Here is a 72,089-nt window from a genome sequence, read left to right as displayed (position 1 = left end):
TGACTCTTTGCTGTCAGTTTCTGCCCATTTTGATTTACTCTCTTCAGCTAAGAGCACCTCATGCTTCTTCCTGAAAGGCTTCTTATCATCCTTGGGTCTCCTCTTGTGCTCATATGACTTCTTCTTTTTTTCAGTCAAGCCTTGACTGTCCTTCTTAGGTTTGGGACAGTCAGCAATTAAGTGACCGGGTTTGCCACAGTTGTAGCAAGCGTTTGATTCCTCTTTAGAATTGTTTCTCTGATAATGCTTCTGGAAGTTCCCTTGATTTTTCCTCATAAATCTTCCATATTTGTTAATGAACAATGACATAGCGTCATTGGTTCTGTTCTTACAGCAGCTAAGGCAGTTGTGGCTGCTGGAGTAGAGGGTTCTCCATCTCGAGTTTGCAGCTCAAACTCATATGCCTTCAAATCAGCAAATAGGTCATGAAGCTCAACCTTGTTTAATTCCTTGGACTCCCTCATTGCCATGGTCTTAACGTCCCACTCCTTGGGAAGACCTCTGATCACTTTTAATGCAACTTCTTTGTTGGTATACACTTTTCCAAGTGCATTTAGTTCATTGATGATACAGCTGACTCGATTCTCCAGTTCTCATCTTGATATTATCAAACTTCAGAACAGCAACAGAAAGTTTATTCTCTTTGGTTTGTTCATTTCCTTCACAAAGATGGATCAGCTTTTCCCAAATTTCTTTAGTTGTCTTACACATTTTGATCTTGCTAAAAGTTATTTTATCCAGCGTTTTGTACAGTATACTCTTTGCCACATTATCCAAATTTGCTTTCTTTTGTCCTCAGCAGTCCATTCATCTCTGGACTTTTCAATTCTATGAGGTGCCCCATCGAGGATTGCAACTGTTGTGTTGGCTTTCAGAATCTTCATTGGTCCGTCAGTGACGACGTACCACATATCATCGTCTTATGCATCTAAGTGAGCCTGCATCCTGATTTTTCAATCATCGAAGTCTTTTCTGGAAAACATTGGGATCTTGTTGAAGGAAGACATGATGAACAGTTTGAGTAGAAATATTCTGAGACAAGATACAACCGCTATGATACCAATTGAAAGGATCGGTTAGTGGGTGATAAGTGTTTAGAAGGGGGGTTGAATAAATACTCACAGATTAAATATTCTTTTCACAGATTGGGTTCAGTTTAGTGACAAACTGACAATCGGTATCTCGTCAGTGGATAACAATAATTTTAACTGAAAAACAGTTGCGGAAGTAAACTGACTGAAAGATAGAATAATTGATAGTAACTGAAATAAAATGCACACGATTTGTTTCTGTATGTTCGGATAATAGAATAACTCCTACGTCACCCCTTCTATCACGAAGATAGGATTATCACTAAAAGACTTTGATCGAATATAAACGTTGTACTGACCCACTTCAGTTTGGACTTAACACTGCCAAACTGAAACTCTTAGTTCACAAAAACTATTACAGTGCGTGACTGAGTATAACACAACTGAATCAACCTAATCAAAGATTTCGATGTGCTAACAAGCTCGTAAATGTAACCTCCATTTCTTCTGATAAATTTGATAAGAGTGAGCTCTTGATATCTGAATAGGAGTTGTGATTTTAGCAGAGTAACAACAAGCTTGAATAGAATAGTAGTTCGCGTATATTTTTCTCGGCTGCCTTCTTCACCTATTTATAGGCTTCCCTCTCAATGGTAATATTAAATAACATTTGAATCTTTATATCCGTTGATTGCCACGTCAATATTCTCTGACATTCGTACACTGCAATCTCTGAAATACGGCGTTCCACTACTAGTTGCAGTCTGTTGTACTATTTGTCGGTTGTCGTTCTCAACTGATGACGTGTACAACTGAGAGATCAGCTGACGGATACTTTGCTGGAAAATTCCTAACTGATTGTTTCAACTGATCAGTTCTCAACTGATCAGTCAGTTAGATTCTGCTTCAACTGATCAGTTCAACATGGATAAGATATAGCTGGTACGCATTAATCTTCAGCTAACGACAACTATCAGTTGTAAGATTTTAGTCAGTTAAGCTCGTTTGCCTTTGATCAGTTATTCCAATAAGTTCGATGTTTAGTTTGTCAAATCACTGAAATTTAGTTTCCATCACCATATTTTTGACATCCTATTCTTTGGGAAGACCAAGCATCTCTTCTAGAGAAATTTCTTTGTTTGAACGCACCTTTCCTAGTGCATCCAGTTCATTTACGATGCAGCTGAATCTTTCATCGAATTCATTCAATGATTTACCAACTTATCACCTTGGAAACATTGTCCAAGTTTGCCTTTCTTTTTATCTTCTGTGGTCCACTCATCGCATTGTTTTTCGATATGATGAGGTGATCCATCAGTTAGAACAACAGTTGTGTTTGCTTTCATAACGTACCATATGTCATCGTCTTATGCAGCTAAATGAGCGTGCATTCTAATTTTCCAATCATCAAACTCCTCTCTAGATAACATAGGGATCTTGTTGAATTAAGACATGGTTAGCAGTTTGAGCGTATGGAATATTCAATACAATTTTAACCGCTCTGAGACCACTTGTTAGGATCGTTTAAGGATGATGATGTGTTAAAAAAGGGGGTTGATCTAACACTTCGGCCTATGTAATTTTTTTCGGATATAAATCAGTTCTTTAATGAACTGATTCACGAACTTTGTGTGTCGATATCAATTAGTTAAATAATGATTCTAGTACAGAAATAAATTGAAAGATAGATTGAATAATTTTGGATAATGTATTGAAAACAAAATGAATAGAATGATGAACACAAATTTTTTTTATGAATGTTTAGAGCCATCAACTGCTCATACGTCACCCCTTCTATATCAATGATATGATTTCACTAAAAGACTTCAATTGATTACAATGATTTGTGATAAACCACTTCAGTTAGACCTATTCAATGCCAAACTCATACTTATCAGTTTGATAAGTGAATAGCTCTAGTAAGTAGCCTAAATGCTACGAATACAACAATGAAGTAAGAGCTAAATTGTGCAAATTTTAAACTGAATAAACTTGAGAGTAAATCGCAGATAATTGATAGTTGTTCTATTGGTATTTTGTTTCGTCTCGTAACATTTCTTCCACTGAACTTATCAGCTATAATAAATCTTTGATTCCAACGGTCACATTGAATGCATTTAATGGTTAATATCCACTGAATCGTCTTCTATTCCACGTAGGAAAATTTATTCTGACAGAGGTACGATGTATCTGACTGTTTTGTTTCATATGTTTTGCTTTGGTATAGACTGTCAATTTATCTGCTGAGTTATTTCAAAATGCAGCTGATGTCGTGGCTAACTGATCAGGAGCCAAACTGGTCAACTGATTTGTTCAGCTAGACTACATCAGTTCTAACTAATGTCTTCTCAGTTTGAACAATTCAGTTGAGATGTGTCATTTCAGTTTAGTTTTGCGAATTCTTTAGTTATGATCTTAAATCTATTTACTAAGCTTTGAGACTTGTATATTCTTATAAAAACTTTAGTCTATTAACTTCAGTTCTTAATCCATTTAAGTCCAATAAGTCTTCTTTAGTTACGACCTCTCAGTTATGTCAATTCAGTTTGATTCTTCAGTTCTTTTATAGACTTGCTTGTCAAACTCTGAAACTTATAAATTACAACATAGGGTAATGATGTTGATGCTGAAGGAGTTGATAAGGAGAAAGTATAATCTAAGAAGAGGAGTGAGAATGCAAGATAGAAATGTAAGCCTCTAGACTCTTAGGTTAATACTGATATTGATATCAATTCTCTATCTTTCTATAAAGAGCAAAGCAACTGCAACTGGATAATCAATTTTCAAAATTTATTGAGATATTTAATAAGTCACACATTAATATTTCGTTTACAAAAGCTTGAGCTTAAATCCTGTAAGGACCTCGCATCGCATTGTCGTAAATCATATTTTCATTCTCGATAATTCATGAAATTTGTTATATTATTAAGCGTATGAAGTATATAATTGACAATGAAAGAAAGAATATATGTTGTGATAATGGGCTATTGTATTAGTAATTGATTTATATTTGAAAAGTATGCTGAACCGCAATAGAGAAGTGACATATGTTACGGTTTTTAGCATAATTATCTGAATATTATTTCAAATTAAATGAAACCAATTTCATTGGAAAGCTAATACATAGCACTAAAACTTTTATTTTTGAGTTTTGTCCAAATTTATTTGGAATAGGGGCAAAAGCATCTTGAACTGTTTAATATGCATTGAAGTTCTTGCACTGACACATTTTAAGAGAATGAGCATAATGTTTGTTTCAAATGTTCAAAATGAGTGAGGTTAACGGAATATAAAAGGCATAGATCTACAACTTTCATGTTGATGACATTTTCTAATTCAAAATGAAAAGTAGAGTTTCAGACAGAATAATGCTCGCACCCGAGCAGCAAGTTGCGTAACTCCGTGCAAAGTTATGTCAAACTCCTTTCAGACAGAAACAGGCGCGTGGCCGCGCTAGATATCATGCACCGCCTTAGCTGCACAAAATTTAAGGTTGATAAGAACGGATTTTCTCATACGGTTTTCCATTTCCTCTGAAATTTCGAAAGAAGAACAACAAAATCAATTTCTATCGTCCGAATCTACCTCGAAACGTTATCGAAATGCAAAACAAATTATATATTTGGAATTCTCGGGTTGAGAGTGCTCTTTTGAGGTAATTTTATTTTAGTTTCAGTACTTTTATTTATGAATTGCTGAAATAAGATGTATTTGAATTTGAAATCAATATATGCGATAGGATATCCGAAGAGAAACTAACTTTCAAAGTCAAAATTAAATTATGTTATGATTTCAACTTTATATTAATTTTCAAAGTTTCACAACAATTTTTAAACTTTAAATTTTGATTGTAAATGATTATATGTATAATAATAGCTGTATAACAATGAGTTATTAAGATATATAATGCGATATAATTATCATAATAATGTAAAGGTTAAACTAAATAGCGTAGAACAAATTGATACATTCAAATACACTATTAGAGTTGTATTTGAATGAATTCATTGATTGAAATGAATATTTTGATTATTTCGATTGATTTTCTGTATTGAAATCTAAATATCGGATACAACTACAATAAACCTGGGGACGAAGAATTGATGTATGTTGCAATCGAGTAACATATGACAGGTATATGTGTTATATGATACATGATTGATTGATTTGACTGAAAATACATGTCTATATGTCTTATTTGTTGAGTTGATGTGGAATACATGACATTCATGATCGGTAGATCTATATATAAAATAAATATTTTGTTAACATACATCATTTTATACATACATCGATAAATGACATTTACATTGAGCTTTGAATGTCATTGGGTTTTGGTTCTGAGGTTTTGAGAATGATACTAGATTTGGCATTATGTGACCCATAAAAAAATATTCATTTGTGGGCCTCTATGATTGATTGGTTGAGATTTGAGATTTCATGGCGCTTTGACGATGCTATCATACGGATATTCCTTTATACTTGACTAAGGCCGGAGTGCCAGCTCAAAAATTGATTTAATAGTGATTCCGATACATGCTCAGTGGATGATCATTTGACTTGATATCTCCACGACATGCATGCATTGCATATCATATATCACTGTGAAGATACATGTTGTATTTATAATGGTTGTTCTATACAGAGCGTTTTCTCACCTCAAAAGGTGGTGTTTTCTTTGTGTGTAGACAATGCAGGTATTCAAGCTTATCAGGAGACCGAAGACTGTACTTCTAGAGGGAATCATATCTGAGTTGAGGTTGAGTGGTCTATCCCTGTGTATATTATACCCGAGCATGTCCTAGGGATATGAGTTGTTTGTATGTAGTTGATTTCAGTCATGTGTGATCTTATTTTATGCTGTTATGTGTTGAAACGAAATTTTATTATATACTATTTTGATTATTGTAATTATATTTGACACATTTTGAGTTCATTGTAAAGAAAAGTTTTACTCGTTTTTCGCTGTAATTAATTAACTCTAATTAAATTACATTTTAATAATGATTATGAGTTAAAGTGTCCCTCAAATGCCCTCTTATGCAAAAATTTTCTGGAGAGATTTTATCAAACAAAAAGAAATTGGTAGAATTGGAGACAATTAAGTATTCAGTGAATGTTCTGCATTTTTACAAAATAAATTACCTCTGAAGATTAAGGATCCAAGTAGCTTCTCCATTTATTGTATCATTGAAAGTTCATTATTTAGCAAAAACTTGTGTGATCTTGGTGCAAGCATAAACCTAATACCTTATTCATGCTTTGAGAATCTAGGAATTGGTGAAGTTAAGCCCACTACAATTTCCCTACAATTAGCTGATAGATCTATTAAATACCCTAGGGGAGTGGTTGTAAGGTCTAGGAGATTCGAACTACATAGCCTGACTGCATGCAATCTAGGTTTTTTTTTTTTCCCCTAAAATCAAGGTTTAATTATTTTAAATTTTTAAGGCCGTGATTATTGCACGATTATGAATGTCATTTCATGATTTAACTAATGTTTCATGCATTAGGGTTTTAAGTTACATTTCGCGCTCGAACGAGGAACGGAGACCAGGTATATTTACGAATTTTTTTATTAAATAGTTAACTTTAGTTATTTAATATAAGGTGTATTTAAGTGTGATTTTCGAAAATGAGACTTGTTTGGGTAATTTTACTCGTCGGGTCGTATTTTAAATCGGTGTGTAAATTTAGCGAGTCAGGGGACTCTTTTAGGGTCCGGGCAATATTTTCTAAAACGTACGAAAACGAAATATTTTTCGGGAGTGTTATTGGGCTCGATGAGTTTATTTTATTGCTTGATGGGCCCAAAACCCTTTTAATCTCTTTAAATTATTATTAAGGGCCCATTAATGTGTTATTATTATCTTAACCTAAACCTAATTTATCAACCCTAAACCTAATCTATTCAAGGTGGCAACCCCCTCCTCATTCAACAGCTCCTTTTTTTTTTTTGAAAAACCAGCAGCCCTCTCAAAAATCCTCTCAAGGCTTTCACGAAAATCATCCCCCTGCCCCTCCGGTGCACGTTATTCGCAAGGGTGTTCGAGTGTATAAACATTAAGGCACACCATGTATCTCTTTTTATCATCATTCAGGCTATGTATATGCTATTGTGTGTGTGTGTGTTTGCATGAGAAATTATTTGATTTATCATGTAGTATTCTTTCCATAAAGTTTTGACATGAAATATGCATGGTTTGTTTCATAACTCACGTTTTCGTTACCTTGGTGCAAGAGGCTGCCGAGTGAGGGACCTAGGGGGCTGGTCAGGTCAAGGAAATATGCGTAAATGGGTTGGAGTCCATAGTGGTTCACGATTTGAGTGAGGGCCGACCATTGTTCTTGAGCGGCTAGGGTTTTTGGTTGGTATAGTGGAATGGAATGGGAGGCACGGCCAAGGGGGACTGAACCAGGACATGGTGCGGTCCAGGAGGGTCCAAATCGAGATCTAGGAGAGGTCCTTGCATGGCTGGTCTCGGCCTAAGAGGTTATCGAGGGACTCTAGAGTTGGTTTTTGTATTTGCGGGGAAAAGGGCGTACAACCGATTTCATGGGGCTGTAGGCACAGGTTGAATGGTCCAGGAGGGGGGTGTCCTTGGCTCGGTTTTAGTTCTAGGGTGCCGGGTTGAGGTCTGGAAACGTCAGCTTTTATGCTAGGATCGATAAAAAGCAGGTTGGTGCAACTAGGTTTATGACTTGTACGTGCAGCAAATTTCAAGCAAATTTCAGGCATGGTTCGTAGGTCCTAAGGGGTCTGGAACAAGTGATTTAGGGGCTGGTTGTGTAGGTGCAAGTGACGGTTTAAGTTGGGAAGAATTTGGTTAAGTTTCGGGTTGATTCGGGTTAAAATCGGGACTCCGGTCCAAGTTTTTAAAACGAATCGTGTAAGTTACGGAACGGGCTCGAGGTTACCTCTAGTAAATGTTTATAATTATGATTAGGGGTTCTAAGGAGTTTTGTTGGCTTCAGGTCAAAATTTTGAGGTCCAAGGGTAAAATTGTCAAATAGGGTTTCGAGGGGCAAAATTGTCATTTTGCACGCGGGTCGAGTTAGCAGTCCTGAAAGCGCCCTGATCACAAAATTGCACGTTTCTAAATGTATATGATATCATGATCATGACTTTTTATGTAATTATGAAAAATACGTTGCATGCTTGATTTTAATAAAATTTACGTATATGCATGATTTTATAAGTGATGAATATGATGACATCTTTTGAAAAATGAGAGTTGGTTGTGATTAATACTAATACAATGACATGTAAGGCCAAGGCTCAATGGATGGGTAATATTGTCGCTGATGCCTCCTCCGCCGGGAACCACGGTTATACGTAGATGGATCCATCGAATAGAGCTGATATGATAGAGCTATTACGAAAGTCACAACTAATGAACAGAATTCAATTAAAGAAAATGGACACGTGTATGGTGATATGTTGAGACATGTTTTGACATGTTATGCTTTATTATGATATGTTTAAGCTCAAGCTTTTTTAAGATCACGAAATGTATTTTTATAACGATTTTGGTGTGTTGAGTTTTTAGATTCACTTTGCGTTCATGATGCAGGTGAGCATATCGATGAGGAGACTGGAGGCACCGAAGTTTGAGTAGGTGGGGCTTGATTTGCACACGCTAACCCGAGGACCTTACTTTCCGCGCAACATGTTTACGAGTTAGGAGAAATTTTGGATATTTTCATACTTTTTCATTTATATGTTGATGGTTGGCAGGAGTTTTGCATGTTTGACGTTTTGATGTATTTTTACTGCATCGTTTTTATTGATGGCGGAGTACTCTTATTTTAAAATGTTTAAATTTTCAGTTGTTATCGCATACATGCATAAAATGTTTATATTAGAGATTTAGTTTTAAACAACTCAAATTGTAGGCATTTCAGTTGGTATCAGAGCAAGGGTCATGTGTAAGGTTGTGCCACCGTCAGCTTCTGCAGGTCAGTCTTCAAGCCTCAAGTCTGTAAGTTTGCATGTTTTTAATGTTTTTGTCCTATCACCTGAATGATTACATGATACATGTTTTACAACGATTTACAGTGCATGTTTAGCTGCTTTCATGATTTAAGAATTAAATGTTTTGAAAACTAGACTAGATTGCATGATGGGTTACGTTTAGAATTTGGACTGTATTCAAATATCATTCCTCCCAGACGCACCCCTAGCATTGACCGACAGGATGATACTATTGGAGGCGATAGATGCTGTGAGGGCCCGTTATCCTAATAACGATTTATTAACATGCAATCATGATTAATCAGTAAACAGCGGAAAAGTGAGTTAAAAATTTGCGTTTGGGCCTATAAAAATTTCGGCATGACCTTCCTGTAAATAGGACATACCAGAAAATCAAATACTCAAAATAAACAACATGTGCCCTCAATAAACACAACAGCATACACACGTGTCAGCCAGACACGATCATGACATATGCAAATCAAAATATCATAGAGCCGACAAAGCTCGATAATACCATAATACAATCCTCCAAATATATACATATCCTATCTGGGAGACAGCAACACCACGCAATACCTAAATACAACTGAGTCTACTCTCAAGGAGCTTTGGTACTTCCTGAGGCTTCCTCTCGAGCGCCTGAGGTCGAACCACCTGTACCACCTGTCATATCCACACACAAAAGACACGACAGCCCCCTCTCGGGGGTCAGTAACCCCAGTACGAGACATCAAGAAACCACGATATATGACATAGAAATGCAATGATGCCATGCATGAATGCAATGCATGAATAGGTGCAAGATATCAGGATATCAGGAGTCAAATGATCGATATCAACAATCATACATATATACTCGAGCTGGTCCACGACTCAGCGGACCCGTCCACGACTCAGCGGACAGTGTCTGGGGATATGGCTTCACACTGGATGCCAGCAACTACCTAAGCCGGACCGAATCAAGGTAGCCAAACATCTCCAGGACACCATATCATATCATATATATAACGGATCTCAACCGAAATATAACTGGATCTCAATAACAGATAGGCTCAATATGATATGTTCAGTGGTATTGATGTGTCTAACTAAAATAAAATGTGTGTAAACAAAAGAAATATTTTATTTTATTTTGCACATCAATTACCAACTCATAATATGCGAGTCAGCATATAATATCACATAAATAAGCAAATAGCAAATAAATCATACACAGGATCATCAGATGCCTCTGTCAGACATCGTGAAAATAACTGATCTCTACGTACCTCAACTAATTTACCAGTAACTTAAATCCTCAAGAAAGTCCTGGAAATGCCAACTCAGACAAATCACCTGAATATTAATTTAAATGGTCTTATTATCATATAAAAATTCCAAAACCATTTAAATTCACTAAAAATCCAATTTCAACAATTTTGGCGTTTTAAATTTCTAAAATTCCAATATTTGACTAAAATGCCTAAAATCAATCATTTCTATTTTATCGTCGCAAAATATTCTTTTTAGCTTTAAATGACGCCAAACTAATATTTAAGCGACTGCGATAAATTCTAGGTTCACCAGCTTATACCTCCAACTCGCACAATACCGGAACCTACAACAAGAACCCAATAATTAATTAATAATGATACAATATTGGAGTCTAAATTGAATTAAATTCACATAGGCAAAGATTCGCACCGATACAACTTGTACCTCCAATAACAGTGGCTAAAATCGAGCCTAAACCGAAGCTCACCGGCAACAGGCGGCAACTCGCCGGAGAAGATGACCGGAATCACACAGAAAAATGAAGCCGATGGGTCGTTCTCGAAAATTTACAAAAGTGGTATCAAAAGAAAGCTTACACCACAAGGAACAAAACCCCTCAATCAATTTTTAGTTTTGAGCGACGGAAGACGTCGATTTCAACGGCGAAACCGGCGGTGTTGTTAGACGGGTTTTCGAAAATCTCGATTTTTCCTATCGAAAGTGGTATCAACGGAAAGCTTACGTCGAGAGCTTTCCAACCGTATATTTAGTTTAATTTTTCGGCGACCGGTGATGGAGCTATGATCGATCGAAGCGGACGAAATTGGTGAAATTGTGAAGAACAGAAGCTACGGGAAAATGGTGAAGGCGCGCACGGTTTCCAAGGAAGATGAGTATTATTGTTATTCTTATTATTATTTCATATTACATACATACATATATATATATATATATATATATATATATATATATATATATATATATTATATGTGTTTATCTTTTATCTTTTCGATTCGAACTTGACCCGGTCCTATTTTATTTCAACTTTCGTGTGCTATAACATTTAAATATGCATAAACACACAATTTAATTATTTGGCTTAATTATTTTAAATTACTCAATTTAAAATAATTAATCTTAATTATCGCCAAATAACATATAATTAAATCGGGTCATTACATTTCTCCCCCTCTAACAAAAGATTTCGTCCTCGAAATCGAAACACACAACACACACATTATGTACAACATAGTCACACATCTACCACTGATAGTACATAGGAAAGTCAGAGTACATGGAATAATTTGTGACAGTTTCAAACAAGTGAGGCCATTCTTGACGCATTTTAGCCTCCAATTCCCATGTAGCCTCCTCAGTCCCATGTCTACTCCACTGTACCATAACCAGTGGAATCGTCTTATTTCGAAGTTGCTTATCCTTTCGATTAAGAATCTGTATAGGATACTCAACATAGCTAAGAGAACTGTCCAACTCCACATCCTCGGGTCTCAGAACATGAGATGGATCCGGCTCATACTTCCGCAGCATAGATACATGAAACACATCATGAATAGCAGACAAACTCTGCGGCAAGTCCAATCTATAAGCCAATAAACCGATCCTCTCAATAATAGTATACGGTCCAATATAACGTGGAGCTAACTTCCTTTTTCGCCCAAATCTCATCGTTCCACGAAACGGTGAAACTTTCAAGAAAACTTGATCGCCAACTTGAAATTCTAAAGGTCTACGTCTTTTATTTGCGTAGCTAGCTTGACAATCCTGTGATGCTTTCATTCTTTTTCTAATCAAATTAATCTTTTCATTCATTTCTTCAACAAACTCAGGTTGTGCCAATGGTTTTTCTCCAACTTCATTCCAACATACGGGAGATCGACACCTTCTACCATACAAAGCTTCGAATGGTGTCATCCCAATAGTTGTTTGAAAACTATTATTGTAGGAGAATTCAACCAAGGGTAAAGATTCTTGCCAGTTTCCACCAAAATCCATAACCACTGATCGTAACATATCTTCCAAAGTTTGTATAGTCCTCTCTGTCTGACCATCTGTTTGGGGATGATAAGCTGTGCTCATTACGAACTTAGTACCCAAAGCATTCTGAAGACTACTCCAAAACTTGGAAGCAAATCTAGGATCTCGGTCGGATACAATAGATACTGGAACTCCATGCAATCGAATAACATTATCCACATATAATCGTGCCATTTTATTATAAGCATAAGTACGATCGTATGGAATAAAGTGTGTTGATTTGGACAATCTGTCGACTATCACCCAGATAGCATCACAACCTCTGTTTGATTTGGGCAAGTGAGTCACGAAATCCATTGCAATATGTTCCCAGTTCCATTGTGGTATTTCTAAACTCTGTAACATACCTCCAGGTTTCATTCTCTCGGCTTTAACCTGCTGGCATGTCAAACATTTCGCTACAAATTCTGAAATGTCTCTTTTCATCGCATCCCACCAGAAATATGGCTTCAGTATGTGGTACATTCTATGAGTACCAGGATGGACACTATGACGGCTACAATGTGCCTCTTGAAGCAATGCTTCTCTCAATCCCGTGACATTTGGTACCACCAACCTGTTATTCATTCGTAAACAACCATCTGATGAGATATTGTGTTTATCTGGGTTACCAGACAAAACCAGATCTTTCGATTTCTGAACCTGTGAATCATTCTTTTGAGCTTTCTTGATCTTCGAAATAATCTTCGGCTCAAATTGTAAAGCAGATACAATAAAATGATTGCCTTTCGGCTGAAAATTCCAATCAGAAGTACATAAATCATCATAATTCTGCCAGACATGGATAGATGCTATCATAACATCCTGATACTTCCGGCTTAATGCATCTACAACTTGATAATTTTTCCTGGCCGATACTGTATTTCACAGTCAAAATCTTTCAACAAATCTAACCATCGTCTCTGCCTCATATTCAGTTCTGATTGAGTAAACAGATATTTCAAACTCTTATGATCTGAGTAGATAATAAACTGCTCACCGTATAGATAATGTCGCCAAACTTTTAAAGCAAAAACAATGGCTGCTAGTTCAAGATCATGAACTGGATATCGGGATTCATGTGTTTTCAATTGCCTTGTAGCATAGGCAATAACTTTTCCATGTTGCATTAAAACACATCCCAAACCTCTTGATGATGCATCAGTACAAACCACAAATCCACCTGATCCAGATGGTAATGCCAACACTGGTGCTGTTGTCAGCTTCTCTTTCAATGTAAGAAAACTATTCTCACATTCATCTGACCAAATAAATCTTGCATCTTTCTTAGTTAGTTGGGTAATAGGTCGGGCAATCTGCGAAAATCCTTCAATGAATCGTCTGTAACAACCAGCCAATCCCATAAAACTTCGAATCTCTAGTATATTGGTTGGTCTAGCCCAATTCAGGACTGCTTCAACTTTACTCGGATCTACAGATATACATTGGGCTGATATCACGTGGCCCAAAAATATCACGCTATCCATCCAAAATTCACACTTTGACAACTTAGCATACAATTGAGAATCTCAAATTGTTTGAAAAACCAATCGTAAATGCTCTTTCAATTCTTTTAGTTCTGCAGGAGCCATTCTGTATGGCGCTCTAGAGATCGGCGCAGTACCCGGCATCAAGTCAATGCTAAAATCAATTTCTCTCTGCGGTGGAAAGCCTGGTATTTCTTCAGGAAAGACATCAGCAAATTCTTTTGCTATTGGGATATCAGATAATTTCGGTTCTTTCTTGGTAGCATCCACAACATAAACCATATATCCCTCATTTCCTAAAGATAATAATCTAAAATTTCCATCGCTGAGACTAACGGTATCTTTGCCTGTGATCCTCGACCATAAAAATTCCATTTCATCAACTCTATGCACATATTGTTCTACCTCTGCATCAGCTCTAGCGGCTACCTCTACAGCAGGACGCACGCGCCTACCTTGAGGAACTCTATCATTTCCTCCGATATTCTGTGCCCCAGACTCCTGAGCCACTTCTTTTCCTTTACCTTTATTTCCTCTAGTTGCCATTCTACAGGATTTAAGGTTAAATTCCCAAAATATTCAATAACCTCAATGTAAGCCAACACACTGAAATAAAACTCAAATGTATAATCTACATGTTATATCCCTAAGATACTAACATGTAATTCATGCCAGACAAGAGCAAGTAATTTCAAATAATCAAACAAATGCGCACAAATTTCTTGTGCCTAAACTCGAGTGTACTAACTCTAGTGCGAGCGTATCCCAGTCTACGCTCTGATACCAACTGTGAGGGCCCGTTATCCTAATAACGATTTATTAACATGCAATCATGATTAATCAGTAAACAGCGGAAAAGTGAGTTAAAAATTTGCGTTTGGGCCTATAAAAATTTCGACATGACCTTCCTGTAAATAGGACATACCAGAAAATCAAATACTCAAAATAAACAACATGTGCCCTCAATAAACACAACAGCATACACACGTGTCAGCCAGACACGATCATGACATATGCAAATCAAAATATCATAGAGCCGACAAGGCTCGATAATACCATAATACAATCCTGCAAATATATACATATCTTATCTGGAAGACAGCAACACCACGCAATACCTAAATACAACTGAGTCTACTCTCAAGGAGCTCTGGTACTTCCTGAGGCTTCCTCTCGAGCGCCTGAGGTCGAACCACCTGTACCACCTGTCATGTCCACACACAAAAGACACGACAGCCCCCTCTCGGGGGTCAGTAACCCCAGTACGAGACATCAAGAAACCACGATATATGACATAGAAATGCAATGATGCCATGCATGAATGCAATGCATGAATAGGTGCAAGATAACAGGATATCAGGAGTCAAATGATCGATATCAACAATCATACATATATGCTCGAGCTGGTCCACGACTCAGCGGACAGTGTCTGGGGATATGGCTTCACACTTGATGCCAGCAACTACCTAAGCCGGACCGAATCAAGGTAGCCAAACATCTCCAGGACACCATATCATATCATATATATAACGGATCTCAACCGAAATATAACTGGATCTCAATAACAGATAGGCTCAATATGATATGTTCAGTGGTATTGATGTGTCTAACTAAAATAAAATGTGTGTAAAAAAAAGAAATATTTTATTTTATTTTGCACATCAATTACCAACTGATAATATGCGAGTCATCATATAATATCACATAAATCAGCAAATAGCAAATAAATCATACACAGGATCATCAGATGCCTCTGTCAGACATCGTGAAAATAACTGATCTCTACGTACCTCAACTAATTTACCAGTAACTTAAATCCTCAAGAAAGTCCTGGAAATGCCAACTCAGACAAATCACTGAATATTAATTTAAATGGTCTTATTATCATATAAAAATTCCAAAACCATTTAAATTCACTAAAAATCCAATTTCAACAATTTTGGCGTTTTAAATTTCTAAAATTCCAATATTTGACTAAAATGCCTAAAATCAATCATTTCTATTTTATCGTCGCAAAATATTCTTTTTAGCTTTAAATGACGCCAAACTAATATTTAAGCGACTGCGATAAATTCTAGGTTCACCAGCTTATACCTCCAACTCGCACAATACCGGAACCTACAACAAGAACCCAATAATTAATTAATAATGATACAATATTGGAGTCTAAATTGAATTAAATTCACATAGGCAACGATTCGCACCGATACAATTTGTACCTCCAATAACAGTCGCTAAAATCGAGCCTAAACCGAAGCTCACCGGCAACAGGCGGCAACTCGCCGGAGAAGATAACCGGAATCACACAGAAAAACGAAGCAGATGGGTCGTTCTCGAAAATTTACAAAAGTGGTATCAAAATAAAGTTTACACCACAAGGAACAAAACCCCTCAATCAATTTTTAGTTTTGAGCGACGGAAGACGTCGATTTCAACGGCGAAATCGGCGGTGTTTGTTAGACGGGTCTTCGAAAATCTCATTTTTCCTATCGAAAGTGGTCTCAACGGAAAGCTTACGTCGAGAGCTTTCCAACCGTATATTTAGTTTAATTTTTCGGCGACCGGTGATGGAGCTATGATCGATCGAAGCGGACGAAATTGGTGAAATTGTGAAGCACAGAAGCTACGGGAAAATGGTGAAGGCGCACAAGGTTTCCAAGGAAGATGATATTATTGTTATTCTTATTATTATTTTCATATTACATACATATATATATATATATATATATATGTGTATGTTATATATTATTATATATATATATATATATTATATGTGTTTATCTTTTATCTTTTCGATTCGAACTTGACCCAGTCTATTTTATTTCAACTTTCGTATGCTATAATATTTAAATATGCATAAACACACAATTTAATTATTTGGCTTAATTATTTTAAATTACTCAATTTAAAATAATTAATCTTAATTATCGCCAAATAACATATAATTAAATCGGGTCATTACAGATGCCTCCCACCGCCGCCGCCACCGCCATGGGACGTAGCTACTCAAGTCCTCGATGGCATTGCTAGACTAATAGAGCAGGCACAACAGGCTCCCCGACCCCAGACAAACGTATATGAGCAGTTCAGACAGCTGAATCCGAAGGAGTTCGGGGGTACAACTGACCATTTCGTGGATGAGGGTCGGATTAGTTCTTTGGAGCTACATTTTCCGTATCTGCAGATGAGAGATTGTGACCAGGTCAGGTGCACCACTTACATGTTGAGAGATGACACATCACTTTGGTGGGAGGGAGCCGCTCATGAGGTGGGTTTGACTACTCTCACTTGGAGTCAGTTCAAAGAGATTTTGTACACCAAATATTTCCCATGCGGATGCCAGAGGTCGCCTGACGAGGGAGTTCATGCGTTTCTGACAGAGGGACTCGAATGTGGTCGAATGTATCAGGAAGTTTGACAGGACTGTCAATTTGTGCCCCTTATTGCTAGGGATGCCGCTCAGAAGCTGAGGACATTTCATGGATGGCCTGAGACCCATCTTGCGCCCGGATGTTATGCTGATGAGACCGACGAGCAATTACGAAGCCACCACTTGTGCTTTTCAAGCGGAGTAGGCTCTGAGGGTCATTGATATAAAGATGCAGCGGAAGAGGCATCAGGCCCAGTCTAGCTCACAACCACAGAAAAAGCAGTTCAAAGCGCCACCGAAGCATCAGGGGCAGTAGAATCTCCAGGGTCAGTTCAAGTAGCTCAGACAGCAGAGGCCACCACAGGCTCCATGGGCGCCTAAGCTTATAGAGAGGCAGCCATGCAAGCAGTGCAATCGGTTCCACTTTGGCAAGTGTGTGGGTAACCTTCAAATCATTTATATGGAAGGAAGAGTGCCAGAAGGCATCTAATTGCCCTAAGAACAAGGGCCTCACTACTGGCAGGGCCTATGTGATGAACGCAGAGGAGGCGGAAGCGGAGCCAGAATCTATATTGATCACCGTTAAGCTTAATGCTTAAAGATTTTTATTTACCGCCTTGATTGCATGTATTATATGATTTTTTTGGTAATTAGTTTGGGATTGAGAACCTAGCATAAATTAGGTTGCATGTTCTAATAGGTGGACTTAAGGATTGAATTGAATTGAGTAATGGGTTTTAAGGACCATATAGCAATAACCGAAAGATTTAGAGACCTAATTGCAAGAATTGAAAATTTAAAGTTTTATTTTGGATTTTTTCGAATTTTTGGGTTTTAATTGGGCTAAATTCAAAGTTTTTGGGAAAAAAAAATGCAATTTTCGAAAATTTTAGGGCCAAATCGTATAGAAATCGAAACTTTAAGGGCCAAATTGCTATTTTCGAAATTTTGAGGTAAAATTCGAGATTTTTGATTGGGTCCTAGAAGTAAATCAGTATTTTTCCTAGGATTTTGGAATAATTGCTACAGAAAATTTCTTAATTTTCAACGCGATCAGATTTGATGGTTAGTTTTGTCGCATGAAAGATATATATTTCAAGTGTAGCCACGTACGCGTTGCTAGACTCCAAAGCTACACATTCATTTATTTCTGAATCTTTTGTCAAACGACTAGAAATCATACCAGAGGCTATGGATTTGGGATTCAAAGTTTCAATTCCGTCAGGAGATCAGATGTTTACTTCTCAGAGAGTGAACAGATTAGAGCTTCGGTTGCAGAAAAATACGGTGCAGGAAGATTTGGTTGTCTACCTTTACCAGGAGTTCGATATTATTTTTGGGTATGGACTGGCTTTCTTCGAACGGAGCCTTTATAGATTTTCGTCGGAGGTCAGTGTCTGTCCGACCACCCAGCGATCAGCCATTTACTTTTTAGGCAGCCAGAAACCAGCAGATACCGCACATCATTTCTTGCATATGTGTGAGGAAGCTCATGAGAAGAGGTTGTCAGGAATTTTTGGCCAGTATTGTGATAGTGACCGAGCCAGTCAGTCAGAGGCTAGAGGACATCGACGTGGTCAGGGATTTCCCCAGCGTTTTCCCAAACGATGTTTCAGGCGTTCCACCAGACAGGGAGGTTGATTTCTCTATCGAGCTAATGCCAGGTACAGTGTCGATCTCTAAGGCACCCTACCGTCTAGCACCTACAGAGATGAAGGAACTGAAAGATCAGATACATGACTTTCTAGATAAGGGTTTCATTCGCCCTAGTTTTTCTCCATGGGGCGCACCGGTACTGTTTGTTAAGAAGAAAGATGACAGCATGCGGCTCTGCATTGATTACAAAGAACTGAACAGGTTCACGATCAAGAACAAGTATCCACTGCCCATGATCGATAATCTATTTGATCAGCTTCAGGGAGCATCAGTATTCTCGAAGATTAGATCTCCGATCAGGATACCACGAGTTGAAGGTAAGATAATTTGACGTGCAAAAGACAACCTTCAGGACATGTTATGAGCATTATGAGTTTATGGTGATGTCGTTCAATCCGATCAACGCGCCACCGATCTTCATGGACCTCGTGAATCACGAGTTTCAGCTGTATTTGGATCAGTTCATCATAGTTTTCATAGATTAAATATTGATATATTCGAAGAGCAGATAAGAGCACAGTCAGCATCTGAGGACCGTACTGAATACTTTACAGGACAGACAGCTGTATGCCAAGTTCAGTAATTGCGAGTTCTGGCTAGATAGAGTGGCATTCTTGGGCCACATCATATCCCGAGATGGAGTGGAGGTTGATCTCGGAAAAGTTGAGGCAGTCAGAGACTAGCCAGTTCCGAAGAGCATGACAGAGATCAGCAATTTCTTGGGTCTGGCAGGGTATTACAGGAAGTTCATATAGGGTTTTTCTTCCATCGCAGTGCCATTAACCACCTTGACAAAGAAGAACGTGAAGTCTGTTTGGGACCCGAATGCCAGTATAGTTTCGACAGACTAAAGCAGGGATTGACTTCAGCGTCGGTCCTAGCTATGCCATTAGGGCAAGGAGAGTTTGTGCTTTAGATAGATGCTTTGAAACTTGGTTTGGGCGCAGTTTTGATGCAGCATGATAGGGTTATTGCTTATGCGTCCAAACAGTTGAAGGTCCATGAAAAGAATTATCCGACTCATGACCTTGAGCTAGCAGCAGTAGTATTCGTCCTGAAGATATGGAGGCACTATTTTTATAGGGAGAAGTGCAAGATTTTCACGGATCACAAGAGCTTGAAGTACTTCTTCACAAAGAAACAATTGTACATGAGACAATGGAGGTGGCTAGAGCTAGTGAAGGATTACGACTATGACATTAGTTACCATCCGAGTAAGGATAATGATCGAGCAAAACTTGCACTGTGGAATCCTCAATAAAAATATGTTTTATATGCTCAAAATAATCGCAAGTGCACGATGTCAAGTTATAATATAGTGTACGTGAGTACGAGTATCGTTCCACTGAAGACTGTATTTAACAATTATTATTTTCAGTTATTGAACATTTAGCGACGCAAATGGATTTGATTGTTTTAACACTACTATGCTCAAATAAACGTGCAAATAAAACAATTCAATGCTAACGAATGAGAATTAATATCTAAAATGTTGAGTAAAATTCAATGAGAAATGAATTTGTTGGGAATATCGGTTCACCTACCCCTCGTTAATTAATTAATTCGTTCGATAGTGATTATAGGATTCCGACAGGATTTCCTATTCTACTGAACACACTCTCTCGAGCTATGCCAAACTAATTCGACTCAATGAAATAATTAAATGTCTTTAATTATTTATCAAGAGTGAATCGCATTTCGATTTGTGAAATCCCCTAGTTTTCGAACCTAAGTACTATGACTATCGGCGTGTATCCAATTTCATATATCTATGTAAATTGTAGATCCACGGATTATACTACTCGTTCCTATCACAAGTTATTATCTCGAACTCACTCGCAATATAAAAACGTTGTTAAAGTTAGCTACGCTCTAACAACACAATAAAACAATAGTATAACCAAGAACAAATCACAAATTGAAATATAAATTAACTAAATCAAAGTTTGGGGTAGGATCCCCTTAAATCCCAACAAATATAAACGTTTAGCTACTAGAATTGATAATTGAAAATAAACAAAACAAAGTTCAAATGCTAAAGCTAAATAAGAAATACTAAAAGTGACGAAAAACGCGAAGAACGATGCCCGGAAAACTTCAAATCTTCAATCCAAGCGCAAAGTGCTCTCCAAGACTTCTGTCGGCTCAAGAATCCAGTCTGAATATGTCTGAATGATGTCCAAAACGTCGACCCCTCTTTTCCATATCAGCCACCCTCCAAAAATAAGGTAAGGAATCGCGCATAATATTTTTCCAAAAATAGGTGGCGCTCGGGCGGTAGAAAAGTACCGCTCGAGCGCCACACCTTCTGTAAACTTGCTTGGGATGTACGGCATTCGCGCTCGGGCTGTAGAAAACTACCGCTCGAGCGCCGACTCTTCTGTAACTTGGCTTTCCGAAGACATCTCTCGCGCCCGGGCGGTAGAAAATTACCGCTCGAGCGCCGCTTATTCTGTCCACTGCCTTCTATCTTTTACACTTTGCTCCATTTTTGGTTTTCCGACCATTTTTCCTGCAAATTCATCACCCAACAGTGAGATATGATAATATGCAATTGATTACTCTAAAACGAACAAAATGTAAATGAAATGCATGCATGCACAATGCAAACACAACTAAAATTAACGCAATAAAGCGCGTAAAAACCACACCTATCAACCCCTCATACTAACCCTTTGCTTGCCCTCAAGCAAAATAGGTTACAAACCACAACCAAAATACGAAACAAACACAAAATGAAAGAATTAAAATAACGAAATTGATGGTGAAGTAGCAAACCGACATCTCCAGCCTCAGCGGATTTGTGAACCACATCCAATTAGCCAAATCCCAACATTCATCAATACCCCTTTTAAAGCACCTTATAACATTTTGATTTGACCAGAAAGTGTGGTCGTGTGTGTGCTGTGGGTATCACTAGCTCGTGCTTCAGACAGTTTTATTCGTAAATCATGCGAATCACCAAATCAAAAGTTCAATGCAAGTTTCCCTATCCTGAGTTCTGTTTCTAGTCGTGACCAACAAGTAAACACAAAGCGGCAAAATTTCAAGGTTGTACAACAGGAATTAGGGAGTCAATATCATGAGGTTTCAAACGGCTCAAAAAAATGGGACGTACACTGATCATTTTCATTATGCACTTGTCAGAATTTTTATCTGACATTCCTCAACGCCTTACATCTCCATCTATTTAGCCTTGGGATAGGATTTCATCCCTTTTTGGCTTCCCCCACACCTTACATCCCCTTTTTCATTCACAACACTATTGTTGTAATTAATTTTTTTTTTTAGTGCATAATTTTCTCAAGTGTACTCCTTAAATTTTGAGTATATGGAACGTTTGTTTATGTGGCTTAGGGATAACTCTTGCGGTATTATGCACAATTGGGACGAAAGTTATTCCGGTGGATGCAAATGATATACTCTATTTCATGTCACTGGTCGGTCACGGCTGTCAACAAAAACCAACTGTAACGTCTACTAGTTTTAAAAGTGCGGAATTTTTTTTTTTATATACATCTCGTATTTTTGAAATAATATTTAAAAATGATCTTAAATATTTGACAGTAAAAATAGCGTAGTTTAAAATAACCAAACTCGTCCAAAATCATATGTAAACGTAAACATGTAAAAATGATAAAATCATCATCGTAAGAAAATATTCATCTCCTCTCAATCTCATAAATCGTAATGTGGAAAACATATGGTCCTCGGGTCGTGTCACCCCACCAGGTCTGCCTACTCAGAGTTCGGCACCTCCAGTCTCCTCATCATTAAGCTCACCTGCATCACACACGCCTAGTGAGTCTAAAGACTCAACACACCTGTACCAGGAATAACAAGTACATATACATAGCACATAGCAGTGAAAAATATCATACTCAACATATCTTTCATGAACTTAAAAGCTTAATGCCAACATACCTTTCATGAACTTTAAAACATGAACATAAACGTGTCGTATAAAATCATGTCGTGTCAAATCATGTCATCATATACGTATAAGTGTCGTGTAAAATCATATCGTCTCAAAGCATGTCATCTCATGTCATCATATATGTATACGTGTCGTGTAAAATCATACCGTCTCAAAGCATGTCATCTCATGTCATCATATACGTATACATTTTCTTTTTAATTGAATTCAGTTCATTAGTTGTGACTTTCGTATCAGCTCTATCGTATCAGCTCTATCGATGGATCCATCTATAAAAAACCGTGGTACCCGGCGGCAGGGGACATCAGCTCCTCTCGTTTTCAGCATTATTTATCCAGCAAGGTTTCGGTTTTCTCTTATCTTTGCAAAGGAAAAAGTCTACTGGGTTCTCTCGTCTTGTTCTTGCACTTCAATCATCATAGGCATGCCACGTACTTTTATTTCTGCATCATTTACGCTATATATATATGCTGTTAAATTTTGCTCTGTGTGTGAAAATCTCGATCCAACTCCATGCTTGAAGATTTAACGGGTTGGCTGCATTTTTCCATTTTCTGAACTATAACTCACGCTTTGTTTTCTGTGGTGCAAGGGGCTGCTGTTTTTAGTTGTTTAAGGGTTGTACTTGGTGTCAAGGTGGTGTTTTGGGGTTTAGAATTGTTGCTGGTGGTTGCAAGATGATTATCCGAGATGAGTGCTTCAAGGTGATAGCCCGTTTCTTGGGATATTTAGCGTGCAGAGGTAACTAGCAACACCAGGACCTAGCCGAGCCTTAGAACAGATCCTGGTGGGTCTGAGACAAGGCTTGAAAGGGTTCAACACGTGATGGAACCATCTTTAGGCGCGGTGTGCGAGAAGGTAGGAAATAGGCTACGGGTTAAAATCTTTGGGAAGACTAGCGGTTGTGGTTAGTTGATGCTTACATGGGAGGTTAGCTGTGTGGTCATGGGGTCCAGTAGGGTCCTAGAGTGGCCTTAGTGTGGTCGAGTCATGGCTGGTCGTATTCACTCAAATTCGACTTGCATCTAATGTTTTTCCAGTTTCTCCCACAGATTCTTAAACTCGACTATCGTTAACACTACTCATAACACCCACAATGTGTACATATAGAAATTTTCAATTCACTGGGGTATTTATAACGAGTGATAAGACTAAGTAGTATGAAGTTCATTCATCCCTTACTAGTTTCACCATCACTGACACTCATGCAGGACAATTACGAACGTAAACAAATAAAAAAAACGTGCGACGACACCCTCATACTAGACGTGTGCAATGTCCCCATTGCACAAAAGACTCAAAACACAGAAATGCAAACACAAATGCAGACTAAAAAAAATGAAAGCCAAAAACATGCTAGACTGAAACAACTATAAGAAAGGAAACAGAAAGCGGTAAAGAAATAAAAGTGCAAAGAAGGGGAAACAGTAAACTCCCCTGGTCAAGACTCGTCGTCGTCGTGCTCAGGTTGTGGCACTCCCGCAGCGTCCCCCTGCTGCTGGTAGTCGTACTGAAAATGGAACGGGGGAAGGGGTGGCATAGTCGGTGGGAAGGTGCCTGGGTCAATGCCCCCGTGTAGGAGCAAAGCGCGCATCATGGAGTCCATTTGAGCCGCATGGTCAATGAGGTATGAGTTGACTTGATTTTGATGCGTCATGAAGGCGAGGGTTTCATCGATTTTTTCAGTTTGGGGTCGCCTCCGGGGTTGTTGTGGCAGATGTCGTGGGACGGCAGTGCTTGATCCGCCGGTTTCCTCCTCCTGAGAGGGGAATTCACTTATTCGTTTAGCACGTTTCTGCTAGAGGTCGTCCACACAAATAGGCTTCAGAGGCTGCAACCACTCCTCATCATGGCGAAATACAACTCCCGCTCTAGCACACAACTCAGAGATGATGGTGGGAAAGAACAAGCCGACATGACTGTTGTGGGCGCTCAGTGTGATTTGCGAATTTATAAGTTTTCCCACATTGATGTCGTATCCCTCGGTCAAAGCATAAAGCAGCACCGCCCTCTCTTTCTGTACCTCGCTCTTATGCGAGACCGGCATCATCCTCCGAGCAACAAATAAATACCAAAGGGCAACTCCAGCTTTCAAATACTTCTCGTCACTGGGCGAGCCGCCCAATGGTTTCCACATCGCGCCCGGATGGCACAATGTGGCGAGAATAGTATCATAATTTGGGTTGGCGACTAACGTCTGGAAGCGAGAGTCGTCAACTTCCGCTGTCTCTAACAATGCATTGATCGTAACTGAGTCATACGTGACATGTCTACCCCTAACAAAAACCACACCATCTCTCCCCTCCGCCGCATTGGCATAGAATTCGTGAACTACTGAGACTATCGCCGCCTTAGGTTGATCACCGAATTGTTCCCATTCACGCCTTTCCAAGTCGAAAAGAATACCCAAGTGTCTATCCTCAAACTGTCTCCGGACTCCCCTCTCGGCTATAGGGTTTTGGGGAATTTTGGCATGCTCGTATCTAGCCCTAGCCTCCATACTAACAAAACGATGTCTATCCAAGGCGGAAGATGAAGTAGAGGAGCCGGGGTTACCTTTTGCTTCTTGGGAGCCATTGTGTTTGAAGAATTGAAGATGGATATGGTGGGTGACCGGAGAGAGGAATGTTTTTGTTTGCCTAAGCCGATTGTTCCACTTTGCCGAGACTCCGAGTCCCGATTGAAGTTCCTGCACCACAAAATCGAAAAAGGGGATGAGAGGAGTTAGGGATTTGGGGAGGGAATTTGGGAAATTTTCGTGCAGAATGAAGAAAGGGGAAAGGGCTTTCGTGTTTTAAAAACATTTGCGCTCGAGCGGTAGGAAATTACCGCTCGAGCGCCAGCCTCTCTTGAATATTCCTCTCGAGGTAAGCGTTCGCGCTCGGGCGGTATAAAATTACCGCTCGAGCGCGAACCTCTCTGCCCAAAATCGCTTAAATTCCTTCTTTTTTTTCAAAAATTTTTATAGGAAAATAAAACAACGGCAACAGAAAATAAATAAATTGACACGAAAGAAAAATTAAGTCAAATGCAAGAGAAGGGAAAGAAAAGTAGTTCTCAATTATGTCTTGGAACTGGGTGATTCCAAGTTGTGGCTCAATTGTGCCACCCATGTAGTGCTTCAGGCGCTGGGCATTGACCGTCAATGTCCCATCCTTCCCATCTTTCAATTATACAGCTCCCGATGGGTATACTTTTGAAATCACGAATGGACCGGACCATCGTGACTTCAGTTTTCCTGGAAACAGTCTCAACCGGGAGTTATAGAGCAGGACATTTTCTCCTTCTTGGAATTCCATTTCGATGATTCGCCTGTCATGAGCCCTCTTTGTCTTTTCCTTGTAGGACAGTGCGAGATCATATGCCAGATTCCGGAATTCCTCCAACTGATCTAGTTGAAGCATCCGTCGTTCACCTGCATCAGTAAAATTAAAGTTCAATGCTTTTGTAGCCCAGTATGCTCAATGCTCTAACTCTACAGGTAAATGACATGCTTTACCAAACAACAACCTATACGGTTTAGTGCCTATAGGTGTTTTAAAAGCAGTCCTATATGCCCAAAGAGCATCATCTAATCTCACCGACCAATCTTTCCTGCTGACACCTACCATTTTCTCCAGAATTTGCTTTATCTCTCGGTTCGACACTTCCACTTGACCACTCGTCTGGGGTTGATAGGGGGTAGAGATCTTATGTGTGACACCATATTTGCTCAAAAGATTTTCAAATAGTTTGTTGCAAAAATACGTGCCACCATCACTAATGATTGCTCGTGGTGTTCCAAATCGATTAAAAATGTTTTTCTTTAAAAATTTTAGGACCACTTGAGCATCATTAGTGGCGTACGCTTCCGCCTCTACCCACTTAGACACATAATCCACCGCAACCAAGATGTATTTTTTTGTGAAAGAACTGAGAAACGGTCCCATGAAGTCTATCCCCCACACATCAAAAACCTCACACTCAATGATATTATTTAAAGGCATTTCATGACGGTTAGAGATGTTACCTGATCGCTGGCATTTATCACAATGTAGCACATAAGAACGAGCATCTTTAAAGTGGGTTGGCCAATAAAAGCCACATTCAAGTACCTTGGATGCCGTCCTTGTTGGTCCGAAATGACCACCTACCTCATGGTCATGGCAATGGTTGAGAATTTGATCGAACTCTTCCTCCGCAACACACCTTCTTATCATGGCATCTGCACAAATTTTTAACAAAAATGGTTCCTCCCAAAAATAGTATTTCACGTCAGAAAAGAATTTCTTTTGTTGGTGAAACGTTAGGTTTGGTGAAGGTGTGCCTGTGACAAGAAAGTTAGCGAAATTTGCATACCAAGGACAATTTCTCACCTCAAATAGTTGCTCATCAGGGAACCAATCATTGATAGTATGATCGACAGAATCATCACAAATAAATTCTAATCTAGACAAGTGATCTGCTACCACATTCTCAACACCTTTCTTGTCTTTGATTTCTAAGTCAAACTCTTGCAATAATAAAATCCACCGAAGTAAGCGTGGCTTTGCATCTTTTTTAGCAAGTAAGTATTTAAGGGCAGAATGATCAGTTAATACAATTACTTTGGATATGAGTGAAATTTGTCAAGTGCAAACACTACTGCAAGTAATTCCTTTTCAGTTGTTGCATAATTCAATCGAGCCTCATCTAAGGTCTTACTTGCATAGTAAATTGTATGAAATACCTTGTTTTGCCGCTGGCCAAGTACGGCCCCTACTGCAGTGTCACTGGCGTCGCACATGATCTCGAAATGTAGATCCCAATCCGGTGCTACCAAGACAGGCGCCGTCACCAAGTGCTCCTTCAAATTCTCATATGCCTGTAAACATTCAGAATTGAAATCAAATGGCACATCTTTCATAAGTAAGGAAGATAGAGGTTTGGCAATTTTTGAAAAATCTTTTATAAAACGTCGATAAAAACCGGCGTGGCCTAGAAAACTTCTAACTCCTTTTATGGACGCCGGAGGTGGTAAGTTCTTGATAACTTCAACTTTCGCCTTATCCACCTCTATTCCGTGCTCCGAAATCTTGTGCCCTAGGACAATTCCCTCTTGTACCATGAAATGGCACTTTTTCCCAATTTAGCACAAAATTCGTCTCCTCACATCTCAACAATACCACCTTCAAGTTCTGCAAACAGTCATCAAAAGAAGGGCCGAAAATAGAGAATTCGTCCATAAAAATTTCAAGAAAAGTTTCTATCATATCATGGAATATAGCGGTCATGCAACGTTGAAATGTGGCAGGGGCATTACAAAAACCAAACGGCATGCGGAGAAAAGCGAAAGTTCCATAAGGACAAGTGAAAGTGGTTTTCTCTTGGTCCTCGGGTGCAATGGTGATTTGGTTATACCCCGAATACCCATCTAGAAAACAATAAAACTCATGACCCGCTAACCTCTCAAGCATTTGATCAATAAAGGGAAGGGGAAAGTGGTCTTTTCGGGTGGCATCATTCAATTTCCTATAATCAATGCACACACGCCATCCCGTAACAGTCCTGGTGGGTATTAGTTCATTATTATCATTTGTAATCACAGTAATCCCACCTTTTTTTGGCACACACTGAACTGGACTTACCCATGCACTATCAGATATAGGATAGATAATACCTGCATCGAGAAGCTTAATCGTTTCTGCCTTTACTACCTCTTGCATCTTTGGATTCAATCTTCTCTGAGGTTGCAAAAGAGGTGAGTACTTGTCTTCCATCAATATCTTGTGCATGCAGACTGATGGATTGATCCCTTTGATATCCGCCACCTTCCACGCAAATGCACCCTTGTGCGCTTTCAGAACCTCCAACAGTTTGTCTTCCATCAATATCTTGTGCATGCAGACTGATGGATTGATCCCTTTGATATACGCCACCTTCCACGCAAATGCACCCTTGTGCGCTTTCAGAACCTCCAACAGTTTGTCTTCCATCACATCTGTCAAAGCAGCAAAAATAATGAAATGTAATGTGTTATTCTCACCTAAGTAAACGTACTTGAGGTGTGGAGGCAACGGCTTTAGCTCAAGTGTTGGTGGCTCCTCGATGCTTGACCTTTGAGGGGTCAAATCTCTTCGTTCTCCAAGATCCTCCACTCGCATCCTCATTGGCTTTCTCCATGGATGGTTGGCATTAAAGTGTGCCACTATTTTAGCTTTTTCTTCATCGAATTCCTCTTCTCCCAATTCAGTAGTGATAGTGGCCTCCAAAGGGTCCCTAAGAGCATCCTGCATATAGTGAGACACAAGAGAGTCAAAAGCATCAATTCTAAAACAACTATCAGAGTGCAGTGTATGCTTAAGTGCATTAAAAACTTGCACATCAATTAGTTCCTTGCAGTTGCAAGGAACGGTTTCCACAAAATTAGAGGCATCTCTGTATCCTCCTCCATGTCGAGAACCACGAAATCCGCAGGAAAAATGAATTTGTCCACTTTCACTAGCACATCCTCAATCACTCCGCGGGGTTACTTGACAGATCTGTCAGCCAGTTGCAAGGACATCCTCGTCGGCTTAGGCTCTCCCAACCTGAGTGTCCTAAACACAGACAATGGCATAAGATTAATACTTGCACCAAGATCACATAACGCTTTATGAAAAACAACATCACCAATCATGCAAGGAATAGAGAAACTCCCTGGGTCTTTTAGTTTCGGTGGGATTTTGTTTTGCACCAAAGCGGAGCAACTTTCAGTTAAGTTCACTATCATGTGATCCTCCAACTTCCTCTTATTAGCTAAAATGTCCTTCAAAAATTTAGCATAACTAGGCATTTGCATTAAAGCATCGGCGAAGGGAATATTGATATGCAATTTTTTAAATAGCTCAAGAAACTTACCGAACTGTGCATCTAGTTTTGCTTTTTTCAATGCTGCAGGAAAAGGAGGAGGTATAACAATTTTAGGTTGTGTAGTGGTTGCTGGTGTAGAGTTAGAAGACTTACCTTTGGATGTCTCAGTCAATTCATCCGGTATTTGAATTTTTTCATTTCCCTTTGACTCCAAAATTTTCCCACTCTTCAACTCAATGGCCTTCACTTGCTCTTTTGGATTAGTCTCGGTATTACTTGGCAAGGTGTCCGGCTCTCTACTTGCTATCATCTTCGCTAACTCACCAATCTGATTTTCAAGCCCCTTTATCGACGCATCCTGATTTTGAAGTCTAGTTTCAGTGGATGAAATAAACTTAGACATCATTTGCTCCAAGTTGGACTTTTCTTCTCTAGGAAGATCGGATCTGTACATCGGTTGTTTCCCATATTGTTGTCCTCTTTGCGGTCTATTCCGACTGTTTTGACCGCCCCATGAGAAGTTGGGATGTTGCCTCCACCCAGGATTGTATGTGTTCGAATAAGGTTCATTCCTTGGGCGGTTTCGGACTCCCACTTGATTCACTGGTGCCTCATTTTGCACATAGAAGGGATTTCCATCTTGACAGTCTTTCACATAGTGTTCTCCTCCACATTTCTCACAGAATATCTCCTGAAGACGCATAGCTGTGCCACCCATGTTCAAGCCATCCAGCTTCCTGTTCAATGCATCAAGTTGTGCAGTAATAGCAGAAAAATCAGTTACCTGGTGAACTCCTGTACTTCTCCGCTGGTTGTTCCTGTCAGATTGAGGATGATAAATGCTAGCAGCCATCTCCTCCAACAACTCATATTCTTCTTCCGCAGTCTTCTTCAACAGGTTTCCACAAGCAGCTGCATCTATCATAGTACGGTTAGGAGTAAGCAAACCATAATAAAATGTTTGAATGACCAACCCAAGTGGTAACTCGTGATGTGGGCATCTTCGTAGTAGATCCTTGAAGCGTTCCCATGCATCATATAGAGATTCCTGATCGAATTGAGCAAATGTTGTAATGTCTGCCCACAGCTTCATGGTCTTGGAGGGAGGGAAGTATTTGATGAGAAATGCTTTCGCCATGTCCACCCATGTAGCGATCGAATCTATAGGCAAACAATTTAACCACGCTTTAGCTTTATCACGTAAAGAGAAAGGAAATAAACGCAACCTAACAGCATCATCAGAAACTCCATTGAATTTAAAAGTATCGCAAATTTCAAGAAAATCCGCGATGTGCGTGTTTGGGTCATCTATTGCAGTTCCTCCAAATTGGACTGTGTTCTGAATCATATGGATTATGGCTGGCTTGATTTCAAAGTGATTTGCCCGCACGATAGGCCTCACAATGCTAGGGCGTGCACCCTCCAAAGAAGGTTGGGCATACTCCAGCATTGTTATGCGGCGCGGTATCTCCACATGTCTATCTTCACGACGTTCCTCCTCTTGATCATTCAACTGCCTCTCCATCAGTTCTTTTAGCCTCTGCTGCTGTCTTCTCCTGCGGAAAGTTCTTTCGATTTCAGGATCAAACTCAAGCTCCACGTCAAGTGACTTTGGCATGCACTAGACAAGATATCTGGAATAAAATATGGAGTGTTAGCTCAAGATAAATAAAATAACGCTAAAGAAAACGACTAAAAATAAAATTGTAGATTAACAGTCCCCGGCAACGGCGCCAAAAACTTGATCGAGCAAAACTTGCACTGTGGAATCCTCAATAAAAATATGTTTATATGCTCAAAATAATCGCAAGTGCACGATGTCAAGTTATAATATAGTGTACGTGAGTACGAGTATCGTTCCACTGAAGACTGTATTTAACAATTATTATTTTCAGTTATTGAACATTTAGCGACGCAAATGGATTTGATTGTTTTAACACTACTATGCTCAAATAAACGTGCAAATAAAACAATTCAATGCTAACGAATGAGAATTAATATCTAAAATGTTGAGTAAAATTCAATGAGAAATGAATTTGTTGAGAATATCGGTTCACCTACCCCTCGTTAATTAATTAATTTGTTCGATAGTGATTATAGGCTTCCGACAGGATTTCCTATTCTACTGAACACACTCTCTCGAGCTATGCCAAACTAATTCGACTCAATGAAGTAATTAAATGCCTTTAATTATTTATCAAGAGTGAATCGCATTTCGATTTGTGAAATCTCCTAGTTTTCGACCCTAAGGACTATGACTATCGGCGTGTATCCAATTTCATATATCTATGTAAATTGTAGATCCACGGATTATACTACTCGTTCCTATCACAAGTTATTCTCTCGAACTCACTCACAATATAAAAACGTTGTTAAAGTTAGCTACGCTCTAACAACACAATAAAACAATAGTATAACCAAGAACAAATCACAAATTGAAATATAAATTAACTAAATTAAAGTTTGGGGTAGGATCTCCTTAAATCCAAACAAATATAAATGTTTAGCTACTAGAATTCATGATTGAAAATAAACAAAACAAAGTTCAAATGCTAAAGCTATAAATAAGAAATACTAGAAGTGACGAAAAACACGAAGAACGATGTCCGGAAAACTTCAAATCTTCAATCCAAGCGCAAAGTGCTCTCCAAGACTTCTGTCGGCTCAAGAATCCAGTCTGAATATGTCTGAATGATGTCCAAAATGTCCACCCCTCCTTTCCATATCAGCCACCCTCCAAAAATAAGGTAAGGAATCGCACATAATATTTTTCCAAAAATAGGTGGCGCTCGGGCGCCACACCTTCTGTAAACTTGCTTGGGATGTGCGGCATTCGCGCTCAGGCGGTAGAAAACTACCGCTCGAGTGCCGACTCTTCTGTAACTTGGCCTTCTGAATACATCTCTCGCGCCCGGGCGATAGAAAATTACCGCTCGGGCGCCGCTCATTCTGTCCACTGCCTTCTATCTTTTACACTTTGCTCCATTTTTGGTTTTCTGACCATTTTTCCTGCAAATTCATCACCCAGTGAGACATGATAATATGCAAATGATTACTCTAAAACGAACAAAATGTAAATGAAATGCATGCATGCACAATGCAAACACAACTAAAATTAACGCAATAAAGCGCGTAAAAACCACACCTATCAGCTAATGTGTTGCAGATGCCCTGAGCAGGAAGAATGCAGTGATCACTCAGTTGTCGGTACGTAGGCCGATGCAGGCAGAGATTCAGAAGTTTGAGCTTGAAGTTTATGCAGGGGCAATGCCCCTAGTCTTTCTACCCTGACAGTACAGTCGACACTGAGAGACAGGATTCGAGTGGGGAAGGCTTCAGACTAGCTGCTACAGAAGTCGAGACAGAGGGATGAGTCGAAGGGCCTGGGATTGTACACAGTTGAGGACGACATAGTCAGATATCGTGACCGACTATGGGTTCCTAACAGTGATTCATTGAGATCAGATATAATGAATGATGCCCACAACTCCCGTACTCCATACATCCAGGGAGTACGGAGATGTATAAGGATCTACAGACTCTGTATTGGTGGCCGGGCATGAAGAGAGATATTCTGCATTTCGTCTCCGAGTGTTTGACATGTCAGCAGGTCAAGGCAGAGCATCAGAGATTTGCTGGGAAGCTGAGACCATTCCTTATTCCCGAGTGAAAATTGGAGAACATTACCATGGATTTCGTGGCAGGACTTCCGAGGACGAAAGGTGGATATAATGTCATCTGAGTGATAGTTGATCGGCTCACTAAATCAGCACATTTTCTGTAGATCAAGAAGACTTTCACCATGATTCAGTATCCAGAGTAGTATATCGGAGAGATTGTCAGACTGCATGGGATTCCAGTGTCCATCGTGTCAGACAGGGATCCAAGGTTTGCGTCTGCATTCTGGAAGAGTCTGCATCAGGAATTGGACACTAAGCTGTTCTTCAGTACTACCTTCCATCCTCAGACCAACAGATAGTCAGAGAGGGTGATTCATATTTTGGAGGACCTACTCAGAGCTTGCATGATCGACTTCCAGGGCATCTGGGAGCCAAAGTTACATCTCGTGGAGTTCACGTACAACAACAGTTATCAGACATCCATCGGCATGGCTCCCTATGAAGCATTGTATGGGAGGAAGTTTAGGTCACCAACTTATTGGGACAAGGTAGGAGAGAGGGCAGAATTGGGGCCAGATATTGTCAGACAGACTGCAGAGTTAGTGGTTAAGATTCGGGATAGGATGATGACCGCTCGGAGCCAACAAAAGAGTTATGCAGATCAATAGCGTAGGATCTTGAATTCCCAGTGGAGGATCATGTATATGTGAAAGTCGCATAGATGAAGGGTGTGATGAGATTTGAAAAGAAGGCAAGCTCTGGCCTAGATTCATAGGACCGTTCGAGATCCTAGAGAGAGTTGGGACTCTCGCATACAGAGTTGCATTGCCGCCGAATTTGGCAGGAGTTCATAATGTGTTCCACGTCTCGATGATGCGGAAGTACATGTCGAACTCTTTGCATGTACTGAATTACGAGCCACTGTAGTTGACGCCGCACATGTCCTTCGAGGAGAGACCCACTAAGATATTGGATAGGTAAGAGAGGAGGCTCCGGAACAAGAGGATCCACATGGTCAAAGTCAAGTGGCTGAATCATTCCGAGGAGGATGCTACTTGGGAGACGGAGACAGAGATAAGGAGTCGCTATCCGGAGTTATTCGGTACGTTTTAAATTTGGAGGATGAAATTATGTTTAAGTGGGAGAATTTTAAGGTCTAAGAAATTCGAACTACGTAACCTAACTGCAAACAATCTAGGGTTTTTTTCTAAACTCAGTGTTTAACTATTTTAAATTTTTAAGGGTGTGATTATTGCATGATTATGTATGTCATTTCATGATTTAACTAAAGTTTCATGCTTAGGGTTTTAAGTTACATTTCGCGCTCGAACGAGGAACGGAGACCGAGGATATTTAGGAAAAATATTTTTATTTAACAATTAATTTTAATTATTTAATATAAGGTGTATTTAAGTGTGATTTTTGAAAATAGATCTTGGTTTGGTATTTTTACTCACCAGGTCATATTTTAAATTGGTGCAAAAAATTTAGCGAGTTGAGGGACTTTTTGAGGGTTCGGGCAATATTTCTAAGACTTGTCAAAACAAAATATTTTTCAAAAATGCTATTGGGCTCGATGGGTTTATTTTATTGCTTGATGGGCCCAAAAGCCTTTCAATCTCTTTAAATTATTATTAAGGGCCCATTAGTGTGTTATTATCTTAACCTAAACATACTTTATCAACCCTAAACCTAATCTATTTAAGGTGGCCACCCCCTCTCTCATTCAGCAGCTCCTCTTTTTCCGAAAAACCATTAGCCCTCTCGAAAATCCTCTCAAGGCTTTCAAGAAAATCATTCCCCCCCCCCTCCGGTGCATGTTCTTCACAAGGGTCTTCAAGTTTTGGAGCATATAAAAATTAAGGCACACCATGTATCTCTTTTTCTCATCATTCACACTATGTATATGTTGGTTTGGGTGTGTGTTTGCATGAGAAATTATTTAATTTATCATGTAATATACTTTCCACAAAGTTTTGAGATGAAATATGCATGGTTTGTTTCATAACTCAAGCTTTTGTTACCTTGGTGCAAGGGGTTGTTGAGTGAGGGCCCTAAGGGGCTATTCATATCAAGGGGATAGGCGTCAATGGGTTTTGAGTGAGGGCTGACCGTTGTTCTTGAGCGGCTATGGTTTTTGGTTGGTATAGTGGAAGGGAAGCGGAGGCACGGCCAAGGGGGACTGAACCTGGCCATGGTGCGGTTCAGGAGGGTCCAAACCGAGGTCTAGGAGAGGTCCTTACATGGTTGGTCTCAGGCTAAGAGGAGATCGAGGGCAACTAGAGTCGGTTTTGGAATTTTCGGGGAAAAGGGCGTACAATCGATTTCATGGGGCTGTAGGCGCGTGGTTGAATGGTCCATGTGGGGCGGGAGGGGTCATTGGCTCGATCTTAGTCATAGGGTGTTGGATTGAGGGCTGGACATACATGCTTTTATGATAGTATCGATAAAACGCGGGTTGGTGCAACTAAGGTTACGACTTGTGCGCGCTGGAAATTTATAGCAACTTACAAGCATGGTTCTTAGGTCCTAATGGGTCTGGAACAAGTGATTTAGGGGCCTGTTCTGTAGGTTCGAGTCATGGTTTAAGTTGGTAAGAATTTGGTTAAGTTTCAGGTTGATTCGATTTAAAACCGGGACCTCGGTCCAAGTTTTAAAACGAATCGTGTAAGTTACGGATCAGGCTCGAGGTTACCTTTAAGAAATTTTTATAATTATGTTTTTAGGTGTTTTAAGGAGTTTGGTTGGCTTCAGGTCGAAATTTTGAGGTCGAGGGTTAAAATGATCAATTAGGGTTTCCAGGGGCAAAATGATCATTTTGCATCCCGGTCGAGTTAGCAGTCCTGACAGTGCCCTGACCACAAAAATTGCACGTTTTTGAATGTATATGATAACATGAACATGATATTTTATGTAATTATGAAAAATACGTTTCATGCTTGATTTTAAGGAAATTTACATATATGCATGATTTTAAAAGTGATGAATATGACGACATGTTTTGACGGATGAGAATTGGTTGAGACTAATATGAATACGATGACATGTAAGACCAAGCTCGGTGGATGGGTAATACTCCCGCCGTCAGGTAACACGGTTATACGATGGATCCATCGAATAGAGCTGATACGATAGAGCTGATATGAAAGCCACAACTAATGAACAGAATTTAATTAAAGAAAATGGACACGTATATGATGATATGTTGAGACATATTGTGACACATTATGCTTTATTACGATATGTTTAAGCTCAAGCTTTTTTAAAATCATTAAATTTATTTTTATGACGGTACTTTTCAATGTTGCATGTTATATATATGTACTTATTATAATGATTTTTGTGTGTTGAGTCTTTAGAATCACTAGGCGTGAATGATGCAGTTGAGCATATCGATGAGGACACTGGAGACGCTGAAGTCTGAGTAGGCGGGATTGGATGTGCGCATGCTAACCCGAGGACCTTACTTTTCCGCACAACATGTTTACGAGTTGGGAGAGATTTTGGATATTTTCATACTCTGACATTTTTATATGTTGATGGTTGGCAGGTGTTTTGCATGTTTGACGTTTTCTCGTATTTTTACTGCAATGTTTTTTTTGATGGAGGAGTACTCTTATTTTAAAATTTGTAAATTTTCAGTTGTTATCGCATACATGCATAAAATTTTTATATTCGAGATTTATTTTTAAAAAAATTGTGGATGTTTCAATGGTAGAGGATGTCTTAGTGATGGTTGATAAGTTTATTTTTCCAGTGGAATTTGTTGTGTTGGATATGGAAGAGGATCGTGAGATTCCTCTTATTTTTTATATACCCTTTTAGTCACTGGAAAAGCTCTGATAGATGAATGATGAGTTTGTCTTAAGATTGAATGATGAGAGTGTGGTGTTTAATGTTTTCCATTCTATCAAATATCACAATTGTTCTAGAATTGATGTTATGAATGAGTTTTTTGAGTGTGATATGCATGAACTAATTTGTAGTCACCGCTATTAATAATATTAGTTATTATTAGATTATAAATTTACTAAATAAATAAGTCTAGACTCAGAATAAACCCGATCGACAATTAGACAATGTCGATGTATAAAGGGTATAATTCTTTTTCATATGAAGAAATTGAAAAGTTCGAAGATAAAAATTTCCACTAATCCATTTTTTGCAGCTGTCTGTTTTGTGACCTCTTTACCAAAACAAGCACTTTCCTCACTTAATTAGCAGTTAAACTAATTTTCAATATATGGAATTAACTTATAAACTCTTTTATAAATAATATGTATGATATGCATCGAATTACAGTCATCAAATTCAACTTTTTGAACTCGGCCATCTTAATGGGAACACAAAATGCAATACTTGTGTTACCCTCAATGGTTTAGGGATATAACTAGCCATGAGTTCACAACTTCATATGTTTCAGAATAACATTTATTCTTATTCGGGCTTACCCTAATTTTAGCCTCATTCTTTGCATCAACCCTTTGATCATGAATGTTAGAACTCAAGTATGATTGCACCCATCGGATCATGGTAAGAGCATCTAGTAGCATTGCCCCAAGATCCACTAGGTATCAATGATAGTGTCGGCAAGAACATTAAGTTATTGTTAGAATACAATACAGTCTCTTCAAAGCATATATCATGATCAAATCTGCAACTATTGGTATATCAAGAGTTGAAAATAAATTCGATAACGATGTGATGTATCTTCGAGTGATATCAATGACATGGTATGTGCAATTAGGAATATACTTTTCCCTATAGCACATGTCTTGTCCTGGCCAGAGACTCCTTGCAGTATTAAAGATATTTTCACATGTAGGCAAGCAGTGAATCTCAGATGAAAATGCATTGGCTCTTACGTTTTTCAAAATTGCACCAAATCTCGTTGCTTTATGAAACTCAATGAAGTGATGACACTCAATGAAGTCGGTCAACAAGTCAAAGTGCAGTTGCAGAGCATTCATATTGTCCTGGGTCAAAGAACTAATTGTATACAACCATAATCATAGACTGTTCCACTCAATAAGTGATAACCACTTGGAAAGTTTGATGGAGGGTGTTCAATGCATCATTAAATGATCACTAATCTGTATGAACGAACATCTACATGCGCTAACGAATGAAACATGATGTTTACATAACGGATGCTAGTCTCAAAGCTCAAGCGACATTTATCATTATTTTAGGTAGCTGATTTGACTAGGGACCTGTTTAGAATATAAATTACACTTCCTGCTGAGTTAAATGATATTACGTTTCGAGGCAGATCTCATGATACTTGTTTGAGTCCATAGATGGATCTCTAAAGTTTGCATACTTTATGTTCAATTCCTACTGATGTGAATCCTTCAGGTTGACACATGTAAATTTTTTTTTAATGTCGCGATTAAGGAACACTGTATTCTCATTCATCTGTCATATTTAGTAGTCATACCATGCTGATATGACAAGCAATATTCTAATGGACTTGGACATTATGACTGGAAAAATATTTTTATATGGTCAATACATTGCCTCTGAGTATATCCTTTTGCTGCCAATCCTTGAAGGTACCTTCTCATCCACGACAAGTTTATTTTTGTAAATCCATTTGCTTTCTACGATAACAATTCCCTCAGGTGGAGCTACTAAGGTCCATACATGATTCTAATACACGGAGACTATCTCGGACTGCAGGGCTTCAAGCCAACTAGATGAATTGGCATCACACAATGCTTCTTGGATCACATCCGAGAATGAGCTCATCTTGGCTTCTTCAAGTAGCAGGCTTATCATCTTAAGTGGCTTCGAGACTCTTTTAGATCTTCTATGATCTTGTGTCTCTTCAACTGGTTGTTTGGATATGGGTTCTACTATTTCATAAGATGGTGGTTCCCGAACTTCTTCGAGTTCTATCATTACGCCCTTTATATCCAATATAAATTCTTTCTCCAAGAAGGTATCATTTTTTAAAATAAAGACCTTTATTTCATTGAGGTCGTAGAAATAAATATCCAATGAAATTCTTTGGATATTCTACAAAGTAATACAAATTGGCTCCACTATTGAATTTGTCTCACTTCCTGCTTCACGTAAGCAGGAAATCCCCATATTATTAAGAAAAATATTTTGGTGTCTTTTCCATCCATATCTCTATATATCATATGGAGTTTTATCAACTGCCTTTGTATGGAATTTGTTCAACAATATTGTTGCAGCTTCAAGCCCAAATTCCCAAAAGGATGGTGGCAGCAGTTTAATGAATCCTATCATAGATCGAACCATGTCCACTACCGTTCGAATACTTCGTTCTAACACACCATTCAAATAGAAGGTGGCAGGTGGGTCCACTGTGAGATAATCTCATTCTTTTAAGGTGCTTTTAAAATCCAATACTTAGTATTCTCTACTTTGATTAGATAGAAGTGTTTTGATATTCTTTCCTAATTTTTTTTTTTATCTATTTCAACTATGAATTCTTTGAACATTCCAAAGACTTTAGACTTGTATTTCTTTAAATACACATACATATACCTCGGCAAGTTATTAGTAAAGGTAGGATTGACCATATTTTGTACTAATACTTAGCGGGTCATAGACATCTATATGGATTAAATCCAATAGATTATGTGCACATTCTTTTTTCCTAAAAAAGGGGATTTTTTCATTTTTCTTTCATACTAGACTCGCATGTTTCAAGAGAATTTATCATTGACATGTCAACATGATGTCTTCCACTAGCTTATACATATTTCTTTGGGAAGTATATCCTAGCCTAGTGTGTCATAAGTGTGTATTATTTAGACTATCTTGTACTCTTTTGTTTGCTGTTGAAATCTTTCATACATACACTTATATTTGCGAAAATATTTATGGCCCGGATATATTCTTATATTTAGACTTCTTGTAGTGAAACAAACATCTTATAACTTATCGGGCTTTGTTGGCCCTTCAACGATCCTTTGGAGCTTGCTTTTATTGGCTTTATTTTTTTGTAAAGGGCAAAACATTACTTTCCTTTATTTTGTGGGCTATATATATATTTCTTCATTGACAAGAAGACCACTGAGAAAACAATATTTTCCTTCTTTATGTGGTTTCGTAAGTAATAAGCATATTGACTAGTTCTTCAAGGCTATCATCTATCTTATTCATATTAAACTCATCACAAACCCGTCAAATAAGTAAGATATTGACAACAAGATGTCATCATGTAGCTCGTTGAGATTAATCAATTTCATGCCCACCTTATTCTCAATAAGCCCAATCATATGCACATCATGCTCATGGGCGGAAGCAACATCTTGTATGTATGTAGTCATGAGCTTGTTGAAATGAATGTGCATCAATGTACTAGTGTCAGCACCGTCCAACTTTTGTGTGTGCATTCGAATGTCAACAACATTCATTATTTCCTCAAACTGTCTCCATAGTTCATATAATTACATATATATTTTTAAGAAATAAATTACAAATAAAATAAGCTATAATACAATTAAAATAATATTTTAAAAAAAGTCCAAATCAAATTTATAAAAAAAATTAAGATTTAAAATATAAGAAATAATTAAATTATAAAAAATATTATCCTAAAAATATAATAAAAGGAAGAATGAACTATTTCGAATTTTTGGTGTAGAAGAATTTCATATTTTAATTAGATTTTTTCTTTTAAAAACCGATTCCCAATATTAATAGTTGCCGCGATCCTCTTAATTCAAGTGGTGATTTCAAATATATACCCACGTACACTCATTTAAATTTAAAACTATCTATTTTTATTTTATTATTATATGGAAATGAAATTAATTTGGGTTATAAATATGTTTTATTATTCATTTGATTTTTAATAATGATATATATCAAATAAATTCAAATTAACAAAGTGGGCATTTTTGGATAAAAGCTATATATCTATCTTGTTTAATAGTTTTTTGCATTTTCTTGTTTCAGACCAAGATAGGATTTTGATCTGGATATGATAAAGAAAACCAAAATAAGATTTTCTTGAATGAGATAACGATGACTGCAAATCTAGAGTTCTTTTATGGAAATAATTTTCATATAAAGTAGAGAGAACGTAACATAATAAACCATATTTCCGTCGTCATTTTCTTGGTTGATTCAATTAATGGTAAGATTGTTGGATTAACTCAAGAAACCTGCATATTAGTTCAGGGTTTAATTTGTTGGTGTTGGGGATTTTTTTATACAAGATTTAATTTGTGTGCATGAGATCGAGTACTGTCTGTTTTTGAGTTCTCGAATGTTTTTTGCGTGCGGGTTTTGAATTTTGTTCGTATATTGATCATATTCCTACGTAGTTTTAATCTGTCATTGGATATTTGATTTCTTGACTTATTTGTAATCTGTGTTCTGAAATAATAATAATATTATTGTGTTTTCCCAACAATTTGTGTGCATGGGATCGAGTACTGTCTGTTTTTGAGTTCTCGAATGTTTTTTGCGTGCGGGTTTTGAATTTTGTATCATATTCCTACGTTAGTTTTAATCTGTCATTGGATGTTTGATTTCTTGTCTTATTTGTAATCTGTGTTTTAAAATTATAATTTTATTGTGTTTTCCCAATAATTTGTACGTGCAGTTTGCAAGCATGAAGGCGACTCTAAAATACAGAATAACAGCCCAAGGACTTGTGCCAGTGGATGCCTTTAGGCCTCTCGAAGGAGATGGAAACCACAACTACAAAGATATTTCACAAACTAACAGTAAGAAACGTAGGCCATGTTCATCTCCTGATGGTCGAATCGAGAAAAGGCGGAAGACACTGGATTCGGTCTCTGTGGAAAAAAGGATAGAAAACAGGTCCAGCAAGACAATCAGAAGTATTTTGGATCCAAAATCTGGGACTGTAAGTAAAATTAATACTCGTTCGCTTCCTCATGATATCATGTCGACGAAGGTTTTTATGTATGTGCGTGACGTGCTCGGTTTTATTCGAGCAGGGCAAGACAGCAAAGTTAACGAAGAATAGGCGTCCCACGCCGGCAAGAGAAGCTTGTGCTCAATCCTCTTCAAGTGGTGAGTTCAAAATTCAAATATCAACCCCACCGATGATCCGTATATTTTGGTTGTCATGATATATTTATATTTTATTTTATGTTATTTTAGGCATATCTTTCGAAAGATCAACGGGACATGTTCTCAAAGAAGACATCATCAACAAGCATACTGAAATATTAATGTCACCCGAAAAAGCTTTACATGCTGCAATGCTAAAACGCCGATTTGCGAATATCATCTTCAAAGCCACACATCAAACACTACTGGATAGGGTAAGGCTTTCTTTGCCCTTTGTGCTTTGTGTTGGTTGTTTTAGCGAGATTTTATGTTGTGTACGTGTTGCTTAATCATGTTGTAGGGTGCGAAAATCGACTCTGTGACGATGAGTCGAGAAAGAGAAAGATTGAGAAGAGAAAAAGCTGAAGGTGGTTGGTTGGTTTTATTATATATATATTTGGTTAACTTATGAAATATGTTCTTTCATTGACTTCTAAACTTTGCAGATAATGCGAGAATTGAAGCAGAAGTTGAAGGCGCATTCCGGAAGACGAGACAATTTCAGAGAGAAGCTGAAAGAATGAAATTAGAAAAAGTATTTATTTGTCTTTCTTTGTTTCTTTCTTTAGATTTCTCATGATAGAGGAAGATGCATGAGACAATTTCTTTCTTATGCAGATGCAAAAAACCGTTGATATTAATGAAAATTTGGAGGTATCTAAAGAATTCGATGAAATAGTGAGCCGTGGAATATGTCAACCAAGGAGATACTAGCTAGAAATAGAAGAAGCTAAGGAGAAATTGCGCTTGAAAAAGATTACTGTGAATTTACGTAAATTTCTATTTTACTCTTAACAATGACACTTATGTTGACCATTATTAATCTTTCAACAACAATATTGTGGTACAAGGAAGGAACTATGTCGAATTAATTATTAGATTTTTTTATATAAAAAAATCTAATTAATATTATGTATTTGACATCTTAATGTGAGGTCATTAATGTGTTGTTTCTTGGTGATCAAGGAAATTGTCTCTTCACCTAGATCAGATTCATTAGCCTCTTGAATTAGGATGTTTACCGAATCATCAGTGGTTTGCAAAGAAATTGCCTTCCCTTTACTCCTTGTTTGTAACTCCAGATTCATTTCAAACGTTCGGAGAGAGCTTATCAAGTCTTCCAAATTGAGCGTAGAAGTGTCCTTGGATTCATCAATGGCACAAATCTTGATATTAAAGCGTTTAGGAAGAGATCTTAGAACCTTGCTGACCAATTTTTCATTGGACATAGGGTCACCAAGGCTGAAAGCTTGATTTGCGATGTCACGAAGTCTTCGATCATAATCAACAATGGTCTCATTCTCCTCCATCCTTAGGCTTTCGAATTTTGAGGTTAGCATCCTCAGTTTGGTCCAGCGGACACTCTCAGACCCCTCACAGTGTTTCTGAAGAATATCCCAAGCTTCCTTGGCAAAAATACAGTTGGTGATGAGACTGAACATGTTAACGTCAACAGAGGTGTATATAGCATTGAGAGCTTTGGAGTTAAAATTCGATGTTTGAACTTCATCATTTGACCATTGGTTTTCTGGTTTTGCTAAACTGTCTCCATCATTGTCAACAGTTTTCGGAGGAAGCCAACCATCTAAAACTCGTTGCCATGCTCTTTCATCAATGGATTTAATGAACATCCTCATTTTAACTTTCCAGAGAGCATAATTAGACCCATCCAGGACTGGTGGTCTGAAAGCCGTGCCAGATATTAACGGATCCATTGAATTCTTTGATTGTTTCCTGTAAAGACAGCAGAAGACCAGAATCAATCACTTAGTGTATCAAGCATTGGCTCTGATACCACTTGTAGGGGCTGTTTCGCATAAGTTCACAGGAAATATTGATTAAATATGGATCAGAATTTTTGTGTTGTGTTACGTTGTTGAAAACACTGTCACACAACACTGCAACGGAAATAGATTGATCAAAATTACGAATTAATTAAGTAAAATAGCCAGAGACCAGAATTCAATTATGCACAAGTATGAATACTTGTGTGATGCCTCAAGGCAACAAATTCACTAGGAAATTATGTAAATCGTTTACACCAAAAACCAATACTAGTGAAAATAGCAAAACTAAATTCCTTGACACACCAAGGAATTAAATAGCATCAAACAAATTTTAACCCAAAACTAGATGCTACATCCAATCAGATGCTGGATACAACAGAACGCGAAGAACACTCTTGTCTGAGTGTTTCCTCCTTTTGGTCGGCAACTTCGTCAAAACCGTGAACCAATTCCTTCAAGAAGGTTTGTATGTTCTAGCTCTCTGTTCTCTATTCGGTATCTCTTTGATTGGTCATGTTTGCCTATTTATCTCTGCATCACAATCTTCCGTGATTCTCTCAATCTACAATCAAGGAAACCAATGTGTTTTATAGAAATCTAACTCTTTTCAAGATATGGCCTATTCTATAGATATTTTCTCTGATGGTATAAATCATTCCATAAAATAAATATCTATCTCTAAGGAAACAAATCATTAATATTATCTAGAAATGCAAAATTAAAATCTCAATAAAATGTGTAATCCACGATATATATATATATTCCTTTCAATATATATATATTCCTTTCAATATATATATATATATATATATATATATATATATATATATATATATATATATATATATATATATTATAATGTATTGTTTTTATTAATTATTATAACTTTATTCGAATTGTGGAATCTAATTTCTTGTTTTTGGGAAAGTGCAGACATATCAAATTGACTTGAAGCTTTCACAATGTTGTGCAGAGGATGAAATAAAATAGCATACATAAACTAATTTTAGGCAAGAAAGATTCGTACACATTTTAACAAATGGATGTCATTTTTAATTTCGTGTTGAAAATCAGTATAATCGTCTCAATTTCCTTTTACAATCTAAAATTTGAGACCAACAAAGTAAAACAAAAAAAATTGCATCTAAACGATAGAATTCGATATGTCAGAAATCAAAATCATAAGATTATAAATTTGGCTTCAAACTCGGGGTTTTTTTAAAAAATGTATATGTGGAATTTGAAAAAAATTAAATGAAATTACATAGAAAAATTTATCTCTTTGTAATTAATCAGGGAAAAATTTGTGAAGAATTATGTTTACAATTGAATTGAGGAACATTTGGTTTTTTCTAGCGTGTGCATTAGACTTAGGGGTGACTTTATAATAACTGAAAATTCAAGGTTATTTTTGTAATTACGAAATCACAGTGTAATTTACCATTTTTAATTTATATTTTGCGTTTTTCATCAAATCTTCGCCACCAGAAGGAAGACACCTTCTTCAGAGGCTGCAAAGTGTTCCAATTCAGACGTGTAAAAAGCCAAGAAAAGAAGCTTCAAATCGGTCTCGAAGGCTTCGATTCATAGTTTCTATACTCATTTCTCAGTTTCCGCAGGTGAAAACTAATTTTTTTGGCGAACCCACTGCTAAATACAGGCATGGTTCGCCGGAACGGTTGCGGTGCTTGGAACGACAACTACCGTTCCAGTTCCAATGTTATGTTGCGGAACGGTTGTATAAAAAAATAATAAATTCAAAAAATTGGTAAAAAAATTTAAATATAAATTACATCATACTAAAAAAATAAAATATATGAAATTATTACAAATTAATATATCAATGCAAAGCTATTTTACAATAATAGCACAATAAAAAAATACACACTAAAAATTATAACATACCAAAGCTAATACCATGAAGAGTGACGCGGATGAGCGAAATCATTGTTATATTCTTCATCACTATCTCGTAGATTAAATTGATTTCGAACATTTGGATATTGACGTGATTGTCCATAGAGATATTGATTAGATTGAGATGACGAAAGATCATTAGAATGTGATGACTGATTTTGTATTAGTGTTTCGTCACGATGATTATAGTATTCGAATCCACGATACACAGTAGAACTATCAGCTGTACTTGAAGATCTATACTCGGGACCATGACGTCCAACACCATGCCATACAGCTGATGAAAACAAACATTTATATAGAAAGGTACATGTAAATGTTATATCATTAAGACTAATACCATGAGGAATGACGTGGAGGAACAAAATCATTAGTGTATTCTTCATCGGGATTCAATTGAGAAAATTGATCTCCACCCTATTAAAACCGTCGCCGATTAAATCGGCGACGGTTAAATAAAACCGTCGCTACATACATTAAACCGTCGCTAGTAGCGACGGTTCAAGACAAAACCGTCGCGAATTTCGTTCCGGTTCCGTTCCACCGTTACATCTCCGTTTTCCACCGTTATATCGCCGTTTTCGGTATACGAAACGCCGCTACAAGACATCTACTCACCCACCCCGGAACTTTGGAACGGCAAAGGCCGTTCCCGTTCCGGAACGGCCGTTCCGGTCGCAACACGGCCGTTCCGGCGAACCATGAATACAGGCACTCTACGTACTGTTGATTGAGCCTGTTTCATTAGAAATGATTACTTCTTTGTTTAATTTCTTGACGGGACACTGTTTCTGTGCTGGTGTCGGGGTGGGCCGTGAGGTGTGGTGGGTGTAGGGGAGGAGGTCAGAGCTGTTTCTGTTTTTGATATTGGATAATGGATTGGAGTCATTCGTGGAGTGATTCTTGTGCGCAACGTTTCTAAAAAATAGTTATTATTCTAGATATAGTTTAGTTCAACGAGTTGTTAGTGCTACTATTTGTTTGATGTGGTTGGAGTAGTTTTCTTTAAATTCGTTTTTTTTTATGGCAACCATGAATGGAGCATTGGTTTAATGTAGGTGCAATCTAATGATGTGAGAGATTGAGGTGCAAATATCAAATCTTAAGTGGGCGTATAGTGAGAAGGATTATTTCTTCAAATGTTGCAAAGCATGTTTATTAATGCAGTAGCGCCTTCTAGTTGCGGTGTTAATTGTGGGTTAAATGAAGAATGTAGGAGAAATTTGGGTTGATTAAAGGAATCCCATTCGTTTATGGGGATCGGAAGATCATGCTTGTGTTCTTCTGATGGAAGAGCCTCGTACCTTGGAGCGTTTGATATATCTAGACCTGGATCTTGGAGGGTTGGAGCTGGATGGTTGTTTGAAGGAGGTGATAGGGGAGCCAACTTGGATGCCAGTTGCGACCAAAGTGAAAGCGCCAACGAGGATATACTAATGTTTTTCTTTGAGCTGGACTTAGCAACACGGGTACAGGTGCAAAGAGCTGGTTCTGAATCTGTTAATTTGCTTCGTAACAGCTAGAAAAAGAATGTTGTTCGCTTATTGTTCTGCTTATATTGCAGTATGCTTTGAATTTGGAGCAGTATGACATAGCCAAGCAGCTGAGGAACAAGTTGACTGAGGTTAGAATTTTTGACCTGCGTCAATTCTGTAGAAAAACCTCTGACAATTGGAAAAAATGCTAAATGTTAGAATTTTTGACCTGCGTCAATATCCTGCAAGCCAACGGTTGGCTAGGGATTTTATTGACTCAAGGGTAATAAACAATCTTTATTTTAATATAATTCATTATTTCATGGTTTGTTATTTTTTATTCTGTATACCCATGTTATCAAACATAGATAAAGACCTTGATTATACTTTAATAAAAATGAATCGTAATTCGATGTTGAAACTCGTTTGTAAATACTGTATGATCTAAATTCATTCCTAGTCAATTCAGCCGCCTAAAACATGGATAAATGTCGCTTGAGCTCAAGACTAGCATCTTTGATGTTTGTGTATTGCGTTTCTTAGTAAGGGCATAGAGATGTCCAAACATGCAGATGAGTAGTCATATGATGATTATACCGAACAACCCTCTCTCGGACTTTCCAAGTGGTTATCATTCATCGAGAGGATAAGTCTGTGGTTATGATTGTACACCATTAGTCCTTACGACCCGGGGCAACACTGAGGCTCTATATGCTAGGGTTGTACTTTGACTCGTTTACCGGCTCCAGGAGAGTCATCAGGTGGCGAGGTTGAGTACATTTGCGACACATATAGGAGCCAATGCATTGTAGTCGGGGATTCACCGCTCACCTACGGGTATGGATATCCTATGTGATCTAATAAAATAATAGTGCATGGAATCTCTGGCCAGAGTACGAGATGTACGTTGGAGAAGGAGTTCTCCAAATAGTACACGCGATGACACGGGATATATGAGACTGAAGGGTACCGTACTGTACGTTAATCATAATCGACTGGTTCTTGCAGGCACTATCAGTGATACCTAGGGGATCATGGGGCGATGCTACTAGACGCTCTTACCATGATCCGATGGGTGCAATCAGAAATGAGTTTTGACATTCTTGATCAAAGTGTTGATGAAAAGAATGTGGCTAACTAGGGTAAGCCCGAATAAAGGATTTTGTCCTGAATCACAAAGAGTTGTGAACCCACGGCTAGCTGTATCCCTGAACCATTGAGGGTTACACAAGTACTGTATTGTTTGTTCCCGTTGAGAGAATAAATTCAAGAAGTTGAATTTATATATATAGTAAATTCAAGGAGTTGAATTTATGATAATTAAATTTTGAGAAAATAAATTCAAGTAGTTGAATTTATAAAATTTGAGAATTTAATTTATTAAACTCAATTGTTGGGTTTATTAAATATTAAATGTTGGAGGTGATAAAAATTCAAGGAGTTGAATTTATAATTTAAATAATAAATTCAAATGTTGAATTTATAATGTATTTAATTTATTAAGCTCAAAAGGTGAGTTTATTAATTAATAAATTAAATATGATGGGTAATATGTTTAATGGCCTTATAGGAGTACAAATCCAACATAATAAATAATTAAAGTTTTAATGGACTTTGATTAAATTAATTAAACTAGTGATTAAATTAATTAAACTAGTTGGACTAGCCCAATTAATTAAATCAAGCCCATTAATGTTAATTATGTAATTAGGTTATTATTTTATTATAAATAATACTTGAAAAACAAAAAACCTAGCCACCACAACAAAAGGGTTACGTGAGCCTCCACTCAAAACAAGAAATCGGCCAACCCCTTTTGAAAAGTAATATTGTTGTGTCATCTCTCAATTTTCTCTCCTACGCAAAATCTCCTTCACATTCTCTAGTGCAATTTGAAAGAGGAACATACTATCTAGTCGTGGACTTGATAGGAGGATTTCATCGAAGAGAGTTCGTAGGGATTCAACAAGAGCTAATCCATTTTTATACCGGATTAGTTGGAGTCCAGTGATTTATTCACCAAAGGTATAATTTTCTAAACATCCTATGATTGTTATTGTTAAATCATACGAGCGCCTAAAGCAAAATTATTTTGTTTTTCAAAATAAAATTAAAATTTTAAAACTTCCGCTGCGTTTGGGCTTGTAGAAAACCAGGTCCAAAAGTGGTATCAGAGCCAGGTTTTCTGAATCGTTTGATTTTAAATTATATTGAATAATTTGTTTCTAATCACACAAGAAAATTTTCAGAAAAATCGATGCACCATAAAAAAAATTTTTTCGGAAAAAAAAATTCGCGATATGCCCGGATCTGTTCCGGGAAGACCGTGGGCAGAACGCGCAGCGTGCGCGCGCGGCGCCGCGCGCACAGGTGGCTTCCACTGCCCGCAACGTTCGGGCAGCGGGCGGGCAGCGGGGGCGACTGCCCGGGATCGTCTCGGGAAGCGTTCTGATTGGTGGGCTTGAATTGTTTGGCTCATGGTGCAATTTTCTGATTTTTCAAAATTTTGGGGAAAGAATTGATATTTTTGAAAATTTGTTCAATTTTTATTTTGGAAAATTAATTTTTGGAAAATTTATAATTTTCTTGTAAAATAAATAATTAGAATATGATTTTAATTATTTATGGTAAAAATGAGTTTTTACAATAAATCAATTATTATTGATTTAATTAGAAATTAAATAAAAGAGTTTCTTTAATTTATTAAATCCTTTAATAATTGTGGTGGTTAGTGATAAATTATTAGATATATGATTTATCAATTAATTAAATTGATGTTAATATTTGATATTAAATGCATGAAGGATGATTGAGAGCCTTGACCAATGTGTTAGGTGTATGTTAGAATATTTTACTATTTTATTCGTTTTTTTTTAAAAAATATTTGATATTATTAAAGTGGGCTTGGTTTATGGCCGTTCCCACCCAATGAGATGTCTCCCTTATGTGCCATGGCTATTTAAATGTAATATTAAAAATAGTGGGAGATCAAGACTGGAAGATGGTAGGCCCGATGAACGAGATGAAGACATGTAAAATATTGGAAGCTCTTGTAATAGTTGCATTTGCATCCCTGCATTCACCTAGGTTTGGACCTGGATCCATGTATGGCTCACATGGATCTAATAGTGTTGGCGATCGATCATCCTTAGTTATTGTTGAATGTCATATTATGATATATGTGATATATGGTAGTATGCATGCATGTATATTATTATATAATATAGTTGCATGAATCCGGAAAACATACAAACTCGTGGCAGGCGTGTAGAGCCCGTAACTTAGACTACGTATAAGCCATGCATAATTCTAGTATTTTAAATGATTTTATTTCATGAGTATTTAAATGCTTTTCCTTAAGTTGATTATTTTATGCAGTAGCTTGATTTTTATCATTTCAGTTTATTCAGTGAGGCCGGACTGCAGTTGGAGTTTTGAGATAGAATTTAAGATTCAAGAAACATTTCCAGAATTTATTTTAGCTAGCAAGTAAGTTCATTTAAGTTAGAAAGGAGGTTTGAGGATTTAATTTAATTACTTAAGATGAATAGGAAATAAATTCATTTAAGTTCCTTAATTAAGGGGTTAGTTCACTAAATTAACTAAAAGAATAGTGGGGCTTTTAAGGGTTATTAATTTACTAGATAATCAACATTTCCCCCTCCTTTATTTGTGAATTTTCGGCCCTTAGCATCTAGACTATTCCTTGCCGACTCATCACCCCTTTTGACCCATTCTTGGTTGAAGTTAGCGTAATAATCTTTTTAATCCTTGATCCACCTTAATTAAGTAATTGTTGAGCATTATCCTAGTCTAGATATCTTAAGGAATTCGGCCACCTCACCCCTAAGCACTCCAATAAGAAATCATTTGATAGCAACAAGAATTGAAATTTCAAATAGAAGTAGACTTAGTCTTACATCTCCCCTTATATTGCACCCAATACCCTCACTCTCCTAACCACCACTCTCCTCATAATCCACCGAAAGTTTGAGAGCATTCAGAGGAAAAATCAGTGCAAAGACCGTGGGGTTCATAGCTAGAAACAAGAAGGAAAATCGGTAGCAAACAAGGTAGCTAGATCGCACCACTCCTCCGCGCCGCGTCGTCGTCGTTTCCTTTGTTTTCTTTCAAAACGAAACCAGGCATGCATATATTCTTCCTTGACTCTTCAATCAAGTCATACTATCATATTTTTTTATGTTTCATGATCATCCTTTCATGTAAAAACCGAAATACATCAGCATTTTCAGAAAAACATCACATGCAGATTTTTTCGAATTCTTTGGCAGCTTCACGGTTTTCGCTTGTTGTGATGTTTCAGGTGGATGGTTCGATTCCAGGCTCCCAAGGCGACATCTAGACATGTTCCAGGATGGATTAGGATCACTTTAGTCCATTATTTCAGCCCCCATGCTTGCTGGAAATTCGAAAATGACAGCAACTCCATTTGTGTCCATTTGTGTTCGAAAATCTGAGGTTGCTGTCATAAGGGAATGGATCGGATCATGGCTGCCCCGGGGCCTATAGCCATGGTTAGATCACATCCCTAGCATGTCTAAGACGTGACTAAGTCGCCCTTTTGATTACTTGGTCCATGGTGCATCGGTTTTTAAATCAAACGCAAGAACAGCCCCTCCCCTTCTCGGCCCCTTTGATTTTGACCGCATGTGTTTGTTCGAGTATGGTGGAACGGGGTGGATCTTGGTTGGCTTAAAGCCCTTAGCCACGGTTCACACCATGCCCCATGAAGTCTAGGTCGTGCCATGGTCAATCAAATGGCCACTGGAACGAGTCGAGACAGCAAGCAAAGCAAAACACCCCTCACGCGCGCCAAGGTGCTCTCGGGTGAATCTTTTCGATTGTTGCTGGAATGTTTCGAGTTGTGGCTGGTATAAAGCCCTTACCCATGGTTCGAATCATTGCTTGGGATGTTGGTAAGAGGTTTTGGTCGGTGGTTCAAGCCCCAATGGCCATTAGCCTCGCAAACGACGCAAGCAAACTAAGCACAGCTGCTGTATTTTTGGACAGCAACTTGCTGTGACGGTTCAGTGGCTCGTTCGAGTTCTCGGTTGGCTTTTAGCCTATGGCCTTGGACTGGACAGTGTCTCATTGAGTTGGGAAGGTCATGTTTTTGACCGTTCATCGTTCGGATCATTTTTGAGGTCGTATGAGAATTTATGGTGCGATGTGCCAAATTGACTCTCGAAAGAGCGTTTCGTGTTTTGGCCTCCATTCACCTAAATTTCAGCCCTCACCATTTTAGGAGCATTATTTTATCATTTTAGGCGTATTTTAATCATGACTACATGATGGTTCAGTGTTGGTTCGGGTTGGTTCGGAGTCATGATTAAATACGAAGTCGGTAGGCGTAATTGTCACAGTTTTGAAGGATATTGCATAGTTTGGTCAAGTAAATCTATTGCATACTTTTCATGACATATTTAGGTTGCAGCGAGCCTGGGAGCGATCCAATCCAATCAGTAAAATGGGTACAGGATATTTAATTCAGTTATTTAATTATATTACGTGTAAAAAATACAAATTTTGAGATTTATGCGATATTGCTTGTGGTCACTTTACTATCATTCTTAAGTCCGGTCCCCAGTATCGGCCCGGTCACCAGTTACCGGTCAGTTCAGTTGTTTCACCCAGTACTGTGGCAGTAGTCTGATCAGACGTAAATCCGATCCCCAGTATCGGTCAGCTCAGTTCAGTTCAGTTCAGGGGCCACTTGCGTAGACCATAATCTCACCAGAAAATTATTACAAGCTATTTCAGGACAGGGATCTAAGGAGCAAACAGTTTCACTATGATTTTCAGTTCAGCTATGCACGTATTATAATTAATCTTGACACGACAGTTTTTACGATATGCATCATGACATGATATTTTACTCCCATGCAAAACTTTATTTTTTATTTACTCGTTATTTACGATATATGCATGTGGAGTCTTTAGACTCACAAGACTTGATTGATGTAGGTACTGATGATGTCGGGATCGAGGGCGGGGACCAGTGAGCTAGCTTGGGTCGGCAGTAGTGGCACCCGAGGACCTCAGTTTCAGCACTTGCCATTTTATTTTTGATGCTCAAATATTTTACCAGTCGTTGAATACTTTAATTTGTTATTTTTTGCAAGTATTAATTTCTTCCGCTGCTAGTTTGAACGTTAAACCTTTTATCAGTTGGTGGTATGAATGAGGCACTCCATTTATTTTAAAATAAAATTTATTAATTTCCCGTAAATTTTCAAGTAAGGAGTTTTAGGCCTTTATAACGCGATTTTTAAATTAAAATGATGAGACAATTTTAAAATTAAAATCCCTCATTTTGAATATGATTCAAAATTTATATCAAATCGAAAAAGTAAAAATTAAAAGAGTTTAGTTTTTCCTTGCCTTCCATCAACCGTGGTTGCATGTTGATCGCTATCCGCAGACAGTGTCTGGCTCATATATTGGGGAGGCCTGTACGCCGGAAAGCTGTGACTTCCATCGGACATATGATGTGAATTGAGTGGAACTCCCATGACTTCGGCTCATATTATTGGGGGAACTCATGGCGACCGTCCACTGCAATTCAATATTGATGGGTTGGTTTGACACGTGAAAATAAACGACGTCATATTATTGGGTCCTTATTAAACGTGAGGCAAAACACGCGGAGGTTGCATTGGGAGTAATTGGACTCTACCTTTTAGATATTATAAATGGCTGATATTATTCGGGATTATAATTGGCTAATTTGACTCTACGTGCCTACTAAGGAAATACGATTTTCCTTTTTCATCAGAGGGTGGTGAAAATGTCAAAATAGTGGGAGGGTAATTTATAAAATGAAATCCATATTTTATATCTTAGAATTATTTTAAAATTATCAGTAACATTTATCTGTTTTTCATTTTCAGTATATTTACGATGTCTACTCGTAACCCGCTTTCCATCATTCTCGATCAAAACAAATTGACTGGCCCTAACTATCATGACTGATTTCGAAACTTAAAGATTGTTCTGAACTCCGAAAGGATTGCGTATGTGCTTGCTAAGAAGCCACTTAAGGAGGCGGCTCTTGATATCAGTAGGACTGAATTAGCTAAGCTTGAGAAACATTGGGATCATGATCTCCAAGCTAAGAGCTACATGTTGGCTTCTATGTCGAATGAACTTCAGAGAAGGTTCGAGGAGGCGGTGAATGCTGCTGACATTCACCTTCATCTGAAAGAATTGTATGCTGTACAAACTCGTTCAGAAAGACATGCGACTGTTAAAGAACTCATGACTACACGCTTGCGAGAGAGGACTTCGGTCCATGAGCATGGTGTTAGGATGATTGGGCTCATGGAGAAGTTGGTGGGACTCGATTTGGTTATACCTAGTGAGTTCTCGACTGATATTCTCTTGCTGTCTTTGCCTGCCTCGTTCGATGGATTTGTGGTTAATTTTAATATGAACAAGCTTGAGGCCACCCTTGAAGAGTTGGTCAATATGCTCACTAATTATGAGGCAACAATTAAAAAGGAAAAGCCTGTTCTTCTAGTGGGTTCTTCGTATGGTACGAAAAAGAGAGCCCCAAATAAAGGCAAGAAGCGTTCTGCCCCTCCAAAGAAGAACAAGCCCAACAAAAAGCCATACAAGAAAGCAAATTCGGGGCCCACAAAGCCTGACAAGTCAGAGCATGTCTGTTTCCACTGTAAAAAGCCTGGACATTGGAGGCGTAATTGCGAGGAGTATCTTGCCCAGAAGCGTTCTGGCCATGGTATGTTTTATATTGAAGTTAATGTTTCTATTAATTCCTCTTCTTGGGTATTGGATACCGGATGTGGTTCTCATCTATGCAATGATTTGCAGGTGATGGGAAGAAGCAGGAGGCTTAGAGATGGTGAGACCTTTCTAAGACTAGGAAATGGAGCAAGAGTTGCTGCCACTGCCATTGGAGACGTTACTTTAATTTTGGACAATAATTTTAATTTGTTTTTGAGAGACGTTTTATTTGTTCCTGAATTGGTTAAAAACATTATTTCTATTTCTATGCTTGATAGGGATGGTTATTCTTGTGTTTTTGCTAAAGGTGTTTGCAATTTATACAAGAATGAATGTTTGATTGGAACTGGAGAATTAACAAACGATCTCTATAACTTAAAATTAAAAGATATTCCGTTAAACAATGTCTAAGCGCATACAAAAAGAACGAGAAACAAAAGAAAAATAGAAGATCCAAATCTTGCACAAATATGGCACGCTAGACTAGGTCATATTTCTCAAAGAAGGATGCACAAGCTAGTGGGAGAAGGCATGTTTGACTTGTCAGACATAAATTCTCTACCAACTTGTGAGTCCTGTCTAAAAGGAAAAATGACTAAAACTCCCTTCAATGGAAACGTGGAACGTGCGCATGGTCTAGTGGATTTGATCCACACGGAGGTTTGTGGCCCGCTAAGTGTTAGCACAAAATTTGGGCATTCCTACTTCATTACCTTTACTGATGACCATTCGAGGTATGGGTACGTTTATTTGATGAAACACAAATATGAAGCATTTGAAAAGTTCAAAGAATTCAGATCTGAAGTTGAAAATCAGCTAGAAAGAAGTATTAAGGCACTTCGATATGATCGAGGTGGAGAATACTTAAGTGCTGAATTTTTGGGTTATCTAAAAGAGAATTGGATTCTCTCACAGTGGACTCCACCAGCAACACCACAATTGAATGGTGTTTCTGAACGTCGAAATCGAACCTTGATGGACATGGTTCGATCTATGATGGGATTCACTGAATTGCCTATATCGTTTTGGGGCTTTGCGCTTGAAACTACGGCAATGTTGTTGAATAATGTCCATACTAAAGCAGTGGATAAAACACCATATGAGATATGGATGGGAAAAAATTCCAAATATTCTTACATGATAATATGGTGATGTCCTGCTTACGTGAAGCAGACAGTGGGAGACAAATTGGATAGTAGATCCACTTTGTGCTACTTTTTAGGATATCCAAAGAATTCTGTTGTATATTATTTCTATCATCCAAATGAAGCAAAAGTGTTTGTTTCAAGAAATGCCACTTTTTGAAAAAGAATTTTTATTAGATAGAAAAGGCAAGATGATAGAACTTGAATAAATTCAAGATACTCTATCAACTATAGAAGTTGAACCCATTTCCCAAGAACCAGTAGTTGAAGTACAAGCTTCTAGAAGGTCTGATAGGATTATTAGACCACCTGCAAGATATATGCTTCTTCATGAACAAGGCCATGATGAGTCTTGTGTTGGATGTGATCCAATGAATTTCATAGAAGCATTATCTGATACTGATTCAACCAAATGGCTTGAAGCCATACAGTCAGAAATGGACTCTATGTATTCAAACCAAGTCTGGACATTAGTGGATCCACCTGAGGGAATCGTTCCCATAAGATGCAAATGGATCTACAAAAGAAAGCTTGGGGTGGATGGGAAGGTAGTGACCTTCAAAGCAAGACTGGTTGCAAAAGGATATACTCAAAGGCATGGAGTTGACTATGAGGAAACTTTTTCACCAATTGCTATGTTTAAGTCCATTAGAATACTACTAGCCATAACAGCATGGTATGACTATGAGATATGGCAAATGGATGTAAAGACTGCATTCCTCAATGGAGACATCAAAGAAAAAATTTATATGTCTCAACCCGAGGGATACACATCAGTAGGAAGTGAGCATAAGGTATGCAAACTTCAGAGATCAATATATGGTCTCAAGCAGGCATCAAGGAGTTGGAACCTTAGATTTGATAGCACTATCAAAGAGTTTGGTTTTGCTAAGAATCCTGAGGAACCGTGTGTGTACAAGAAAGTTAGTGGGAGTGCAGTGAAGGTTGAATCAGAGGTAATCAAGCTACGGGATAGTAGAAGGGGGCCTAGCAGCAAAAAGTGAAGCAAAAGATATGACTATTAGTATCTTACGCCTACGGTATATATCTGATTCACTGAAAACTAATTACCATATATGCATATTCTTGATCTTTTATCCTCTTATCACTTATCAGTTTCCCAATTCAGAGGTTTGGTCTGTTAAACAACCTATTAAAATTTTTGAATTTTTTTTTGTTTCGTTCAGTGCAGAACTGCAGAATGAGATTCTGTTATCCAAAATATATGGAATGGTACAGAGCAGAAAGCAATGTGCAAAACAAGCGAAACAGTGCGATAAAGAAAACAGCAGGACAGTGCAAAAAATAAAGCAAACTGAGGCCTGTATGAAATACAGTGTCCTTAAAACAGATTTGTCCCCTCCGGTGTGTGCTGCGAGGATGAACGTGGACGTCTGTTTCCCAGGATACAACGGAAAACCAGTAGTACCGTAGCACAAGGCACCACCACGGTGAACTGAAAAAGTACCTGAACTTTATCACGAGGGCAGAGGAATGACAGAGGAACAGCAGCCGTGGGCAGCAGTCGCCGCCGAAATAGGAAAGCAGAAGAAAGCTTCGAAAATTCGAGAGTGCAGGAGAGTGTGTTGGATTTTTTTTTTATGCAGTTGAGGCTGCCTCTGTTTATGAGCACCAACCGTCACCCAGCTGGAGCACCAACAGTCACGCAAGCCATATGAAGAGTTAGGCAGCTGGAAGGTCATTCATAACTGAAATTTCAAAAAAGAAAATTAGCAAAAGCCAGGTGAACCTTGGTGGGAAATTTTGCCTTGATCGGTCTGACATTCGACGCACCTAGGTCGCGCTCGTACGCTTGCACACAAGTCAAGCCTTTTTCCACTGCAAATCGGGCCCATGATTTGCACCCCCTGCGCCGACGGGCGCGAGAGAGAGCCTCTTGACCAATCTTACTTACACCTCTACAAAGTGTAAATCAATATAAGCTCACCATTGCCTTGTTCTTTTTCTTATGTGGGACACTTCCCACTTACCATCGACTAGCTAGTCCAATTTCTCATTCAAATGGTACAAGCCCACTACTACAAAAGTCCAACAATAGTCCAACAGATTCAGAGTGAGAAATATGACTTGGCAGCTGATTTAAGAGATAAAATTTCCAAGCTTATTAAAAGCACGACGGTACGAGAATACTCAACATGCTTTCCGTTTAGGCCAGAAAGCGAAGAATAATTGATTTGGTATATTGTCTCGAAAATTTTTTCTTCCTCGGGATGTAACGGGTTAATCTAACTAACTGAATACTCACTTTTTTGCCCCTAAAAATTGTTCTGGAGTTGTTAGGATTTCGAGCTGTCATTTGCGGCATGGATCCGGTGTGCTGTGAGTCCAAATCTTGGATGGAAGGTGCAAAAATCGATAAGCTGACTCGCTGTCCAGATCAACCATTTTATCAGGTTGGACTACACTCAACTTATATATTTGTAGCAACCCTTGTTTTATCAGAATACATCTGCCCTTTTTGATGGTATATAACTTGTCACTAGTTTCCTATATTATGTTTTTGTTCCATGTTAAAATAATTAAAAATGTGGCTTAGCATCCATAGATCCAATTCCTGGTTAACTACTATGCAGCATCGTAAGACATACTTTTACCTATCTCCTTAATGAAACTTCCTAAACAAAGTAAAATGAATTCGCTCTATTTTTAACAATTCCTCTCCATTTCTCATGATTCTATTGTTGAAGCGATTTGCATAATTAAATCTGAATGCAAGTTTAACTCATAGTCATAGTCAGTTCAACCTGTTTCGCAGGTATTTGTTGATGCACACGAAGACCCCAAATCCAATCTTCTAGTAGCTTATGGTGAGCCAGTCGAACTTGATTTTGTGATGCTAGCCATGTTCTCATTCTAGCTACTTTTAACTCCTAAACTCGAATTTTTTTTTTAATCTATTTGATAGAGCACTCTAAACCCAAGGATAAAGGATATTCTATGCCTGCGCTTTTCAAATCTTCCACAACATTGGTATTCACGTATTTAAATTAACATCGATTATCAGCTTGTCATAAGTTGTGAAGCAACAATTGCCCCACTGTCTTGTGCATTACACGTGTGTGCAGTTCAAAAGATTTGAGTTGTATATTTTATATCTATAGATATAGACTATAGATTTTGATAGAGCAATAGATACTTGATTGTACAATCAGTGTCAAAACTCAAAATCATGTTGGTGATTCCCGTGAGTTGCAACATGATTTACTTATTTGATCAAGGATCATTAAAAAGCAATAATTGCTCAACTTATCCTATGATTGCCTGTATTGGCACAAGGACTGAAACATTTTGTTTGGATTGGATTTGTAGTGCCCAAATTCAGTACACGTATAACCCATGCATTCATTTAATTATTAAATCATTTAATTAATTTTAAATGAGTTTTAGCCATGCATAAGTTATGAAAATGCATTATTTTAAATTATTCATGTTCATTGTGATGCACGTTAAAATGTTTTTCGAGTTTTTGTTTCAGGCGATTATTCGAGGCGGGATTGAGGAAAAGAGACCGGTGACGATTTGGCAATTTAAAATGTGGTAATTTTTATTTTAAGGTTGAGGATGGGGTATTTTAAATGATTTATTAAGTTTTAGCATTTTAAATTCTAAATTATTTGTTTGGGAATTTTAGAGTTTAAAACTCTTAAAATTTGTATTTTATGTGTTTTATTTTAATTAAGGAATTTTTAGTGAAGTTAGCATTTGATTAGTATTCTTTTAATACTAATTATTTACCCATGCATGATCATCCTCTAATTAGGTGCTTAATTATGTAATTAAACCATTTTATCTACACTAACTCACCCACACACCTACACTTTCACACACAATTCGGTTATCACACACACACACTTTCCTTGCTCTTCATTTTTATTTTCTTAAAAGAAAACCTAGGGTTCTAGATTCCGCAGCAGCCGCCCCATCCCCTTCACCATCTCAGCCACTTTTCGTGAATTTTATTACAAGATCTTAGCGCCACGTTCGTCTCGGATCGAGCCTCGCACCATCTCCGCTTCGGTATCGTCGTCACGGTATTTTTAAATATCAAAAGGCACTATATTCTGTTCTTGATGCATCGATCATGTCATATTATGTGTGCGTTGTTATTTATGCGTAAAACCATGTGTATGTTGTGTAGAAGTTTGAGCAATCATGTTTAAATCGCTTTTGGAGCCCTTTTTAGATCTAAAAATCACGTTTTTACTGTTCTGTTGAAAACTGCGATTTTTCCGCCAGGATTTTGAGAAATCTTTCAACTAGAAAATTGTAGAACTTTTTGATGCCTTCGATTAGATATAAAATTTAAGGTTTTTAGATGAAAATTGAGTGAGTTATGACTCTTTTTGTGGAACTGCTCAAACTGCGACTTTTACTAAAAATTGTGTTCTTGAAGTTTCTATGTTGCAGGCTTCGTTGGGGACCGACGGGTGATCGTTGCTGCATCTAGGTATGATTATTATGATGTTGGGATGTTAATTGTTACGTCGTTTAGTGTCGATAGGCACTCGAATGCATTATAAGTCATAGGAAACAAATTGGTGTCAATTGCTACGTTTTTAATTGGATGTGTCGAAGTGTGAACATCGTTGCTTTGGGTGGTTGTACGATTTTGGTTTGATGTTATGGCATGCTAGGATGGGTCTCGGGGTGTCGATTCGTGGTACGTGTAATCGAGTCTAGGATGATAAGCATTGCGTGTTTAGAATTTCCGAAGCTTTACTTGACACGCAGGTACACGGACCCACGGACGGACCCTGGCACAGGGGTCAGTGCCTTTGTTCCTTCCGGAGTGCATTTTTCCAGAGTCTACACGGACCCCCACACGGACCCTGACACGGGGTCCGTGTCCACCCTTCCTTTCGAGCCTTCTCACCCGAGTCTACACGGACCCCTACACGGAGGTAGGCACGGGGTCCGTGTCCTTCATATTTGGGAAAATATTTTTATCATGCTTTGAGGTTTGATGTCATGGTTTAGTGCAAGAATTATCAAGGTCGTGTCATGGGAAATTTTAGAATGTCCTAAGTAGTGGTCGAACTATGGAGTAAGTATGATTTCTACGTTAAGTTATGCAAGTTAAGAATGCAAAGTCATGTTAGTATGTGCAGCAACGGCCCCAGTCGAAGTCCAACGAATCCCTCAACACCAAGTAAGTATGTTGACGTGCAAGAAAATATTTTAAGTTTTTGAGGTATGCTAAATGTCTTGTGACCAAATTATGTTTAGGATTGGAAAGCGTTAAATTATGAACGGGGACCAATCCGCCCGTTAAATTATGAACAGGTTAGATCGAGGTTGGAAAGCGTTAAATTATGAACGGGGACCAACCAGCCCGTTAAATTAGATACGTCCCTGTCAGTCCAATACTGTGGTTTGTCTGATCAGGCACTTATTATGTTACGGGTCACTTGCTTTGAAACATGCCTCTACGCAAAATGATGAAGTTATGTATGTTCAAGTATGCAGTATGTTTATGAAAGTTTATGTTGATGGCACGTCTAGTTATGTACGTACGTATGTCCAAGTTTATTATGCAAGTTCAAGCTTCAAGTTATGTATGTCCTATTTTAAAGTGCATGCGATTTTATTACGTAGTACTCGTTATTCTAGTTTATACGTGTTGAGTCTTTAGACTCACTAGACTTGATCGATGCAGGTGAGTATGTTGATGAGGAGACAGGAGGTGGCGACCAAGGGGCAGGCTTGGACTGAGCTGGAGGCTAATCCGAGGACCGCAAAGTTTATGTTTTTACGCAAATGTTAATTTACGCTGATTTCTTGTTTCGAGGAAATACTTTGAGAACACCTTTCGTGAGAAAACTTTATTTAAGCTATTTTGAGCAACCATATCTTATGGGGACTTGGTTGAGTTATTTTATTGCAGACATTGAAAGAATTTTTACATTCAAGAAAATTTTTAATTTTTCCGCAAATTTTAAGTAGCAAAAGTACGGTACGTTACAGTTGGTATCAGAGCCGTGTTCTTGTAAAGGGTTATGCCTACTGCCAGTCGCAAGAAGTTCACGAGGTCACCCCTCAAGTCTGTAAGTTTTAAAGTTTCGAATTTATGTTATGTAGTAAACATTAAATTCTGATTTCAGCATGTGCATATTTCAAAGATATAATACGTGCATCTTATGTCATTGATTTATGTTCATGCATATTGGGTTTACGTGTTGGGTAAATTATTGGAATAGTATGCCTCCTAGACGTGTGATCGACCGTGAAACAAGAGATGAGGACAGAGAGCCTCGAGAGGAGAGAAGGGACGCTCCTCCACCTCCACCTCCACCGCCAGACATGCAGGCACAGATGCTTGCAGGTTAGGCGCAGTTCTTCGCGCAGTTTGCGGGGAACCAGGCTACAGCAGCAGATGCAGGAGCGAGACCTCAACCGGAAGCAGTGTACGAAAGGTTTAGGAGGATGAGCCCTAAGGAGTTTTCGGGTACCACTGACCCGATGGTAGCCGAGGGATGGATTAAGTCCATAGAGGTAATCTTTGACTTTATGGAACTGACCGATGCAGATAGGGCCAGATGTGCCACGTTCCTTCTGACAGGGGACGCCAGATTATGGTGGGAGAGCGCATCAGTGGTAGTTAACTTACAGGTATTGCCATGGAATGGTTTCAAGGAGGTCTTTTACTCCAAGTACTTCACTGAGGAGGTACGATCCAGACCCACCAGCGAGTTTATGACGCTGCGACAGGGAGACAGTAGCGTGGCAGAATTTGTTAGGAAGTTTGAGAAAGGGTGTCACTTCGTGCCCCTCATTGCAAATGATGTACATGCAAAGTTGAGGCATTTTCTGAATGAGTTGCGGCCGATCTTGCGCCGGGATGTGAGAGTAGCTGGCCTTACTAGCTATGCGGTCGCCATATCTAGAGCATTGGCGGGAGAACAGGATCTGAGGGATATAGAGGCGGACAGACAGGGCAAGAGGCCCTATCAAGCGCCGCAACACCAGCAGTAGCAGCATCAGAGGCCCCAGTTCAAGAAACCATATCAGGGGCCGCCAGGGAAGAAGCCGTATCCTGGACCACCAAAGGGCAAGAGTCCAATTCAGCAGCAGGGGGCGCCTCAGAAGCCCGTTGCTTACCCAGTGTGTCCTAAATGCAACCGCCAACACCCGGGGCAGTGCTTATATGGATTAGGCAAGTGCTTCAAGTGTGGAGCTAGCGACCACATGCTTAAGGAGTGCCCGCAGTGGAAGCAACCGACTCAAGGGAGAATTTTCGCCATGCATCCTCAGGAGGCGAACCCAGACACTACACTACTGACCGGTAACCTTTTCTACCTAATCTCAGTATTATTTTGCCATGCATGTGGAAATTTGCTTGGAATTATTAGCGTGCTAGTAATATTTTGTGTGGCTTAGGATATTGAGTTCTATTATGCTTGAGGTATGTTAGTAATTTTGGGGACATAAGTTTTGTGTGTGCTAACGCATCTCAGGAAACATTTTTATTAAGAGATTATCCACAACTACACTGATAGACTCAGGAGCCACTCACTCTTTCATATCGGAGACGTTTGCTAATCATCTGGACCTCAAGTCCATTGGCCTAGACGTGAATTATTCAGTAACCGTCCCATCAGGGGTAGAGCTGTCAGCTACTAGCTTGGTTAGAGATATTGATCTAGAATTGCACGGCCACCTGGTGTATGCTGATTTGATTGTCTTGTCGATGCCAAAGTTCGACATTATTTTGGGATGGACTGGCTGACAAAGAACAGAGTTCTGATTGATTTCAGAAGAGGTCAGTATTGGTTAGACCGCCGGGCATGGAGCAGTTTCTTTTTGAGCCAGCCAGATGGAGGATTTTCCCGCGCATGATCTCTTGCATGCAGGCACGAAGACTCATTTCCGAGGGGTGTCAGGCGTTCTTGGCCAGCATCATATCAACACCTGACATGCCCACTCCGTCACTATCAGATGTGCCAGTAGTCAAAGACTTCCCAGACGTCTTTCCTGACGATGTCACAGGTCTTCCACCAGAGAGAGAGGTGGAGTTTGCAATCGACCTCATGCCAGGCACAGTGCCAATCTCTAAGGTACCGTACAGATTAGCTCCAGCTGAAATGTTAGAACTCAAGCAGCAAATCCAGGAGCTTCTCGACAAGGAATTCATCCGTCCTAGTTTCTCACCGTGGGGCGTACCGGTGATGTTTGTGAAGAAGAAGGACGGGAGTATGAGGCTGTGCATCGATTACCGTGAGTTAAACAAGGTAACGATAAAGAATAAGTACCCGTTGTCTAGAATCGAAGACTTGTTCGATCAATTGCAGGGAGCTACCGTGTTCTCTAAGATAGATCTTCGATCAGGGTACCATCAGCTGAAAGTGAAGGATGCAGATGTCCACAAGACAGCTTTCAGGACCAGATACGGGCATTACAAATTCTTGGTGATTCCATTTGGATTGACAAATGCTCCAGCTATTTTCATGGACCTCATGAACCGAGTATTTCAGCCGTTCCTCGACCAGTTCGTCATAGTATTCATTGACGATATCCTCATATACTCGAAGAGCCATGAGGAGCACAGCCAGCACTAGAGGACAGTTTTACAGACCTTACAGAGCCGTAAGTTGTTTGCAAAGTTTAGTAAGTGCGAGTTTTGGTTGCAGAAAGTAGCGTTTTTGGGGCATATAGTATCTAGCAGTGGAATCAAGGTGGATCCAACGAAAGTAGCAGCTGTTAAGGACTGGGTTGAGCTGAAGAATGCATCAGAAATCCGCAGCTTTTTGGGTTTATGTTGGAAACGAAAATCCGGCGTTTGACAAAAGATTGACCAACTGATTCTAGCAACTGAATTGGACCAACTGATCGACGTAACTGAACACGTCATCAGTCAACTGATCGCTTCAACTAAAGTATATTTCTTCGTCAACTGATCTTTACTAGCTGATCTCTCAGCTGTACATGTCATCAGTTGACAGCGACAACCGACATATAGTACAGCCATCTGCAACTGGTAGTGGCTCGCCGCATTTCAGAAATGAACAGTGTACTATTGTCAGGATATATCGACGTGGCAATCAACGGTTAGAATATTCAAATATCTTTAATGTTACCGTTGAAAGGGAAGCCTATAAATAGTTGAAGACAGCAGCTGAAGCACGATCGCATTCTTAGTTATCTTACTTGCTGTTACGCTGCAAAAATATCCGCTCACATTCAGAAATCAAGCTCACGCTTATCAGTTTTATCAGTAGTATTCTAGACTACGTTCTTGAGCTTTCATAAGCACTCTGTAATCGATTGATAGAATTTCTAAATTGTGCTAAGATCAGTTACGATCTGTAAAAGTGTTGTACGCTAAGAGTTTCAGTATAGGCAAAGTGATAAGTCCAAACTGAAGTGGGTCAGTACACTGATTTGTATTTGATCAAAGTCTTTTAGTGAAAAATCCTATCTGCGTGATAGAAGGGGTGACGTAGGAGTTGTTCAAGTCTCCGAACATCCAGAAACAAATTGTGTTGTTATTACCTTCAGTTATTATTTTCAGTTAGATACTCTATCCTTCAGTCAGTTAGTTTTTCCGCAACTGTTTATTCAGTTTAACTGATTGTTGTTGACCGAAAGAATATTTTAGATTCAGTTTGTACTACAACTGAAATCAGTTTGTCGAAGAATTATTTTAATTGAGCAGTGTTTATTCAACCCCCCTTCTAAACACTCTTCACCCGATTCACCGAATCCTTTCAAGTGGTATCAGAGCAAGTAATATCCTTTCAAAAGAATATCTATAATCAAATTGCTCATTATGTCTTCATTCAACAAGATCCCCATGTTCTCCAGAGAAGATTTTGACGATTGAAAGATCAGGATGCAGGCTCATCTAGCTGCACAGGATGATGACATGTGGTACGTTATAACTGACGGACCCATGAAGATTTTGAAAGCCAACACAGCAGTTGCAATCACAGATGGGGCACCTCACCGTATTGAAAAGCCCAGAGATGAATGGACTGCCGAAGACAAGAGAAAAGCAAATTTGGATAATGTAGCAAAAGACATATTGTACAAAACACTAGACAAAGTGACGTTCAGTAAAATCAAGATGTGCAAAACAGCCAAAGAGATTTGGGAGAAATTAATCCAGCTTTGCGAAGGCAATGAACAAACCAAAGAAAACAAGCTATCTGTTGCTGTACAAAAGTTCGATAACATCAGAATGAAAGTTGGAGAAACGATGCATGAATATAATGAGAGAACCAGCTGCATCATCAACGAACTGAATGCACTTGGAAAGGTGTATACAAATAAAGAAGTAGCATTGAAGGTTATCAGAGGTCTTCCCAAAGAATGGGATGTGAAAACCATGGCTATGAGGGAGTCTAAAGATCTGAACAAAGTTGAACTCCATGACTTGTTTGATGACTTAAAAGCATATGAGTTTGAACTGCAAACTCGAGAAGGAGAACCATCTACCCCAGCAGCAACTACTGCCTTAGTTGCTGTGAGATCAGAACCAACCGGTTCAGTTGAGAAAGCCGCAGATCAATTAAGCAATGACGCCATGTCATTGTTCATCAGGAAATTCGGAAGATTCATGAGGAAGAATCAAGGAAATTTTCAGAAGCAATACCAAAGAAACAATCCCAGAGAAGAGTCCAATGCATGCTACAACTGTGGCAAACCTGGTCATTTTATTGCTGACTGTCCAAAGCCTAAAACGGATAGTCAAGCTTCGACTGAAAGAAAGAAGAAAGTGTATGAGCATAAGAGGAGATCTAAGGACGATAAGAAGCCTTACAGAAAGAAGCATGAAGTACTCTTAGCTGAGGATAGCAAAGCCAAATGGGCAGAGACTGACAGCGAAGAGTCAGAACCAGAAACCTCTTGTAGCTCTAGTGAAGATGAGGAAGAAGTGAAGTGCTTGATGGATGATGACACAGAAGTTCATTCAAGCAGCCAACAGGTATTTGACTTCAGTTCAACTGAATTCACAAGAGAAGAACTTATATCGACTCTTCATGACATGGTTAGTGAATATCAAAAGCTAGCCTTATCGTTTGAAAAGGCCAGAGTAGAGCAAACTGATCCCTCTGACAATAAGACAACAACTGATGTATCAGTTGAAATGTTGAGTCTAAAAAGGGAGATTGCCGAACTCAATACTGAAAGGAGCAAGAATCAATTAATGATTCAAAAGTTAATGCTTGAAAATACAAAGCAAACTGAGCTCATTCTGGCTTGGAATAAATCATCCGTTGCATTGACTGATATACAGAACTCTCAGAAATCATTTACTGATAAAACTGGCTTAGGGTTCAGTAACCAGGATGAAATACCTTCCAAAGATATTCAACCAAAACTGAATATGGACAAAGGGAAATATATTCACTTTGTCAAATCAGTTATGGTACAAGAACAAGTTGAGCCGAGTAAACTGATTGAACAGCCGACTCATAATATGAGCAAGGGCAAAAGATGTGGTATTGGTTATAGTCCAAGAGTTGTGACTGACTCACGAAGTCAGCCACCAAAATTTTTCAGCAAAAACCATTCAAGTGGCTATTCAAATTACTATAACAGCAGGCCAGTTCAGAAAAGATACTGGCTGAACAATCAGTCGAAAAAGGGCAAATCACATGCTGTATCTTCTACATACCATACATCACACACACACAGGTCGGGAAAGACAATTTGGAATACAGCAACTGGACAGTCAGTTAGACTGATCCAAGTTTGGATTCCTAAAGGACTAATCAACTTTGGACCCAAATAGAAAAGGGTACCACAATCTTATCTTGTGTTTGATTGCAGGTAATAGGTACAAGCATTGGATCTATATGGTATTTGGACAGTGGATGTTCACGCCACATGACTGGAGATTCAAATTTATTATCTCAACTGACTAAGTACACTGGACCAAACATCAGTTTTGGAGATAACTCTGAAGGTAAAACTGTGGGTAAGGGTAAGCTTATTCATGGTAATTTCACCATTAATGATGTTTTATTAGTCGAGAATCTCAAGTATAATCTGATCAGCATTAGTCAGTTATGCGATAATGGATTCTCAGTTCAGTTTGACAAACATTCTTGTTCAGTCAAAAACTCAACTGAAGAGATCATCCTAACTGGCAAAAGGTGTGAAAACACTTACAAAGTTAGTTGGAATGATCAACCTTATGCACCAGTATGTTTTATTGCCTCAAAATCTTCTAAAAACTGGTTGTGGCATAAGAGATTGAACCACCTAAATTTCAAATCTATTGCATATTTGAGTAACCACGATCTTGTTACTGGATTGCCCAAAATGGATTTTATCAAAGACAAAATTTGCTCAGCATGTCAGTTTGGTAAACAAATCAAATCCTCTTTTAAGAACAAGGGTCGTAAATCTTCTTCCCGATGCTTAGAACTGTTACATATGGATCTATTTGGTCCTATACCAGTCATGAGCTTAGGGGGAATGAAATACACCTTGGTGGTTGTAGACGATTTTTCGAGATTCACTTGGGTTATATTTCTCAAGTCCAAAGACCAAACTGCTGCTCAACTGATTAAGCTTTTCAAAAGATTATTAAATGAAAAATCAGTTGGAATTGATAGAATCAGGTCCGATCGAGGAACTGAATTTATCAATCAAATTCTTTCAAATTATTTAGAGAATACCGGAATCAAGCATGAGCTCTCAGCAGCCAGAACTCCTCAGCAAAATGGTGTAGCTGAAAGGAGAAATCGGACCCTCAAAGAGGCTGCTAGAACAATGCTTGCTGATTCCTCTATCTCTCAAAGGTTTTGGGCAGAAGCAGTGAACACTGCGTGTTATACTCAAAACAGATCAATGATTAATAAGAATCATATGAAAAAACCTTATGAGATCTGGCACGGAAGAAAAAGTGTGGTTTCTTACTTCAAAATATTCGGCTGCAGATGTTTTATACTTGTCAATGGTAAAACCCATTTAACAGCCTTTGACGCTAAATCTGCAGAAGGAATATTTCTTGGTTACTCTTCAGTAAGTAAAGCCTATAGAGTCTTCAACAAAAATACTTTGAATGTTGAAGAATCCATTCATGTTGTGTTTGATGAGTCTACACTAACTTCTAAGCCAACTGATACAGTTTAGCTAGCTGATAGATTTACAGATATAAGCTTAGACGATGATGATGATGAAGAAGATATCCATCTTAACCAAAACAATCTCCAAACACCTGAACCTGACATATTGGATCAATCAGCTGAATTGGAAGCAAATCTTGACAATCAGTTAGTGGAGCATACTAATGAGAATCAGTTTCCAACTGAATTAGCTCCAACTGAAACTGAAAACATTCAGTTGCCTACTGAGGAAATTGCTGATACAGAAGAAACTTATGCTGAACTTAGATGGAAGAAATCACATCCTCCAGAATTAGTGATAGGTAATGCATCTGATCCGGTAAGAACAAGAAATCAAATGCTTAATTTATTTATACATACAGCTTTTGTGTCTCAACTGGAGCCAAAGAAAACTGATGAAGCTCTTGCCGATTCTAACTGGATAAATGCAATGCAAGAAGAGCTAAATCAGTTTATCCATAACAATGTCTGGAACTTAGTTCCAAGACCACTCTCAAAAACTGTGATAGGTACAAAGTGGGTATACAGGAACAAACTAAACGAAGATGGATCAGTTGTGCGCAATAAAGCAAGGTTGGTAGCACAAGGATATAGGCAGGAAGAAGGAATTGATTACGATGAGACTTATGCACCAGTTGCAAGACTGGAGGCAATCAGAATATTCCTAGCCTATGCCTCATTCAAAAACTTCAAAGTCTACCAAATGACGTAAAAAGTGCATTTTTGAACGGCCAGTTGCAGGAAGAAGTCTACGTTGAACAACCCCCAGGTTTTGTCAATCATCACCTTCCTGATCATGTCTATCATTTGAACAAAGCCTTATACGGTCTTAAACAAGCTCCAAGAGCTTGGTACGAAACCCTTTCAAAATTTCTAACTGATCATGACTTTTCTGTTGGATCAGTTGATAAGACATTGTTCAAATTTTCCAAGAATGATCATATCTTACTTGTTCAAATCTATGTTGATGATATTATTTTTGGGTCAACTAACCCCAAATTATGCGAGAAGTTTTCCAAGTCAATGCAGGAGAAATTCGAGATGAGCATGATGGGTGAACTAACATTCTTCCTTGGTCTACAAGTGAAACAACTGGATTCAGGAACTTTTATCAGTCAAACTAAATACACAAAGGAATTGCTGAAGAAATTTGGCATGGAATCATGTTCAGCTGCAAGCACCCCTATGAGCTCATCAGCTAAATTAGACACTGATCAAGGGGGAATGTCAGTTGAGACGACGCTTTACAGAGGTTTAATAGGTTCATTACTGTACCTAACTGCTAGTCGTCCTGATATTGTGTTTGCTGTATGTATGTGTGCAAGATTTCAAGCTAATCCTAAACAATCACATTTTTCTGCTGCCAAACGTATCTTGAAATATCTTAAAGGCACGCAAAATGTTGGTTTATGGTACTCTAAAGATTCATCTTTCAATTTAGTTGGCTATTCAGATGCAGACTATGCAGGATGTAAGCTTGATCGAAAAAGCACAAGTGGATCATGTCAGTTTCTAGGAGACAGACTGATTTCTTGGTTCAGTAAGAAGCAAACATCCATAGCAACTTCCACAACTGAAGCAGAATATCTTGCTGCTGGAAGCTGCTGTGCCCAACTGCTCTGGATTCAGCAACAACTGAAAGATTATGGTGTTGAAGCAAAGGAGTCGCCAATATTCTGTGACAACACGAGTACAATTGCTATTACATATAATCCAGTTCTTCACTCCAGGACTAAGCACATAGATGTTAGACATCACTTCATCAGAGATCATGCTTTAAAGAAGAACATCAGATTGGCATACGTATCAACTGAACAGCAAGCGGCTGACATCTTCACCAAACCACTGGCTGAGACTAAGTTTTCTCATTTCCGCAATATACTTGGATTAATTGATTTATCCTAATTAATTATTATTGCTTGTAATTCATATGTTAGCCTTACTGTCTTCTTACTGATTACTTAAATGAGTTGCTTATTCTTATGAATTTTTAACTGATGTCAGTTAGCGTTTCAGTAGTTCTTGTGTTTGTGTCTCATACAGAACATTGCAAGCAGGAACAAAGGAGAACAACGATAAAACAAAATAAACATTTTATTAATGAAAGCGGGTTACATTTTCATATTCTTTTCCTCCACATCAGCTATCCACATACTCAACCAAGCAGCTAGTGCTGGAGAAGAGGTTTTGCAGAAACTGTGGGAGGAAGCGATGCGGTGGAGGATCTCCAGCTCCTTCCGAAGAAAGAGTTGATAGAGATGCCCATCCTTGAAGACGTTCACCCCTGCAGGAACATTCAAGAGCTCCCGCACTTCTCTTAGTTGGGCCATCCGTTTGAAGGTGGTGACCTGTCCAGAGTAGTACCGGAACTCCAACTCCTGCAACTCCTCCCAGTAGGAAAGGCTTGAGTAAAAGACTTCGTCCTCTATGGCCTCCTTTCTGGCTTGCAGTGAAAACGGAGAGACGCTTGAGCTTCCAGCACCGGCCATTCTTCTTCTCTATGAAATTATTTGCTGAGATAGCTGTGACTCACCATCTTACTCTTATTTATAGGCCAAGATGAGGGAAATGAAAGGACACTTCTTTAAGTGACGATTACTCTGCCAAGCACCAGGCTCTCCTTTAATCATTTCTGTCTATTACCGTCATTTTTGTTGCATT

The 72,089-nt window shown here is 38.5% G+C and overlaps 1 long non-coding RNA gene, 1 other non-coding gene and 1 pseudogene across 2 annotated transcripts; 2 read left to right on the top strand and 1 right to left on the bottom strand.

Annotated features, from left to right (window-relative positions):
• Nucleotides 1–9,260: 9,260 nt before the first annotated feature.
• LOC140820216 (uncharacterized) lies at nucleotides 9,261–11,152 on the bottom strand. Its single transcript, XR_012115373.1, has 3 exons — nucleotides 10,693–11,152; nucleotides 10,278–10,606; nucleotides 9,261–9,672 (listed from the first exon to the last, which is right to left on the bottom strand). It is a non-coding gene; the product is annotated as an uncharacterized lncRNA (long non-coding RNA).
• A 19,388-nt stretch (nucleotides 11,153–30,540) lies between these two features.
• On the top strand, nucleotides 30,541–30,646 carry LOC140820347 (small nucleolar RNA R71). Its single transcript, XR_012115423.1, has one exon. It is a non-coding gene; the product is annotated as a small nucleolar RNA R71 (small nucleolar RNA).
• Nucleotides 30,647–45,484: 14,838 nt separating this feature from the next.
• Nucleotides 45,485–59,650, top strand: LOC140820135 (clp protease adapter protein ClpF, chloroplastic-like; annotated as a pseudogene).
• The last annotated feature ends 12,439 nt before the right edge of the window (nucleotides 59,651–72,089 follow it).

The sequence above is a fragment of the Primulina eburnea genome, chromosome 18 (genome assembly GCF_022965805.1).
Source record: "Primulina eburnea isolate SZY01 chromosome 18, ASM2296580v1, whole genome shotgun sequence".
Lineage (NCBI taxonomy): Eukaryota > Viridiplantae > Streptophyta > Magnoliopsida > Lamiales > Gesneriaceae > Primulina > Primulina eburnea.
Note: the sequence above shows the minus strand (reverse complement) of the source record. Positions and strands in the feature narration are given on the sequence as shown.